Raw genomic sequence first — 72,089 nt, forward strand, 5'->3', positions numbered from 1 at the left:
TGTAATTTTTATCCGTTTAATTTTCTTGAAGTATGAAACTTTTTATTCATTTAGTTGTCATTAAGGTGCTGATCCCCGTTGCCAATTAATATAAGAAGTTTTTTAAAGAGAAAGTAATTTACTGTACAGTTTTATTCTGAACATTAGCCAAACTGTGAATCCTTATTCTGATGTTATTAATTAGTGTCACATCACATATTCTTGAGACTAGTAAACGAGATTTAGGATTAATTGACGGTTTAAAGTAACCTTCTATTATCTGATCGATTGTTTAATTAAACTATTGTTTCATGATTGGCTGCTATAAACATGTATTTGTGTTTGAAATTAAAAGGTGAGTGCTGTTGAGTAACCTGGGATCGAATCCTTCCATATACGTGTTTTCCTGGATATTCCTTGGGTCGTAATTTGCTCATTTCGGAAATGCACAAATTAAGTAGCTTTAAAAGATGACGAAAGAAGAGGCTCTCCGCAAAACATTGACAAGCAGACGGGATTAGCTGATAACACATAAGTAATTAGGGACTACCTTTCTTAACAGTAGTGGGTGCCGGAGAGGATAAAACCCGCAATGGAAGACTGGGATTGACACATATACAAAACATAACACAGGGTGTAGTGTGCAACTGCTACCCTAAGATGAAGAAGCTGACACAACAGAAATTCTTGGAGTGCTGCTGCAAACCAGTCAGACGACTGATGTCTCAGAAAGAAAATGACGTGTTCGATTACATGAGACAATGGGCTACCATGAAAAAACATTAACATTCAATGTACCGATAAAGTGAAAGTAGGTTTACAGAAAGATTAATTATCGACGCCTGGATTATACAATACATTACACTGAGATAAGAAACATATGCACTTCAAACTGAAACACATCATGAAACACTCAGAGGAAAAAAGAGGAAAGAAACTTCGGCTAAAGAATTAAACGTTTATGTTTACTTATAATGTGCTTCGACGATGTTGATAAAGAGATAGTTCAATATTTAGTTCGATCGATGCAACACATTGCTCTATAAAACAATATGCATTGGCATTACTAGTGTAAGACAGCAAGCGGTTCATAGATAAGGATAAATTGAAGACTTTAGTTTAGAGGGAGTTGGAATGTCTGCTGCTAGAGACACTGTAGAAATATACGAGTCTATTATAAATTATGTGTTCAGTTTTCAGTAGTTGTATTATGATAATACAAAAGTAGTAGTAAATCGAATTATAATGGAAATGTAAAACGGTGGTTGACGATTACCAAAAAACCCATACTTCTTATGATAATGTCATACTGACAGTAAATGTTACAGTAACGAAACTGGATCATGGAAAGGTAACGCACTGATTGTAGATGCAAAAGACGTACCATAGGTATAAGATGACTGTGTAAAGTAAAGATGAAGATGATGTTTGGTTTGTGGGGCGCTCAACTGCGCGGTCATCAGCGCCCGTACGAAGTCCCAATTTTTACGCAGTCCTATTTTTTCACAGTCCCATCTAGCCACTGACACGAATGATCTAATGAAATGATGAAGACAACACAGTCACCCAGTCACCAGGGCAGAGAAAATCTCCAACCCGACCGGGAAGTAAAAACAAGACTTCGACAACATAATTACTGTAAACGTAAAAACAATTAAAATTATACTATGAGAATTTGTGATTTCGGCAATAATATGAAGTATGTGTCACAGTGTTTGTATGTTACTGTTGATTCTGAAGTCCTATTCCTTTGATTCGGAAGACTTATCCACAACTGCGATGAGAGCGATGGTCCCTATGGAGATAGGTTTGCGCCTGGAGCTACACGAAGGTCAGTAAGTAATGTCAACAATATAGAATCAAGCAACTAACGACGGTGAAACTTCATCGAAGCATTTACTGGTGTTAAAGAAACTCATTAATTTCACTAAAGGCAGAACCCTATTTCCATAATTACATATATGAAATCAAACACGTATAAAAGGTTACCTTCAATTACAAGGTGAAGAGGGAGAGGTTATTTTACCACGTATAAAATGTTTCTCATCTTAGGAACAGGATACTAAACAATACCTTAGAAACAGAAGAGACGCCATCAATTAGTCAATAGGTTTTGGAACATGACCTCCCTGTACACAATTCAGGGCGTTAAGGTCAGAGTCCTTCACTGACAGGTGATTCAGTCACCACAGCATTCCTACTGATGTATCCTGGATTTTTTATGCACTATGAAATTCAGCTTTTGTTCAGTATTTCCATTATTGTAATCGTTGTAAGAATAGCCTAGTTAAGATTCGTTTGATTGTGATTACTAGCAGCAAATCTCAAATGTTGTTTAATGGAAGTAAGTTCTGTCATTTAAATGGAGATAATTTTTTTATGTAAGATGTCAAAATTTCTGGATAGCCATAAAACATTTTACGCTACTTAAAACACGTAATTAAACTGCAGTGCTCGTTTAGGTTTTATTTGATGTCCGGTGTCTAAATTTTTTGTGTTCTGGTATACAAATTGTACAGCTCTGTTGTATGTAATCATAGTACTGCTTTGATGGTTTGCTTGAGGATTAAACATTAATAGTTCGTTACACACTGAACAGATTTTTGACGAAAGACACGAAAAGATTCTCCTAGAAAATAGCGCGATTTTTTTGTAAGTGTTCTTACTGATCGATAAATATTTTTTCATTAAATGTTTTCACTGTTTCCAATATGGATAACCATTATCTGTGTAATGGTATGACAAAATGGAAATTAGTGCCGCACTGGCAACTGAACCCGAGTTTCCCGCTTATCGCGATCGGTCACCTTACCATCAGGGTATCCTAGCACGACTCACAGCCAGATCAAAACTACCAAGTATCGACAACCATATGGCCACAATCTGCACTCGTATTTTCATTATGCATATTACTGTCAAGGGGAAACATTTTAATTCAAAGTGGCTTGTCAGGTGTCGGCGGATAAATAAGATATTACGGTTCCTCTTTTGTTCAGAAGGGCGATGACATGTTCCTGCTGATATGCATGCGTAAAATTAAAATGTATCCCCTGAACGGGACTTATTAAATGGATATACGAGTGCTGATGGTAGACACATGCTTGACGGCATATGAAATTTTGGGTCCGGCTGTGAGTTGTGCACCGACAGCCTAAGTGTAAGGCGACCGCTCGCAATTAGTGGGGAATCCCGGTTCTAGTAAGATTAATTATGCACAAAGAATTAACGGCATTGACTCGTAAGATAACTTTTTAATGCTCCGAGGACATCATCCGTCTTTTTGGAACTTTGTAAATTTTTTTATTAAAAGAGAGCTTTTCGTTTCCAGTCAAGTGACGACAACCAAAAATTCCTACACCAGTTGTGTCATTTATTTACCTCATTTCCCCTCAAGAGTTATATTATCCGCCTCTATCATAAGGTTATGTACACCCTTCACTGAATATCTCTTGTGCACGGAGGGCCAATAATTAGACCGCATGTGGCCAATGGGAAATTTCAGTTACTCCCGAATATTCGTTAGTACGATTTTCTCACAAATTACTCATGTTTTTAAGAAACGAAGCAAATTTGTTCTCTAATTTATTTGTGGTTGCAAATAAATTAAGAAAAAGTCATCATTGTTCATAGCATTTCACTCAGAAATCGAAGGTTCAACGATCACGAAACTAGGCTTCTAGGAATATCATATATGTTTGACTCTGCGTCAGTCGCTGGGGGAGACTTGAAGGTTGCATTATTCTCGAAGAATCTCGTTTGGTAACATCGCAATTACCGTTTTCGACAGACTTATCCTGTCATCATAGGATCTGAAAGTTACAAATACAAACATCCCTGCTGGATGTGGCTCAAACACATACAATTGCATATAATCACTGTTTACACTAACTGCAACATTACAAATTATGTTGTAATATTATTAGATGTACATCCTCCTTACATCACCGAAAGTCACATTGTGCGATAGCGTCACATTGGAACAAAAATCGGCTTGTGCTGACGTCCCAGCATACACTAGTGGCACCATAATGGCGACTTAGCTGGTTTAGTATTTTCACAAGTAAGTAAGTATGCAGTTTTGCACGTAGTGGTGTCCAATACTCGACAAATTTCGATACATGCACCACACTGCGGTTATGTATTTTCTCCAAACTCATTACAATTATTCTTAAGACATTTTACGCGACATTTTAAATCGAAGATTTAAAATAGCATATTGTTTTGAAAATATACAGTGTCTTTTTTGGTGTAAAATATGAAATGCAATATTCTTTGTCATCCTTCACTTATAATAATAATAGTTCAATGTAATTTTTTAAAAATAAGTTTACAATAAATGTAGTTCAGATTATTTATCAACACAGAGCCTTTCCCAAAGTGCAGACGTAAGAAAGTCATCAAGGTAAGTACCCAAGACAATTATAATCCATATCTATGGATCATAGAAATTCACTCTATGAAATACTATTATCTTTAGGTAACTGTATTTTTCATGGGAATAAGTTTACATGAATGCATGACTGGATCTTCAGATGTACTTCGTATGCTCGTGGCTCAAGGGCTGATGTGGAAAGGAAGGCGTGCTGTGGTCTTAGTGGCGCTGGCGTCAGCAGAGCAGGCCGTTGGAGGCGGCTGGTGGTCGTGGTCGTGGTCGTGGTAGGGGTTGTGGTCGTGCACCAGGCTGTGGCGGTGGCTGGCAGATCGCACGGCAGCCTGGGCGGCGTGCCAACTTCGGGGTGACACTAATTCCATTTTCCGTGAAATTTCTCTCGGGCACCGCACCACAGCACACCACATCACCAGCGCGGCTCCTGGCAATCCGACAGGCGACACCCGTCTACTGCCGCTGCTCGTCTCCAATGCCTCCTCCTCGCCGCCCGTCGCCCCCCTCCCCCACCTCTCCTGCCGAGGCACGCAATCACCCACGCACCGTCTGAAATGACGCTCTGTTGCACTATAGCGCCGTTTGCTCTTTAACTTCAATGGAAGGAAAGAGGATGTACATTACCTGTTAGCTGTTTAAGTGAATGGACAGTCTTATTAGTACACAGTAAATAGGGTTACCATACGTTCATGATACGAGCAGGACATACCTCATAGAGAAACTCACGTGGTTTGCAATTTAGAAATGAACACATAAAACTACCCTAAATTGAAACAGTGACTTCCTGTGTTTATTTTAGGACTAGAGATGCAGCAGTACCTTAACAGTATAATCGTCATCACTACTCTCAATCATTTCATTATTACGTTTTAACTGTTATCTCAAGAATATTTAGAATACGAAGAAATCTCTCGTAACAATTATTTGTTTCCCAACAAGTATTCATAAAATCTAAGGTAGCTGAGGAGCATGAAACTATTTTAAATCTCTTCCTAACTTAGGTCCACTGTATGCTTACAAGAGAAAGGAAGCGTTCAGTGTTAGTATTACGATCAGAAATACAAAAATTGAATTCTACAGTATCAGATTTTTTTATCGAAAGTACTACAGTAGCACTTGTTTACGATTAATTACAGCTACGGCTGATTTCCTTTTTTCCAAGAGCCCAAAACATTTAGGATTCTTATGAAATCCGTCCGGACACACTTTCTCGCCTCAAAAAACAGGGCGTGTCTGAGAATAAGAGATGTGTGGTAACCCCAGAAATGAGGATAAGTGTAAACCGAAGAAAGGCGACAGTAATGAGGAGTAGCATAAATGAACTTCGCGATAAACTTAACGCCAAAACTGACGGCCATCAAGCAGAGGACGATAAGGAATTCAGCTACACACGAAGAAATGGATAAGTGAAATGCATTGTACAATTGCCCAATAGGACGTTTTCACCTGTTTTCTCCTTAACTACCACCGTAGTGTGGGAACATCGTCATTGGATAACTTCATCAGAGGTCAAAAGCGAAATTACAGAGAAAGAAATATCGTTTTAACTCCAAGTTTACAGTTTTTTTTCCAAATATTGAGGCCGCAACAGTAATAGGTCAGAGAATTCCCATGATGGTCCTAATCTCATTCTGTATAGGTGGTAATTCCAAAAATCTCTTCTGTGTATAACACACAGTTATTATACTACAGTTCATTCTTTAAGACCAACAGCAGAGCCGTAACATGCTTAATTAGGACACAGACGCAGATTCCATAAACCAGACCGGACACAATTATCGAAAACAAATCTACTTTGTAAGGTGTCAGGCAAATCCAACACCTTACATGAAAACCCTGACATGATAAGCAAATCCAGTAGTATGTCACATAGCTCCGAATAAATCATGACATTAAATTAACCAAAGTAATACAAGTAACGAGTGAGCAAATGGAATGCCACAGACTAACACAAGAATGCCTGAATGCATGTCGTACCTTCCCACCGTGAGGCAGACGCAGTTCCGAGGGGAGAAACGAGGACAGAAGCCGAGAGCAGAACCGTGTTAAGCTAGAAGGCCCTACGATAACGGACGGAGTGGACACACCCACGTCGGCAGCCTACCTGTAATTCTACCACCCTCACGTTTTAGGGCGAAGCTTTTTCGCGTCTCAGGTATGTGAAGGACCACCCCCAGCCCATGTTAAAAGCTAGAGCCCTCCAGAAAAACAGTATAGATCTTACGATAACATAAAAAGGGCCACTACCACCCGCAAGTTTTAGCGTGAGAATTTTTCTTGTCTCAGGTACGTCAAGGACCACCCCCCAGCCCATGTTAAAAGATAGAGCCCTCCAGAAGAACAGTACAGATCTTACGATAACGCTAAAAGGACCACACCAACTGCAGGTTTTAGCGCGAGACTTTTTAGCGTCTCTGTTACGTTGCAAACTTTAAAAACATTGCCCCACCACGAAAAGTATAACGTTTCTCATTGGATAGACAGAATTTTTGTAGGCGGAGCTTAAGGTTAACATTGATACCTTGATTGGTCAGATGAAAACATAGCCAGATAGTTTTTTTAAACTAACTTCTGTAAATTGTAGTAAGGAGAAGTTAGAGGAGAGTTGGTTCCGAGACGGCGAGCTGGATGGCTGCTGCGCCGGCCGCTGTCGCCCTGACGCTGCCTAAACACCGACAAGGTAATGAACGCACTCGATGCCGCATATTTGAGGGCATAAAGCTTCACTCAGAACTGCAGAAGTCTCATCTGTTACACCCCTTTTTTGCGTAATACTAGTGTCGATCGTTAATTACAACTCATGGTGTTCACATTTGCCACTTGAAGAACAGATCTGAAACGCGATGATTTTTCTTTTATATAGTTATTGAGAAGCCACATCAGCCACTGTAATTTACGACAAGTTAAATAAGTAATTAAAGATAATGAGGGTCACTGTAGACCATTTTGATAGTTTTCTGTTTTGTGAAACTTAATTTAAACATAGATTATAGATGTGATATGGCATAGGTCATCCTTCGATCCATTTTAGCACTTGGAAAACCACTCAGGGAATATTCGTCCACATTTTTGTTGAACTCAGTTGGTTTTTACCATCCTGTATTGAAACATTTCCTTTTATCTATATTGCAATTTGTAAACGATGTTTTGTGAGTAGAATAAAATTATCAATGGTAAACTTAACTGCTTTTTCTTCGTTATTTAACCAGCTAACTAAAAATTGGAAAGCCTTGAACCCTTTCCACTATATTTGGTTAGTATTAAGATTCTTTTACAGGGGGTGCAGTGGAGCTGACGCTGAGATCATTTAGTATTTGGTTATATCATCGCTAGTCTCACTGAACTCTTCTGAATTCTACATGTCATGTGTGGTCTGGCGTCTCCTTACCAGCAACAGGTCCCAGGTTCAAACTAGTTAATTCCCTAAAAAACACGCTCAGAGCGTCGTTGCGCGAAAGTGGTAGGGAGACACGATATAGAACCATCAGACACCACCATGAATGTTTAGAACTTTACAGTTAAATTACATATATGAACCATCGAAAATTGTTTAGTGATCATGCTACAAACTTGGACCACTTGCATAGATAATTACTTCCATTCAAATGAGACAACCTACTAACATAAAATGTTAGTATTGCTAAAAGTGCTCACAAACATTAAATTTGGTTATTCTCGCAAGTTTTATAATAACGTAAATATTGAACAACAGCTAAATTTCACAATACATCGAACAATCCAGGATAATCTAGTAAGGGATTTGTGGCGCAGGCTAGAGATCTCTAGGTGTAGATCGAGTCCACTGAATTCTAAAACTGATTGAATAACTGAAGACGTCTCTTCTGATCAATACAGTGCATGTCATAGGTTGACAATATAAGAAAATTTCAGTAAACTTTTGTGATCATTAATAATAGCAAGATCATGACAAAGCAGAGTAGCAAATGCGAAGAGAGTATTCGAAGTGAAATAAGTTTTATTTGAGATGGCACTTACTGAAAAAGTGCTTTTGATGAACTGTACCCTCTAGTTATCCTAGTGTGTCATCACTAATACACATAGAGGCTGGTATTAGAATAGCTCATAGTGAAATGGTAATGAAATCTCTATTATAGTTGTTCCTTCCTACTGTGTTTTGTTGTTATATCGTAATACACGGGGCTAAGGAAGTGATGGATGAAAAATCCAAAACGAATTGAAAGAGGGGATTTATAGTTAGGAACGAAAACACACCAGAACCAGCAGAAAAGAAAAATAAAACATCTATCTTCTTCCAAAAGCAGACTCAGAATTCTAAAGACAAATATAAGGAAATCAGAACTAAAGCCGAAAGAATGGTAAGATAGGCACATTGCTTTTCATGTGAAATATTTATAAGCGGAGATGTACATGACGTCCATGCAATACCAGAAATACTATACAAACTGATGAGACAGCTTAAAAGAACGGATGAAAGAGCCGATAAAAATGCTACAAATGTAAATGAGATTACTTCAGAAGACTCGGCAAATTATTACAAGAAATTACAGTGTAAGTACAATCCAAATGAAGAAGTGATAACGGAAGAAAAACGGAGAATTTGACAGACTTTATAGAATCGCCATATTTAAAATTGGTAATCAAGAAAACAAAAATGTAAAAAAGCACTTGGATTAGATGGAATTAAGTCAGAACTGATAACATATCGTGGAACACTTTTTCGAGAAATCAGAGTGCTCCTCTGTAACATACACTCCTGGAAATTGAAATAAGAACACCGTGAATTCATTGTCCCAGGAAGGGGAAACTTTATTAACACATTCCTGGGGTCAGATACATCACATGATCACACTGACAGAACCACAGGCACATAGGCACAGGCAACAGAGCATGCACAATGTCGGCACTAGTACAGTGTATATCCACCTTTCGCAGCAATGCAGGCTGCTCTTCTCCCATGGAGACGATCGTAGAGATGCTGGATGTAGTCCTGTGGAATGGCTTGCCATGCCATTTCCACCTGGCGCCTCAGTTGGACCAGCGTTCGTGCTGGACGTGCAGACCGCGTGAGACGACGCTTCATCCAGTCCCAAACATGCTCAATGGGGGACAGATCCGGAGATCTTGCTGGCCAGGGTAGTTGACTTACACCTTCTAGAGCACGTTGGGTGGCACGGGATACATGCGGACGTGCATTGTCCTGTTGGAATAGCAAGTTCCCTTGCCGGTCTAGGAATGGTAAAACGATGGGTTCGATGACGGTTTGGATGTACCGTGCACTATTCAGTGTCCCCTCGACGATCACCAGAAGTGTACGGCCAGTGTAGGAGATCGCTCCCCACACCATGATGCCGGGTGTTGGCCCTGTGTGCCTCGGTCGTATGCAGTCCTGATTGTGGCGCTCACCTGCACGGCGCCAAACACGCATACGACCATCATTGGCACCAAGGCAGAAGCGACTCTCATCGCTGAAGACGACACGTCTCCATTCGTCCCTCCATTCACGCCTGTCGCGACACCACTGGAGGCGGGCTGCACGATGTTGGGGCGTGAGCAGAAGACGGCACCAAGGCAGAAGCGACTCTCATCGCTGAAGACGACACGTCTCCATTCGTCCCTCCATTCACGCCTGTCGCGACACCACTGGAGGTGGGCTGCACGATGTTGGGGCGTGAGCGGAAGACGGCCTAACGGTGTGCGGGACCGTAGCCCAGCTTCATGGAGACGGTTGCGAATGGTCCTCGCCGATACCCCAGGAGCAACAGTGTCCCTAATTTGCTGGGAAGTGGCGGTGCAGTCCCCTACGGCACTGCGTAGGATCCTACGGTCTTGGCGTGCATCCGTGCGTCGCTGCGGTCCGGTCCCAGGTCGACGGGCACGTGCACCTTCCGCCGACCACTGGCGACAACATCGACGTACTGTGGAGACCTCACGCCCCACGTGTTGAGCAATTCGGCGGTACGTCCACCCAGCCTCCCGCATGCCCACTATACGCCCTCGCTCAAAGTCCGTCAACTGCACATACGGTTCACGTCCACTCTGTCGCGGCATGCTACCAGTGTTAAAGACTGCGATGGAGCTCCGTATGCCACGGCAAACTGGCTGACACTGACGGCGGCGGTGCACAAATGCTGCGCAGCTAGTGCCATTCGACGGCCAACACCGCGGTTCCTGGTGTGTCCGCTGTGCCGTGTGTGTGATCATTGCTTGTACAGCCCTCTCGCAGTGTCCAGAGCAAGTATGGTGGGTCTCACACACCAGTGTCAATGTGTTCTTTTTTCCATTTCCAAGAGTGTATATTGGCACATAATTCAAATACCAGAAGAATAGAGACGCGTTAAAGTATATGCCTGTTTAGATAAGGGGATGGAAGTAACAAAATAATTACTTGGGAATTACTCTTCTGACTGCATCTTATAAGACATACATCCAAATAATTAATGAAAGGCTTTGAAACGTCTGTGGCTCCGTTTTATTAGCACACCAAGTAGACATTGATAAAATACTGTGCTGGCGATTTTTCACACTACAACAAATTATACAAGATAAAGGACGAGAAATCAGTTTGGAAGCACATCGAGCATTTATATAGATGGATTTCTAAATACAACGCTCTTTTCCAATGACTAAGTGATCTTACAGCACTTTGCTGACACGCTACAAATAGTTGTACATAGATTAAACAATATAAGACTAAGTTACAATCCCAGCATATCAACAACTTAAACAAAAATAATTGCCTCTTTAGCGAAATATTCCATAAGGGCTGATATAGTCATCACGAAAGTAATAATAGAACAAGTTTGATATCCTCTAAGGTAACAACGGCACAAAATTTAGCAGCAAAACATTAATTGTTTGGTAAGTAAGTAAGTGATGTTTTACATAAAAAATTATACTAAAATATGTTGCTACGGGATAAAATTTACACTTTCTTTACTCCTATTTTTCGTAGCTTAAGATTTCTTTTATGTTGTCTATTAACCATTAATTATTAGATTCAAGCGTTGTATTGATTAATCTGCTTATATTTAAAACAAGTTTTATCTCTACATATGCATAATCTTATACTATACAACACATTGCAGATACAAAAATTACTTTCTTATAGCTGATAATCAGTTACTTAACGGATTATCAAAGTAACTTTTTCAGCTCTTCCTTACGTTCGAGCAGTTTTAAACGCTAACCTAAATAGACTGTCCTACAGCAATGTTCCTGCACCGTTTGATGACACTTTGAGTGCATTGAATTTTGTTTAGTCACGTCTTCTGTGTGGTTTGATGCGACCATGTAATAATCTACGATGCTACTGTTTTCATCTCCGAGAAGCACTTGCGATCAGGTTCCTCAGTTATTTGTTGGATGTACACGAACCCTGTATTCCCATTATGATTATCACCCTGCACAGCTCCTTCAATTTTCATCGAACCACCAAAGATTTGACACCATATGGTCCCTTCTTTTTTTTTTCAGTGTTTTTCATATGCCCCTGTCCTCGCTGATTCTGCAGAGTACCTCCCTATCCAGACCATGTAATTTTCAACATCCTCCTACAGCACTACATCTCAAACGCTTCAACTGTCTTCCATTCTGGTTCTTCCACAGTCCCTGATCCACTTCCATACAATGTTGTGGCCCAAAAACACATTCACAGAAATCTCTTCCTGAAATTAAGGTTGGTGTTTGATACTCGAATAACCCAACTGGCCAGGAATGTCCTTTTAACCTTTACTGGTCCGCTTTTTGTCCTTCTGCCTATGTCCAGCAAATGTTCTTATGCTTCCAAGGTAGCCAAATTCCTTCGTGTCATCTATCTGGTGGTCACGATTTTTTATGTTAAATTTATTGCTGAGAACATTTCTCTTACTCACCACTATTATCGTCTATATCGGCTTACCATCAACCCATAATCCGTACATTATATATTCTGTTCAAGGGGTCACATAGTTCCTATTTACTTTCAGTAGGGGGTTGGCATACCATCAGTGAATATCGTGGAAATCCTATCGTCCTGAATTTTCGTCTTGTTCCTAAACCTTACTTTTATTTGGGTCACTGCATCTTCAGTGTACACATGAGCAGTATGGGAGAATTACTACTTATCGGCTCCTATAGGAGCTGCTATAGGCATTCTGGCACACAATTCTAGAAACTGTCGCTACTCATTGCTGAAGTCACCGAAAAATTCAGCATGTCGGTGTAGGAAAATTCAGTTCAGCAGCAATATGTGTTTTGTAATGTTATGGATCAGATTGCTATGTATTTTGATAACTAACGAAGTCAATTTTTGGTCTCTGAAGTGGATAAAATAATCGATCTAAGCTTCACAGCAAGCGCTGTTTAACATGAGAGCTGGATCAGCACTACTATATTGTGAGTCATATACATTTCTCTGACGTTGCAGTTAGGTTCAAAGAAAAAAATTGTTCAAATGGCTATGAGCACTATGGGACTTAACAGCTATGGTCATCAGTTCCCTAGAACTTAGAACTACTTAAACCTAACTAACCTAAGGACAACACACAACACTCCGCCGGGAATCGAACCCAGGAACCCGGGCGCGGGAAGCGAGAACGCGCAGTTAGGTTATGACAGTATTAACGCATTTTTTTTGTAATCATAATTTTCATGTTTTTCGGTAAATAATACAGACAAAGTATATTGCTTGCCAAGATAGAACTGTGCTTCACATCAACTGTGATACAATATTTGAACTGACGTGGTTTACAAGTGCTGCTACGCCTGTAAGGTCAGTTGTGTGAGATTATACCAGTATTGTCAATATATTCACGTATTTTGAGAATAAACGTACACTTTTGAACATAGCGTGAATTAACGCAAAACGTTGGTGAAGCTTACGTGCTTTTTATGGAAATACTTTTGTACTGTCGATACCTTTACACATATCTGATAAATAGTTCATGTCATTCGGATTCTTTTGAACAGTGCATAAAATTCACATTATTCAGATCTTTAACATGGTGCCATTTCGGATTACAGCGTAATTTGGTTATAAATTATTTCTATTCTAGGACTGAAAGACTGGAAACTTTTTCCTTTCAGTTTCTACTGCCACTATCTTGCTTTTTGCATTTACCACTAGCGCCAGGTTTCATTTATGAAATTACTGCGACTGCCATATTGAATTTTTATTATTTCCAGCCACCGCCATCTTGCCTTCTTAAATTTCAAGCTGCTATCATATTGTGTTTTTTGGCGAATGCAGAGACGACGATCAGTTGTCATTTGAACTGTTTGCCAGAATGGCTCTAAGCGTCCTAACCTATGCGCTTTTTTCTTGGTTTTCCGTTCTTATTTTACGCTCTTGGTACTCGTTACACATTGCACATTGCCGGTCTTTTCTGTTGTTTACACCTATTTTCTTGAGATTTACTGGCTTCTTGTACCATTTAACTTCATCGAAGATTTTTCTTCAAGTAATAAAAGAAGGGACAGTTATTCGAAATTGCGTATTATTACTGGTTTACTTTAATAATTTCAGAAATATTACTCGACTGAAGACGGCTTATGTACAGCTGAAATCAGTTACCGATACCGTACTCTAAAAAATAAACGCCTTTAGCGATCTAGACCGACTGTTTTCTTTTGCATTACGATCGCTGACGTTCCAGATATGAGTTAACGAAAGACAGTGCGTGTGTGCTCTGTTGTGAGACCGACTTTCATTGGTAAGGACAGAGTTCACAATGGTCTAAATTTCTGGAAAGAGGTTTCCAAGTTAGGATTGATCCAAAAGTTATTTGTGAATTTTAATTGACCCTAAGACCCCACACTGAACGGTGGCCCATCGCATCAGAGGCAATAAGCAGTCGTCATCCGCCGAATGGATTAAATAGAAGGCGACCCAAGCAAGAAAACGACAAACGACTTGGAATTGTGGAAAAGCTCAACATTGCGGGATAGAATGTGAGAAGCCTGCGCTTAAAAAAAGTGCCCTATATAAAGAACTGAAGCAAGGGAACATTGGCATTGTAACAATTACAGAAACTAAGAAGACGCTGAGAGGAAATACAGATTTAGCTGAATACCTTATGGATACCTTTCGGAAAGCAAAAGTGCGTAAAACTAATAATTAAAACGCATAAATCAAACCAATGCAAACCCAAAAAACCAAAAAATAAAAAAATTGAAAATACCCCCATATACCGCTATACTCCAACCAATATACGTCCGACCCTACATACTTATCGCTCGGGGGACGATCATTGTGAATATAATTATACTGTGTTAATTATCAGTAGTGAAACAATACGTAGATCCTGCTTAGATGATAAGACTAATTTTGCTCTACATACAGCGAAGAATGAGTGGTCCGGTGATTTCCCTGGCCAGGGAAGCTGTAGAGTGCCTTGGAGGAGCCACTGGGTCCTGCAAAAATTTGCAGGCATTCGGAAATAATTGTAAATGCTTGTGTATACCTGACATTGTAGGAATTGTAACAGAATCGACTGTTTGGTGTTATGATACATCCTACACACCCCACCGATAACCCGACAAGGACCGTAGAAGAAGAGGCATTGTAAGCGACAGGACATATCAACCTGATTTGTATATTATATTTCAGTATTTTTTTGCTTTTCTCTTTGATGCCACATTTTCAGATACCGGCCCATGCAAAATTCGATGGTACAACTAAAAATAATTTTGCTCCTTTCACTTGTCATTTCCATCTCCTGCTACACCTGCTATGCTGCCAGCACATAAATGTCGTGTGAGAGGAAGGCAGTCAATGGCACCCAACATCACAGCCAGCTTTCATAGGCCATTTAATTAACTAAATCGACAGACGTAATATCCGGAGTACCACAAGAAAGTGTGATAGGACCGTTGGGCCGTTCCTCTTTACAATACATGTATAAATGATCTAGTAGAAAGCTTTGGATGCTCTTTAAGGCTATTCACAGATGATGTAGTTGTTTATACCAGAACGATCTGCAGAGACTTGATGAATGGTGCAGACTCTGGCAGTTGACCTTGCGCATACATAGGAAAAGAAATCAACTGCTGTACAGCTACACTATTGATGACAAACAGATGGAGACTTCGTCTGCCGTAAAATATCTAGGTGTAAATATCCAGAACGACCTAAAGCGGAATGACCATATAAAACAGACACGGGAAAAAGCAGACACCAGACTCAGATTCATCGGAAGAATCTAAAGGAAATGTAACTCATCCACGAAAGAAGGGGCTTATTATAGGCGTTTGTTCGCCAGATTCTTGAGTATTATTCATCTAAATGGGATCCATATCAGGTATGACTAATAGAGGAGATAGAGAAGATCCAACGAAGAGCGGCGCGTTTCGTCACGGTATCATTTAGCTGGTGAGAAAGCGCTACGGGAATGCTAAACAAATTCCACTGGCAGACGTTACAAGTGAGGCGTTGTGCATCACGGAGAGATTTACCATTGACATTTAGGGACAGCACTTTTTAGGAAGAGTCAGACCATATATTACTTCTCTCCCACATACATCTCGCACATTGACGACTAGGAGAAAATTCGAGAAGTTAGAGCCATTACAGAGGCTTACTGACAATCATTAGTCCCACTCACTATTCGCGAGTGGAACAGGGTTACAGGAATCAGGTAGTGGTACCGAAATTACCCTCAGCCACACACCATTCGGTGGCTAGCCGTGTATGATGTAGATGTACATACAACTCCAGTACGGAAAACAAGGGTGAGTCACAGCATAAAGAAGTTCCAAACGCAGAAAGATACTGACGATCAGTGCACACCGCCTTTGTTAGTTCATGCAATGTATTTCGAGGCTGAAGTTTATATTTATTTCAAGATAAGAACAATCAGAAAATGGATCGTATTTATGATACTAGACTTATCAGGAACGGCTTCCCCTCCAATAGCAAGGTATCCAGAAGTGCTACTTAAATGAGATCAACCAAGTGTTCGCATACATTCAGCTCAGAAAAAATTATAGCAAAGAAACCTGTGAGATAAGGAAACTTTTGGTATTCTTTCTAGGATGTATAGCAAAAAAAATAACCTCGTCAAAAAATTTCTAATGTTATCTACGTATAAAATCTGTATTTTCCTACCGTGCCAGATAAAGTGATCTGCCGGTACCGTACATATTTCCATTAACATAATTCTGGCGTTATTAAAGTCGGCGGCTGCTTTATACAGTGAGGAATAGCTGGAGATGTTGGGGTCGGCCAGTGCTCGCGGTAATGTCGCCCGCGGATCGCAGGTGCAGAAAATGTGCGAACCACTCTTCTCTCGCGACCCACCTGCGCGGTCACTGAGTCGGCGGATTTAGTGGGGAAAAAATTCACTCGACAGGAGCTTTTATTTCCGTAACTCTCCGATATTAATTAAAACAAGCCAGAGAGCGGCCTTTTTCCGAGGCACTGCGCTGAATCTGTAGCGGCACCTGCGGTGACAGTGGCAGTGACATTCAGCCCGTGACGTCACAAGACAAACAGCGGTCGCTCCGCACAGTGCCAGCGGGGAACCCCCGCGGCTGGCTAATTAGTTAAACGCGGCTACCCCCCAACGCGCGGCGCATGCGCGCTGCCTCTGCCGCTGCCTACTCTGCTCTCCTGAATATTCATCGGCCTTGCCCTGACGGCTCCACCCACTTCCTTGATTCACACTTAGACGCCTTCACAAGGCACCCCTAAGACGTGCTACAACTAGGATGAAGTCAACCTTGCGGACGCTATAATTTGTTGCCAGGAAAGTGTCGCAACGTTACCGTAAATGAGTCGCACTGCCACCAGCGGTTTCATTTTGTACTGGTCCTCCCAGGAGCTCTACAATCGAGAAACTCATTGCAAAACTGGCAGCTGCTATCACCGCTTATTGTTTTTGACAAGTTTCCACGCCGCACTGAAGTGGCGCCACTCGTTTTGGCCAGCGACTTCAGACTTGGTCTTTTTTTGCAATTTTTGGGAAAATTTTTATGCTGGGGAATCTTTAGTGAGCCAGAACACTTGGGGAAATATTTTGAAGAAGAAAATTAGTGTAACAGGGAAACTGGGGAACTATTTTATCGGCCGAGCCTTATTTCTAATGCCATCTCTAATATTTTGGTTCAAGCAACACATAATTAGTTTTCAGTATATTGACTAGATGTGTCTCTCTCTCTTCAAATCAGTCGGTACATCTTTCCTTATGTGGGAGACGTTAGGCTCACAGCGGTGATATCTCGTCACTATAAAGTATAGACTCAACTTTCGGCCAGTTGGGAATTCAGTCTACTTTCGTGGTTGTATCGAGTTCTGAGGAGACGCCGTATTGGGTTTCGTCGGTTTAGTTGACGCCTGTATTTTGTGAGTTTTATGTTATAACGTCGTATGAGTATATCTCTCAAAAACGCATCGGGTTTGGTATGATTTGTTATCTACATCTACATCTATACCCTGCAAACAACCGTGTGGTGCGTAACAGAGAGTACGTCCTATTGTACCAGGTACAAGGGTTTCTTCCTGTTGCGTTCACGTGTGGAGTGCGGGAAGAGTGATTGTTTGAAAGACTCTATGCTTGCTGTAATTATTCTAATCTTATCCTCATGTGCCCTGTGTGAGCGACACGTAGAGAGTTGTAGTATGTTCCTAGAGTAAACATTTAAATGGTTCAAATGGCTCTGAGCACTATGGGACTTAACAACTATAGTCATCAGTCCCCTAGAACTTAGAACTACTTAAACCTAACTAACCTAAGGACAACACACAACACCCAGCAATCACGAGGCAGAGAAAATCCCTGACCCCGCCGGGAGTAAACATTTAAAGCTGGTTCTCGAAACTTTGTTAATAGACTTTCTCGGGACAGTTTACGTCTATCTTTAGGAGTCTTCCAGTTCAGCTCCTTCAGTATCTCTGTGACACTCTTCCACGGATCAAACGAGCCTGTGACCATTCGTGCTGCCATTGTTTGTAAACGTTCAATATCCCCTGTTAGTCCTATTTCGTTAGGGTCCCATATACTGTTGCAATATTCTAGAACCGGTCGCCTGAGTGATTCGTAACCTATCTCCTTTGTAGACTGATTGCACTTTCCCAGAGCTCTACCAGCAAATCGAAGTCTACCACATTTTTTACACGCGACTGAAACTATGTCATCACTCCATTTCATATCCCTACATTCTGTACAAGATACTGTGACTCATTGACATTTTGGTGATAGGATATTACGATTTTTCTTTTTGCGACGTGCAAAATTTTATCAAAACGGCAACGGGGTGGTTAAGAGATTGCAAGAGATGTAAATGAAAAATTAAAGCACAGATTTTGTGTGTTCATGGTAGAGTAATGGACAGACGTGTCGAGCTGCGAAGTGAGTTACAGGTGAAGCACAATTGGTAAATCAATGGATCAATGAAACAAACATGAAGTAAGTAAGTGTGCCGCCCCCCAGAGAGATTTTTTATATTTATTTTTCTGATCAGGCTATTGTTTTTATTTATAAAGTAAAACTTTTGGTATATGTACTATAACTTTTTGATATGTATGATAATATTAAGGCCCTGAAGACGTAATTTCACCTGCTCAAGTTCCCAAGAGTGACAGATAATTATTAGAAGGAACACGTAGGTTTAAGATAGTTGGGGAAAGTTGCCAAAATGTTATCATTTTGGGGAACTGTTTTCTGTGCTATGGAGGAATTTCGAAAACTCGCCGCTTGAGTAGAATCCTGCTTGCGGAAACACGCAGATACCTGGAGATTCATTCGAGTAATGCAATGATACTAAAAGTAAAAGTTGCTGTATCATTATGACACCATTTTCCCTCCCTCATTAGCGATTAGCATCATTCGACTGTCACGTCGTGGCTGAACTTTTAAGTAGGATCAATGTATTGTGTTTCTCGTGTTAGCTCCACAACTGACCATGGAATTTGAAAATGAAAGTAATAAGTTTGATGGTGGCAGTCTTGTCTGTAGCTATTAAAACGGGAATATCACATTTACTACCTTGCTACAATGTCTGTTACTAGGAGACCACATGGCAGAGGGCCTTGGATTCATTTATATATTTGTGGTCATTAAGTCCATAAATGAAATATCGATCTTCAAACACAGTTCAGAGTAACATTCAAAAGTTCTCTAGAAAATCGACTTTGAGGCATTTCAAAAGTCTTTAATACCCTCAAATTCCGCTCACTGGCGTGGCTCTGCGGCAGAAGGTTTCCCAGTATTGGGTAGGTTCTGGTCTATGCAAATTTTTAAACTTCAATGAGTGTTCTACGTACTTTCCCTTGGAGTTTAAAGTACATGTGAAAAAACATTCAGTAGATCTCGAGACTAGTAATCGGTGGTTCTAGTCTCATTTCGGACATCAGATTTTCTTTACTTTAGGTTCCAATAAATACAAAATTTAAACATAAAATTAATCAAATATGTGCTAATTAGTGCTAATTAACACACAGTAACCGATATTTTAAGAAAAATGTAGTTCCTCTTATTTCTAATCACAAATTGCTCACAAACGTCCAGTTTTAGATGCGAACATAAGTCTTTCTATGAAATATTCTTGATAAATATTGTTTAAACTAAAAAAAACATTACAAATTACATTTTCTTCACACTTATGTGTTTTACATATCACAAAAGTTTTCATGGACACACTCATTTGTTTACAAATTTCAGATGACGTGAAACCGAACCGAAGCTGCCCAGATAGTCTCCTAGCATTATACAAAAGAACTACGGTGCGTGTCTAATCAACGTCATTGATTTAGAGCATTAAAGTGGCTCAGAAAACTTCCAGTACGGTTTTCTTGAGAACTTTTAATAGTCGCATCAACGGGTTTGGCTGCTTTGTATTTCGGTTCGGTGCATCACATGCCATATATAAAAATAAGTTATAGAATATAATTGCAATGCGGCATCCTTGTTAGTGGATTTGCACAACGTGCAGCTCCTACATACGATACACTGTAGAATAGGTACAATATGAACAGTACCTTTGGTGACTTATTTAACCACCTGACCTTGGGTGATAGATTGCAAACATTAGCTTTCGTGTCTGAGGACACGGTACATAGCAGCCACCACATCACACAAGAACGTTGAGGTTGTACTTTTGAGGACGCGATGGAAAGTAATCACCAAATGTCATGTATCTAAGTGTGACTTGTAGTTTCTCTCCAGCTAGTACTGCGTCTCTAATGTGAGTATCCGACTTCTTAACACGCCTCGGTAGGCAGCTCAATAAGTACGCGAGACAAACAGAAAATGAAATTCATCTGGTAACAGCCGTATTAATATGGGGAAATCTGTTGTGGCCTAGCCCTTAACGATATTCGTTCAAGTATGACGTTTGTTACGTAACGATCGTAGCTCTGTAGCGACTCCATTATTTGACTTCACAGAGCAGGGGCTTTCCAAAACGCTTTCTCGTCGATAAGGCATACACTTGCTTATGCACACGTCAAGTGTATCCACTGTGTTAAAATGTTTCAGCGTCCACATAATTTATTTATTAGTCACATTCACAACACATGATGAATGTTTTGCCTTAATGGGACTGGTCCGTGAATACCAGGGCGAAACCTTGAAAAAATGGTGAGTACTCTAAACAGTGTAATCCAAAGAATAATATTTGTGAGCCCATATAATGTATACCATCTTTTAAGACATCTTTAGGAAACAACTTTATGTACGAACCATCTTTACTTTCACACTTTTTTTAATTAAACCATAGGTACACAATACTCAAAGCACACATCACATGATTTACTTTTTCCTGTAGGCATCTTACACGATTATCTTAAGCAGACTATCGAAAAGATGGTGCTGTCATAAATTGTGGTAGAAAATATTTTAAGTATGATTGCTAAAAATTTTGGAAATGAATTAAGAATTTTTCTTAAAAAAAAGAGCATTTTATTTTGAAAGTTAACTCACAAGAGTAGTCTGCTTTTTAGTTAATCGTGTTTTAAGACAATTTACAAAATTTCAGCCCTCTGTCTTTAATAGTTTTTAGCCAAAGTGTACCAGAACATGAAAAAATTTAACTTTCTCGAAATTCAAGTTAGAGTAAAAACTTGCTTTTTCTGTTGACCCTGCGTGGCACTAATGCATCCCACGTTTATATTAATCTTGTCTCCTGTGTTGTTCTTCCTCTCTTCTCTTTTTCACACTTCTTATTCATGCTTCTTTGGTGGCTTTCAGCACTGATTTTTCTGCTTGAGTCTCCAGTCAGTGGTTATTAGAGCTCTATGCATAATTAGTCCACCAGGGACTCCCATCAGTTTTTGCACGTTAAGCCTTGACACTGCACAGTCATTGAAACATAAGAACAGCATCTAGCACACCTATTTTCAAAGTATTTAGTCCTGCTGGAACAGTTTTTGGTATTCATTCCCATATACAATTGCTGAAACTTTCGTTTGGATTTTGAGTCCTACCAGGTAAACATTTCTTTAACAATCTTGTGTCACTGTGTATGGGTTTAGTAACTTCCGTTATAGCAAATGGCAAAGAATGTTTATGGATGTAGTCTCACCTTGAGTAGCTGCCCTCTTGTCGCATTACCATGAACCGTCATCAGGTCGGCAGAATGCGTGACATGGGTTGTCATCTGTGGAGGATTTATGAAATAAGGTAACCCGTACTGCTTTTTCCATTCCTTAGAGGTCATTTATATTTTACTTGTGGCATGTCCATAATAATACTGAAACCTAATGCACAAACAATGACTAAAGTCTCTGTATAAACTAAAGATAAGGAACTGTACGGCATTCGCAGGTTAACCTACTTAAGGGACTAAAAAGTTATAAAAGCTAAATAAATGAGAAGAAAACATTATTTTTAACAGAACTGACTGTGTACCACGGGGACGTCAAGGTGCAGGCAGCCATTTTTAAATTCCTCTAATTATGGTACTTTCTGTGGTCTACTTTCCTGGAAGTAAACTTTTACTCGTTCAGAAAACTACAGAGAATTTTTTAAGACAAAAATTAAAATTTGATCTCTTGACAGTTACTCACATACAAGTCCGTGATTTCTTGTGATGTTACTTGAAAATAAATATGGAAATGCAGTAGCTAACATGTCGCTCAGTATCAGCAGGAAGCTATCCGATTGTGAATGGAGCCAATCCTATAACGTATTGTACCTTTCCGAGCTTTAACGTATTAATTCTTATATTTGCAACCGTAAGGAAATAACAACGAGTCAGTAGTGGGAGCTTACATACAGGAAAATTACAACCCGATCGTCGAACGATCTTTAAAACCACAGTTATCTCCTAAAAGTGTCAGAACAGGCAGCTTGGATGTTCGGTTCATAGGGGCCAAAATCAGTGGCGTATCAACGGTGAAGGTAGCGGGGCGGGGGTTTCATCTGCCCCCCACTTCAAAGTGGGGGGGGGGGGGAGGAGGCCAAACTACGGACTCTGCTCCAACGCTCATACTCGCTAATCGCTTGGCGATTTACATGACATCCTTGCGGAACCTGTTAGTAAGGGAAAAGTAGAGTTAATGTCTTACAATCAGTATGGTGTGCCTTTGAAAATTGAAAGAATGAAATCGTTTCAAGGAAGCAGGAACAACTTAATGACTTCTAACATTAATGCTGCACAAGTAACATCCGGTTTTAAATGCTCGTTATTAATATCGATCTTTTAGGCGATTGTAAACTTGTGTTAGTAGCATCCGTCAATTCGGCGGGTGTGATTCCAAAGCAAAACTGTCCCAGCGTACAACTGTTCACCAACTGGTAATTCCTGACAGTACTTATTGAAAGCATGTTGTATTAATCCAACAGTCTTACATACTGAGGTGTATACCCACAAGTTTGGAAAAATTATTCCAACAAACAGGAGTATTTCAACAAATAACAAGTTACGTCTTTCTTTTTCATAAAACAAATTAATACAATTCTTAAGCTTATTATTGTCTTTAATTAGCGTCACACTACTCCTATTGGCCGTGCGGTTCTAGGCGCTACGGTCTGGAGCCGAGCGACCGCTCCGGTTGCAGGTTCGAATCCTGCCTCGGGCATGAATGTGTGTGATGTCCTTAGGCAACAGATGACCTCAGAAGTTAAGTCGCATAGTGCTTAGAGCCACTCGAGCCACTACTCTTACAGCAAAGAGTGCGTTAGTAGGCTGCTTGCAGCACCAGTGACTCATAGTTACATGCTACCATCAGCTCTATTATTTGCATGTATAGTATCTTTAATTTTTTTTTCAAGTCAAAAGACAAACAAATCCCATAAAATAAAAAACATAAAAAAATTATCTTCCAATTGTGGAAATCTATAATTCGAAGAATACATAAGACAAGTAGAAATAACAAAGAAGCAATACGAAAGGGAGGAACATGAATCAAAAGAATTCTTTACAGAAGGCTGTGCAGACATTTGTATGTCCTCATCGCAAACCGCAGTTGAGCATTGCTCAGTCACTCGTATCATTTTTTATGCCAAAGGCATGATTCCCGAAACATCTGAGTAATGCTGTCAGATGGATGCTTAGATATATTTTGGTCTACTTGCTCGCGTTCATTTTCAACAAGACTATCCTCTGTAGCTAGCCTCAGTTCCTTGGGAATATTGGTATTAGTCAGCGTGTGTCGCAACCAGACTTGCACCAACAGAAAATGCAAGGCTGTGGCAAATACAAAACGAGACATTGTTTTTGGGAATACTTGATTTTGTTGACTTATTACCAAATTTGACTCATAGATTACATAGAAATTCGCCAGCGTGATACTGACCATTTTCTGAACGAAACATGTTGCCAATTTAATGCTTTTACTGCTGCAGTTCGTTGCTCTGTACATCTGAGCCAAGGTGTCTACTCCGTCATTGCTTGCATTGAATGCCATTATTATCTCTGTTATATCTTTAGATAGCTGGTTGATTGAGCCTTCTTGATGCATCGTAGAAACAAGTACAACAAGTTTATCTGGTTTTGGTTTGTAGGATACAATTGTGATTTCATCGTAATACCAGAAAAGCGAACTCACTGTTTTACGTTTTTCGTAATTGCTATTCGCAAAGTTGTGGGACAACTCCCTTTTTTTGTTGTTGTTCCCATCATAATTATCTTCGCATCGAGCAGTATGGTAGCGAGACGACCAGTTATTCATCGTTATGGTACGATTCGTCCCCTGAACCGTCGCAGTCAGTTTGTCAATATAATGATCTGCTGCAGGCATTCCACTTTGGACAGAATCTTTTCCAGCATAGGGCTCTGCGTCAATCATGTATGGTGTGCTGCTGCCACACATCGTAACGACTTTCAGTCCATATTTCCTTGGTTTATTTGGAATAAACATTTTGAACCCATACTTCCCTCTGAAACGTATAAGCTGCTCATCGGTAGATAGATATATGTCGGGTTTATAATTTTCTCTGCATCGATTCATACATTCTTCCCATATTGCGTTGACTGGTGCGAATTTTGTTTGTTCAACTCTCTGTCTTCGCTATTAGACTTTTCATCGAACTGTAGACATTCCAGGAGAAATGTGAAGCGAACAAATGAAGTGGCAACGCGGTAGGAAGTGATAAAATGTTTATAATCAAATAATACATCACCATTTAAATGGTTACTCTTTAAATCAGCTGACAGAATCTCTAATCCAAACAACCCCTGCAACTCTTCAAAGGCTGTATTTTTCGATCTGCAGGATTTTACATTTTTAAAATTTCACCTTAGTTCTCTATATTTATTCATTCATATGAAGGGCAATTTTTGCCATGATAGAATGTGAAAACACAACAAACATTTCTTGGGATCGTATTTATAGTTGGTAATGGGCGTAGGGCCGGGCTTTATGCAAACAACATTTCTGGCAGCAGTTCTGTTCGAACGAGTCGTCTTCATCGTCCATTTGTATCCATTCTTCCTAAATACTCTTCTTCCTTACAAGTGACGATTAGATCTGATGAGACGGAATGGGATTCCTCTATAAAAATTTATGCTTCAACCTGAGCTTCTTGGGCGATGTCAGATAGGACAATCCCCTCTTCTTGCCTATTCTGTTGTGGTGCGTCTGAAAGATATGAAGAGGTTGACGGTTGGGGTTCTTCCAATCTGCTCCTTTTCTTAGACCTGGTGTTTTCAGTCTTTTTATACTAAGAGCGTTTTCGCTTCTCTGCAGAGGGCGAAACGTAGAGTTCATGAACAGCATTTACTGTTGCCAGCCCTCAACTCATGGTTCCTTCATCAACAAGTCAATCGTCTTCTTCAGTTTCATATGAAACACTCTTATCAGCATTGTCCTCTTCCTGATCACTGGGTTCTGCCAGTACCCGAGCGATTCTATCAACATCGTCAGTATCATTTCGTCAGAAACGATTTTCAACCTCCGTTTACAATGTTTTTAGGCTGAAAACGAAAACAAAATGTCTGCGATTCTATCCGTATTGGGGTAGGAAATCAACATGCTGCTAGAGAAACTGTGAAGCTTCAGGTTTTTGAGAGAAACACAGACGGAGTCGAGAGGGGGGGTATTGTTTTACGTGGAGTACGTACTATATTGTTATTTTTCTTGAATAACTGCTCGAAAACAAATCTACTAATAGTGCCAGTAGATGCATAGTGACCTGAGGTTATTGGATCAGCGACTGCTCCCAAGATTTGGCAGAGACGGAACTAAGATAGACGAAGACCAAAGTACAATACTTTTACCGAGCAACAAACCCCAGTTACTGCGCTTAACACGTACAGAAATAGATCGAAAAACAAGTAAAATCCAAACAATATTGACGAGATCATGTATGACGGTGAAGAAACGTTTACGTGTTCTTGTTGCTAACAGCAGACAAAATGACGTGTACAAAATTATTTCATGTAGTAGCATCCGCCTATTTGACGGGTAGATTGTGACGTACCGTTCAGCTGGGGCTCTCAAGGAAGAGGCAGCAACCATCAGGCTCTCTGTCAGACACAATTGGAGCAGAGGAAAAGCGCCCGGTACGTTTGCAAAACGTCATAGCCCACTGACAATGTGAACGTAGCCGACATTTTGATGGATGTCGCTCAATGTGGGTTACTAAAATACTTTCTTTCGTAGAACAACTGCTAGTGCACAAAACTCGTATGTATCGCACTTCGTCCTTGAGGCGAACGAAGTATTTTATGTACTGACTATTGTACGGTTTCTCCTGGGTGGTCGTGGGTTTAACAAAATGTAAACTAAATATTAGGATAAATTTTATAAAGAACCGACAAGTTACGGCAAGGAAGAGGAGATAGAACTACAATGGACATGTTATTCCATGGACTCTTGCGCATCAACTATATTTCCTTTGCCATTCGCTTATCTGCTTGGATTCTTATCTGAGGACGTTCTTCTGTAAGGCTCATCTTGCTGTACCGGCTAATAATGTAAGTTGTACTTACAACCAGAAAAATATAATGGTTATTTTGTAAAAAAAAATTATGTATGCAGTCAATCAATATGTAATCTGATACCTGGATTGTCCTAAGTAGACATGGGCCTTAACAAAGAACATTCATTGTTAGGCGCTATCTTAGAAAATCTTTAACATTTATCTTTTAACTCATCTACGAGACGTGCCGTCGGCTAGGACAATTAAGTTTCTTTCAGATCCTACGAGCCCGGCGGCCGCTGATAATAGTTTAACAATTTTTACTTAGAGCTTTTCTTTATATAGCGAGATAACATCCCAGGCAGGGTTCCACTTCCATTATAGGATTTCATTTGTAGATGCTACTCTTGTTATCTTGTATTGGGGAATCGAGATGAAACCACGATATTAAGTTATGTATTGAAGTAGTTTACATCGAACAGACTTGTGAAATATTCTGTTGTTCAATAAACACACGACTTCTCGCGAGCCTGGAATAACATCTGCGGTGTTGGGTACAGATGGAAATGACAATTAACTATCGACGATTACGTAACTACCCTGAGAACTTAGCTAGTTTATTAATTACTGATCGGTGTCCGGATAACTTAAAAAATATTGCAATATTAAGAACATTCTTGTAAGTCATTTTGGGAAAAATGTTTTCAGCCGCTGTTATTGAGTCATTAAGAATACGATCACATTGGCAGACTTCCGTATATTATTTACATATCACTGTTTCCGCGGTATTCGCTTAGAGAAGTGTTTCCCGAAGTGGCTGTAATTATACGCTAAGTGTTAAAATCAAATTTTTCAGGGGTAAAAGCACGACTCGATCCTGTTCCAGTCACGACACTAGATTATTTTCAAAAGATCATTACTATTATCACAGTTCTGTAAGCCTCTAACGTTTATTATAAAAGTTATCGATCAATACTTTTTTTCAATTACTGCCATTAATGCGCTGAAGGTTACAGGTTCCTCACAGTCCACCCACTATACACGCATGTCTGCTTTGTCCCGTAACATCGCTAATGATAAGAGATGTGCTTCAGAAATGCTAAATATCCAAAAAAATACCTCCTCAGAGCTGTAGATAGTACCTGCAGTAGTACAGATAAATGAATTAATTGACAGCACGTTGCAGCAGTAACTACATAACGGCTACTATAGTGCACTACATAGTTTGGTTGTTATTATTATTACTCGTATTATTATTATTATTGTTATAGCATTAACAACATGAAGTCGTCTAATTTCTGCCAATTCAGAAGTAAGGACTGCAGCAGTGGGATGATTTATGAACAGTAAGTATAGTGCACACATCGAAAATTATTAGATTTTAATTGGGGTTACAGGTCAAGCAGGTGCCGCATTGGAGAGGAGTAACGAAGGTGAAGCTTTTTTTGTAACAAGTGTGCACCCTCACTGTGGATATCTGGCTTTCTTTTCTGAGAAAGAGGTGTGAGTAGTACTTGCGATGCATCACGAATTCCTTCATTCTAACACACACATACACACACACAAACTAAATACCATTCATCTTTCATCATTTTAAAAATAAAAGTATTCCAAGACAAGTATTTCATTCTACAGGTTAGATAGGTGCTAAAATTGGTCTTAATGAGGGGAAGGGTGACAGTTCAACATACTGCAGGTGGGGCGGGGGGTTGAGGGCGGAAGTACTAGCCAATGTCTGACTGCAATCAGGGTGATGGTCTAAGAAAGGTTGAGAAACACTGGGTTAGAGATTTACATGGCGTACATGAGGAGTCTGTACGTAAGAGCAAAGTAGAGTTTATATCTTTTAAGCAGAATGATGTGCCTTTCAGAATGAACGAAATCTTTTCAGTTAAGCAGGCCCAAAAATTGGTCCAACTTAATGACTTTTACGAAGATATTTATTTTTGTGGAACAGCTGCACTAACACTATTATTATCGGATCTCGTTCATGAGGTGAACGAATTATTTTATGCACTGAATATTTAATTTCGATAGCCAGGATATGGGTCGAAACCTTATCCACAGTACGTAAAGAGGATTAGCAGCTGTAAAACAATATGAAAGGAAGTCAATACCTGGATTTCACTGGCGAGACAAAATTGCAGTGGCGGTTTTATAGTGTATAGGCTGCAGTCTGTAGACAGCAGATAGAATTTGTATTCCAGTTCTTCTAAAATATATTGTTGCACTTCCTGTGATAACCGCTGAGAGGCCAGCTTCACCATGTAGATACAGAAGGGTGTGCAGATACGTATAGCAAAGTCAACCAGGTACTACACTCCCTCACTGACGTACGTTTACAGAGAAAACAGACGTCAACTGCCAAAATGTGAATTACCCTCGTGATATGGCTTTTCAGTTTACTCACTCGGTGAATAAATGGCGAGCTACGGTTGTTTCTGAAAACAAATCCATAACCAATCGCATGTACGTGCAATGTGGTTGGATTAGCAATAGATTACTTGTATCAACAGTAAACCTATTTTGCACAAATTTTCTTTCACTTAAAGCCTGTAATTGAATTTTAATAGGATAGAAGCCTTCGTCAATTTAATTAATAAAGGGAAGGCAACTTACCTACATTCTGTTCCTACTTCCAGTTAATTAATTTGTACTTGTTACTAGCAATCTCTCAAAAAGTTTGTTAGTGCTCAGTTCTGTTCTCTCTTTAAAAAGACCACGACAAAAAGTTTTTCTGTATTAGTGGTGCAAGAAATTATCGGCTCATCTTTAGACGAAAAATAAAATACGTTGCTTGCAAACAAAAATCTCGAGAAAGGTATACTCTACAAAGGGCTGCGTTACAAAACAGCACAGTTGCTATATATACCTTCCCAACTATCAGTAAACGTAGCGCTTTTGGTAAGAAATGAATTCACGTTAGGTGAAGTCTGTGCACTTATCACACCCCCAAAAAATCATTGTATATATTTTACTGCGCACAATTAATTCATCTAAAAACTGCACAACAAATACTTCGATAATGCTTTTTAAACATGGCTTTTTCCCAGCTACCTTATAAGGGTTTCACACATGGGAACATACACGTTTCGACACAAGGATGTCTGCAACAGAATGAAATTTTGAGAAACCGTAAAATTACATTGCGAGCAGGCAATGGTCAGAATCTGGAGCTGATATAGCTCAAGCCAAAATCAAAATAAAATATATTCAGTCTTTGGCTGGAAGAATTATGGAAGGAACCACTGATACGCGCATTTCGCAAAATGGAATATTAGCCAGGGGCCCGCCTATGCAGCCCATGCACAGAATGTTATAAGTTTCAAATGTGTATTTATTTTAGAAAAAAGGTTACAAATATTTCAAGGGAATAATGCATAGTGACACTATGTAACACGGAAAATGCAGATAAAATACCTTCTACACCTTCCAAAATTTTCGCCGTTTAATATCCGTTGATAACTTGCCCTGTCGTTCTGATTCTGAAGCTGTATTACAGAAACTATAATTAATACGTAATCGATGTACTAGTGTATCTATTTTTCGCTATATATAATTGATTGCAATTATAACGAAAATATTGTAAATTGCTAGCAAGTAGTGGAGGCAAATTTGTTGAAATGTATCGATAGCAACTACAAAACGGTAGTGGTTGTCCCGTTGTTTATCTTTGCGTACTGAGAGTCTGTTGCATTGCGAGCAGAGAGGAGGCAGAGCAGCTTGAGTCATGAAAGAGTGTGGAAGTGTTTCTTGGGCGCCCTCGCCGTCGTGGTGTGTAGCTAAGATCGCGCCAATGTAGACGGGCCTGATCTGTGAACCCACGGAGGAGTGGACTGGCGGAGGAAGGGCACTTCCGAATATTGCCTGTCCCATAATTATCGTTGGCTCTGGGGACGACTCGGGGTTCTCAGCGAACCGCAGCATTAGCAACAGCGACAGTTCGGGATTGTCGTCGGCTACATCCTTTGTCGTCCACACAGTTACGACGTCGTAAGGCTTCTAAGTGAAAAAGTATGAACTTAATTGCACAGCAACACTTTTTTCATAAAGTATGACTAATCTGAATAATAACCTGCAATAGTTAAAACTTGTAGAGCGCCTGTATTGTCATTGTCCTGAGACATTATTACTAAGCAGTGTCCCTTTCCTTTCCATGCAATCGCCGAGTGTCGTAAGAATATGAAAACTGATTGACTCTTTACTGCCAGTTTCGTGTGTTTGCTAATCACCAGTTTCAGTCTAAATTTTCTGCCTCAGTAACTGTTCATCCTTTTATTCCATATCAGAGGCTACATAAAGTAAAGTAAAATTACACGGGCAAAACTAATAACTAAAGACGAGCACTAATTAATAGTGTGCAAATGTCATTTATTCTGTATTTAACCTAGCGAGTGACTTCTTCTGGCTTGGTATGTATTTTATTGTTGTTATCTTAAAAGTAAAATCCGTTGATCATTTGCTTAAAGCAAATTCAATTCAGTCTTTCAGTAACCAAAAGTAAATTGCTAGCCTTTTTCCAAAATATTGCATTACGTTGCACTGAGGTTACTGCAAGTAATTTTTTTATGTAACGGAAATTAAATTAAACCAGTACCATCATTTAATTTTACATTCAAAATTAGCTATTTCATAATAAGTAACTGCAAACTCAGTGCTTTCTGACTTGTTTATTTTCCCGTGAACTGCTGTGCTGTGGAAAAGCGTGACAACAGTCTGTCGCCAAGTCATTGATTATTTGCTTACATTGCTTTGCCATTACTTTTCTCAAGGCTCTGCACTGCCCGTTTAATTATCCCTTCTTTTTAGTTAATCAGTGATTTCTTTGTGTTATCAGTTATTTTTGTAGTAATATTACGTGGTACACATGTACATTCCCCCCCTTATTATATATATTCTACTGATATAGAAATTAAGTTTAGCATCGATTCTTCCTTCAGAAGAGTCTGTTGTGCATTGTCTTACCACTAACAATCGTTATTTTCCTTTGGTAAAGATGGGCTAACTCCCTGTAAAAATTCATTAGGCGTATAGGTTCACGGTCAGTGATATTGCAGTCCAGTGGGTCTATTAGGAGGGAGAAGGATACAAGTACACAAAGTAGAGTAAATAAGAACGGCAGTAGCGTTTTTTGTAGGAGACTAGTGCAAGCAGTTTACAGGATATTGTTGTTTGAGCACTACGAACACGGACAGATGTTTGTTGTATGTTGTAGCACACACGAATGCGAATTTCACGTGAGTACGTATGTGCAGCCCTACACTGATGTTAGTAAGTCTCTGAAAGTGTGCTATTAAATGGGACATTTCCTAGAGCAAGCGATAGATACACACAGGTTCCCTGGGGTATCTGACATGTAGAGAACCAATGGACCTCAAAGTCTCTGTTCAGAACGATCGCAACCAGCACCAGAACGACACTACTGACCATTAAAATTGCTACATCAAGAAGAAATGCAGATGATAAACGATTATACATTGGACAAATACATTATACTAGAACTGACATGTGATTACATTTTCACGCAATTTGGGTGCATAGATCCTGAGAAATCAGTTCCCAGAACAACCACCTCTGGACGTAATAACGGCCTTGATACCCCCCGGGCATAGAGTCAAAAAGAGCTTGAATAGCGTGTACAGGTACAGCTGCCCATGAAGCTTCAACGCGATATTACAGTTCATCAAGAGTAGTGACTGGCGTTTTGTGACGAGACAGTTGCTCGGCCACCATTGACTAGACGTTTTCAATTGGTGAGAGATCTGGAGATTTGCTGGCCACGGAAGCAGTCGAACATTTTCTGTATTCACAAAGGCCCGTACAGGACCTGAAACATGTTGTCGTGCATTATCCTGCTGAAATGTAGGGTTTCACAGGGATCGAATGAAGGGTCGAGCCACGGGTCGTAACACATCTGAAATGTAACGTCCACCGTTCAAAGTGCCGTCAATGTGAAAAAGAGGTGACCGAGACGTGTAACCAATGGCACCCCATACCATCACGCCGGGTGATATTCCAGTAGGGCGATGACGAATACACGCTTCCAATGTGCGTTCACCGTGATGTCGCCATACACGGATGCGGCCATCATGATGCTGTAAACAGAACCCGGATTCATCAGAAAAAATGACGTTTTGCGATTCGTGCACCCAAGTTCGTCGTTGAGTACACCATCACTGGCGCTCCAGTCTGTGATGCAGTGTCAAGGGTAACCGCAGCCATGGTCTGCGAGCTGTTAGTCCATCCTGCTGCAAACGTCGGCGAACTGTTCGTGCAGATGGTTGTTGTCTTGCAAACGTCCTCACCTGTTGACTCAAAGATCTAGACGTAACTGCACGATCCGTTACAGCCATGCGGATAAGATGACTGTCATCTCGACTGCTAGTAATACGTGGCCGTTGGGATCCTACACGGCGTTCCGTATTACCCTCCAGAACCCACCGATTCCATATTCTGCTAACAGTCATTAGATCTCAATCAATGCGCGCAGCAATGTCACGATACGATAAACCGCAATCGCGATAGGGTACAATCCGAGCTTTATCAAGGTCGGAAACGTGATGGTACGCATTTCTCCTCCTTACACGAGGTATCACAATAACGTTCCACCAGGGAACGCCGGTCAACTGCTGCTTGTGTATGAGAAATGGGGTTGAAATTTTCCTCACGCCAGCACGTTGTAGGTGTCGCCACCGGCGCCAACCATGTGTGAATTCTCTGAAAAGCCAATCATTAGCATATCACAGCATCAACTTCCTGTCGGTTAAACTTCGCGTCCTTAGAACGTCATCTTCGTGGTGTAGCAATGTTAATGGCTATTAGTGTAGCTTGCAGTCTGCCATGCAACAATTGCTACACACGTTTTATCATTTCAGCGGAAACCGCTGCGGAGCAAGTAGTCTCATATCATTTATAAGTGCTTGTACTGGTCGAAGTCTGTCAGGATACCATTCGGTGTAGAGGGTACACTAACGAACTGCATAATTCCTACATTTACCATAAACCACAAGCATGTCCCTGTTTTCGCGCTGGGAAATGCCACCTTCGAAGCACGTCCTGCTACGTCCACTGCTACACAATAAGGGTCACGAGTGCAGTCACAGTGTACACACAACGCAATGTAAACAAGCATAGGCGGCCTCAGTGAGCGAGCGTTTCTGGGCGCTTCAGTCTGGTACCGCGCGACTGCTAAGGTCGCAGGTACGAATCCTGCGTCAGGCATGGGTGTGTGTGATGTCCTTAGGCTAGTTAGGTTTAATTAGCTCTAAGTTATAGGGGACTTATGACCTCAGATGTTAAGTCCCATAGTGCTCAGAGTCCTTTGAACCATTTTGTAAGCAAACATAACGTTGTCGCACTTTATCTAAGCAATAGGACGGAACAAACTGCTGTCGGTGTTGGCAGTGTTCACAGTACGATAACTTGTAAACTAACTGCACTAGCTCCCTGCAACAAACATCCCTGACATTCTCATGTACATTACTTTTAGGATTTCGCTGTGTACAGGCACTGTACCATTTATAAATTTTTAACCGTTGTCAGAAACTGCAATTTCGTCAGCGTCGCAAATTTATGTCTATTGGATGCCAGAACGTGCCCTCGCCGACAATTTTGTGGAAATCGAGTATCGATAGTGCTTTCCATGTTCAAAATCTTTGCTAGTGACCCTGTAGACAAGTGCAATGTGCTGCGAATACGTAGAAAGAAAGATCCTTTATCATTTAGCTACAACAAAGCAGGTCAGCAACTGGAAGCAGTTAATTGCAGCCGGCCGGGGTGGGAGAGCAGTTCTAGGCGCTACAGTTTGGAACCGCTCGACCGCCACGGTCGCAGGTTCGAATCCTGCCTCGGGCATGGATGTCTGTGATGTCCTTAGGTTAGTTAGGTTTAAGTAGTTCTAAGTTCTATGGGACTGATGACCTTGCGTTCGGGAGGACGATGGTTCAATCCCGCGTCCGGCCATCCTGATTTAGGTGTTCAGTGATTTCCCTAAATCTCTCCAGGCAAATGCCGGGATGGTTCCTTGGAAAGGGCACGGCCGACTTTCTTCTTCATCCTTCCCTAATCCAATGAGACCGACGACCTCGCTGTCTGGTCTCCTCCTTCAAACAACCCAACCCAACCAACAATCTGACTGATGACCTTATAAGTTAAGTCCCATAGTGTTCAGAGGCATTTGAACCATTTTTGAAAGTTAATTCGATAAACTATCTGGCAGTAGGCATTCGGAGTGATTTAAAATGGAATGACCATAGAAAATTAATCGTCATAAAGCAGATGCTAGACTGAGATTCATTGGAAGAATCCTAACGAAATGCAATCCGAAAACAAAGGAAGTAGGATACAGTACACTTTTTCGCCCACTGCTTGAATATGTGGGATCCGTACCAGGTGGGGTTGATAGAAGAGACAGAGAAAATCCAACGGAGAGCAGAGTGCTTTGTTACAGAATTATTTAGTATTCGCGACAGCGTTACGGAGATGGTAGATAAACTCCAGTGCAAGACTCTGCAGGAGAGACGCCCAGTAGCTCGTTAAGGGCTTTTGTTTAAGTTTCGAGAACATACCTCCACCTCCACCGAGTCAAGCAGTATATTGCTCCCTCCTACGTATATCTCGCGAAGAGACAATGAGGATAGAATCAGAGTCATCACAGCCCACACAGAGGTATACCGACAATCTTTCCTTCCACGAACAATACGAGACTGGAATAAAGGAGAACCGATTGAGGTACTCAAAGTACCCTCCGCCACACACTTTGGGGTTGCTTGCAGAGTATGGATGTAGATGTAGATAAACACGTCTGCAGCGAGTCAGAAGAGAAAATGTCAACCACCTGATCGAGGAACTTGTGACAGTGGGATTTTGGTATAGCCATTGGCGAAGTTCTTTGGGAAGCTGGTGGGTACCAGCACCACCAACAGAGGTTCCCGTTAACACTGCCGGTAGCCGAAGGCCACTTGGCCGCACAGTGGGTGGCGGGACTCGGCGCCGGCGCAAATTACTGGGGAGCCTTAATCCTGACGACCGGCCGGAGCGACCTGCGCCCGCTGCGCTGGCGCGGGACCAACATAAACAAAACCTCTATCTCCGCAGCAGCAGCGGCGCGCGGGGGCGGTCGGAAGGGGCGTTAGCGGACGGCGTGCAAATTGGCAGAGCGACCGCAGTGGGCGGCACGGCCGTCCGCAAACCCTCGGTGTGCTCGCCGACTGCAGCAGAACAGTCGAGGCCGGGGCAGGCTGGCCGCCACCGCCGCCGCTGCGGTGCACCGCGCCCCACCCTGCCGCAGTGCCCGCCGTGCATCCTGATGCGCACTCACCGGCGAAATGGTGCGCAATTTACGCACGACGACACCAGAAATAGAGCCACCACTTCTGTTCCACATCGGAAACAAGGCTACGCTGCTGTCAACGTAACTGATAAATTTAATGCCGTAAGTGTCTGGTATTTTCGAGACGAAAAATCCGTACGTGAAAAAATGGTTCAAATGGCTCTGAGCACTATGGGACTTAACTGCTGAGGTCATCAGTCCCCTAGAACTTAGAACTACGTAAACCTAACTAACCTAAGGACATCACACACATTCAAGACCGAGGCAGGATTCGAGCCTGCGACCGGAGCGGTGGAGCGGTCCCAGACTGTAGCGCCTAGAACCGCTCGGCCACTCCGGCCGGCTCCGTACGTCTCAGCTGGAAAGTAGCACAGATCACGCTACTACACAAGAAAGTAAATGAAAGCTACCGCTTAGCTGAGAACTATATCAATGATAGTGCAGGATTTTGAATCATAATCATCACCATCGTCTTAAAAGATAAGGTCCTTTCGCTGTTCTCCCTCAGAATTGTTCATTCCATCTCTTTAAGGAACGTCCAGCAATCCCCTTGATCGTTGGGTAACACTGTATTGCAGCTTTAGTTGCCACTAAACATACGTAGGACGTGGTCATCCCAGTTTAGTCGATATTTTAGAACTATATCTGTATTCTTTCTCAGAGGGTTAATGGACAGGAACATCCAGTGGCTGACGCTTCCAGGCAACTGAATAAGGTACAAAAGAATTATTCAACTACAGAGAAAGAAACATTAGCACTGATTTACGGTATCTCCTATTTTCGCTGTTATTTATATGGGCGTAAGTTCAAGGTGATTACAGATCAAGCAGCATTGAAGTGATTGTTGGAGCTGAAAGATCCTTCGTTTAACGAGATTTGCACTGAAACTATGTGAATTTGACTACGAGGTAATTCACAAACCAGGGGTAAAACATACGAATGCAGATGCGCTTAGGAGAAAAATAGCAGCCGTACAAGTTGTGGGCATAAGTGAGGAGTGCCGGCCGGAGTGGCCGAGTGGTTGTAGGTGCTACAGTCGGGAACAGCGAGACCGCTACGGTCGCACGTTCAAATCCTGCCGTGGGCATGGATGTGTGTGATGTCCTTAGGTTGGTTAGGATTAAGTAGTTCTAAGTTCTGGGGGACTGATGACTTCAGAAGTTAAGTCCCACAGGGTACAGAGCCATTTTTTTTAGAAGGACTGGATAAAGGCGCAAGCCACTGACAGAGAGTGTCAATTGTTCCGAACGCAACCGCAGTTTGAAATGCAGGGTGAGTTGCTTTGCAGGAAGCTACGAAGTTATGGGAGTTCTGCCGCCACCTTATGGGCTATACCCACATTCGTAAAGTTCCGTATAGCGACGAATACCTTCTTTGGGCGCCTACAGATTTGGTGTCAGAAGTCTTCGCGCCCACCGCCTACGGATTTGGTTCCAGTCTGAAGCCTGTATATCTTTTACGGTACCGGTGTTTCTTTTATGGTTGAACAATGAACATCAGCTAGATAACAGACGAACTTTATCTCTGAACAGTTGATTAGTCTTAACTGATGAGACGTTAGAGTCTAACATTGGCTGCCATACGACAGAAATGGTACCGCAGTTACTTTGTACAGTTTAATAACTGTTTCTTTCGATACGTTATTTTTTAATGTAAGCTGTACAGCAAGATAAAATTCGGCATTGGAAATCTCTTAATACAATGTCGGATCTCTTTTTGCCCTTCGTACTGCAGCAGCTTGACGTGGTGTGTATCGAGCTAGTTCTTTAAGGTCCCCTGCAGAAAAATTGAGTCATATTGCCTCTGTAGCAGTCCATGATTGTGAAGTGTTCACGGTGCAGTATTTAGTGCATGAAGGGACCTCTCGATTATACCTCATAAATGTTCGATGTGATTCACGTCGCGCGATCTTGGTGGCCAAATCATTCACTGGAATTGTCCAGAATGTTCTTCAAAGCAACAGCGAAAAATTGTGGCCCGCTTACGAGGCGAAATGTGTTCCATAAAAATTTCATCGTTGCTCGCGAACATGAAGTCAAATAGGTTCAAATGGCTCTGAGCACTATGGGACTTAACATCTATGGTCATCAGTCCCCTAGAACTTACAACTACTTAAACCTAACTAATCTAAGGACATCACACAACGCCCAGTCATCACGAGGCAGAGAAAATCACTGACCCCGCCGGGATTCGAACCAGGGAATCAACATGAAGACCATAAATGGCTGCAAACGGACTCCAAGTAGCCAAACCTAATCGTCAGCAGTCATGATCGGTTCATTTTCACCAGAGAACACAGTCCATTCCTTCATTCCTAGAAAACACAGCCCACACCGCTGTGGAAGCACCATCAGATGGCAAAATGCAATGTTGACAACTTCGGTCCATGATTTCTTCGGGGCTAAGCCACACTCAAACCTACAATCTGGTCTTATCAATATAAATTGGGATAGCTAATGTTTTCCCCTGGCCTAGGGGTCAACGGAAATGTCAAAGAGTCCAGAAGAGAGCTACAGGCACTGTCGCACTGTCAACATATGCACTCGCGTTGCTCATCTGCTGTTGTAGCTCACTAACTCAAAATTTCGCTGCGCTGTCCTAACGGATACGTTCGTCGATGTCGCAGATTGATTTCAGTTGCCATTTCACGCGGTGTTGCTTGTCTGTCAGCACTGATAACTTTATGCAACTGCTGCAGGTCTCGATCTCGAACTGAAGACGGTCGGTCACTGCGTTTTGCAATTTTATCTCCTACGGTATCCTATCTTTGAAATGCCATCACATTTTTTTTGTCTGTCGAGCTGCGCTGCAGTTTAAATCAATTTTTGTTCTGCAAACTAAACATTTTCTTCCCTTATTACTATCTGATCATAACCAAACAGCAACGTCGTAAAATTAAAGTATAGCTCCGTAATGAGTCACTTAGTGAAATTAACACTTCACCAATGATATAGTCAATAAAAACATTGAAAAGGGTAGGAAACTGTGATCAGCCTTGTCTAACTCCTTGATTAATATCGACAGATTGTCTGTCATTCCTTACAGTACGTATCCTTATTTAATTAATTCTGTATAATGACTGCATTTCAGTGATCTGATGTGCTGGAACACGCATTTCCTTAAATGATTCCCGTAGCCTTTTCGGCTTTACGTTGTCAAACGCCTTTTCTTAGGCCATAAAAACATCATAAGTTGGTAGGGTAAATTGTATTCTTTCTTCAGTTACTTGTAATAAAGTGAAAAGACAGAACGTGATCTACCGTTTCTAAAACCATGTTGTACCCCTTTACGTGATTTCACTATTTTGTATTAAACTCTTGTCTATAATTTTAGCATACAATTCATAACAGGAACTCAACGATGTCATGTGAACACTATAGTTTATTGCCATTCTTGTAAATTGGGCTTATCTAAGTTTAATCCCATTCGTCTGATCATATCCACCCAGCCAACAAACGTTCATAAATCTTAAAAGTCTATGTTTTAATTCACCAGCACCTCCATGTTTATGTCATCAGCACCCGGTGATGTTCGTTTTTTGTTTCTTTGATCACATTTTGTAGCTTTCGTTATCATATCTACAGAGTCACTGGTTTTCATTTGTTATCAGTCTACAGAGATTTAAATCATGTCAACCATTCCTTTTCGCATATTACGTTTAACTATAAAGTATCTCGTTCTTCTTTATAATGGAACATTTGTAGGTTTATCCATATAACCACGTCTTGAAGTGAAGACCGTCGCCCTTCTGTGTCTTCTCGAAGTTTCTCCAAGTTTCGATTCATAACATGTGCCGTAGCTGATACCACTAATGTGAACGAATGTCAGAACATTTAGAAAAACACGAAACTGCGATGCTTGTATTATGAAGAAGTACGACGTTCTACTTCACAACACCGTCATTGCAATTTTGTTTTTATCGCTAATACCAGACTGCGACTTACAAATAAAATGTCTCTCCTGCACGGGAACAACATTAATGGGATGTAAGAGTACATGTGTGACACATGGACGATGACATATGGAAATTTGGGTCTGGATGTTATTCGTGCTTGGATAGCGGAAGCAGTTAAGGTAATCACTCGCGTAACGCGAGAAATCCGGGTTAGTATCACGGTTCGGCGCAAATTTTCGTTCTCGCCGTTCCATCATACAGCTAGATGTGGTTCGTATTAGAAACTGCGGATAAATTTCAAGTCATTTAGACAAATCATCGGATCCGCATTGTCACACGGAATTAGTTCGCGCCTGCAGACTGGCAACCAAATGAACAGATTTCCAAGGCGGACTGCCTTCGTTACGTCTTAAGTAAGAGCAGCGACTTCCAAGGCAAATCGACGTTCGCCAAATCACTAACTGTGCCAATAATGAGCACCTGCAACTACAGTTAAAAAACATGTAGAGCGCTCTATCCACTGGTAACTGGGCTTTCTTCCTAGCTCTAGTTTTCACCCAGTCGTTTTCCTCTGTCCTGAAGGTACCTGTAAATAAAGGTGAGCTGCGTTCCAGCATTATGAAATACCGCCACAAAAATATCTGTTCACACATAACCAGCATGGGTTCATAAAATAAAGTTCTTGTGAAACTCAAGTGATTCTTCTTCACACAAGAAATGAGTGCTATCGACAAGGGATTTCAAGTTGCTTCCGTGTTTCTAGGTCCATAAGCCTTTAACGCCTTTCCTCACAAGCGGCTTCTGATCAAATGCCGTTTCTATGGAATGTTATCTCATTCGTGCGACTGGGTTAGTAATTACCTATCAGAAATATCACAGCTCGGAGAAATTGACTGTATGTCATCTAGTGAAACCAAAGAGGTAGCTTGTGTTACCCGTGGAAGTTTTGTAAGCACCCTGTTATTCCTAATCTATAAAATGGATTTAGAAGACAATCTGAGCAAGTTGTTTGCAGATGATTACATCATTTACGGTCTACTGAAATTAAAACCAAGTACCAAATCATTTACACAAGATATCTGCGTGTTACTAAACTGGACGCCTTCCATATTACTACAAAAGGTTGTCAGTTACACTATAAATCACACAAATTTAAAGGTTGAACATTCAATTAAATACCAAGTGGTTAATATTACAAACAACTTAAAGTAGTAACATTTCCGTGGAAGGCGAACCAAAGACTGCGTTTTATTGGCACAGGGTGCTACAATCATTGGAATGAGGCTGTCTACACTACGCTTGTCCGTCGTCCTCTGGAGTACTGTTGCGCAGTATGGGATTCTGCTTAGGAACGAGTGACGGATGACATCGAAAAAGTTAGAAACGAGCAGCTACTCTGTATTATCACACAGTAGGGGAAGAGTGTCACGGATATGACAAGCGAGTTGGAGTGGCAATCGGCAAGATATACCTGTTATTCGTTGTGGCGAGAACTTTTCACCAAATTTTAATCACCTACTTCCTCCTCCGTAGGCGAAATCGTGTTCTGACTCCCACCTACACATGGAAAAGTGACCACTGAAATAAAATAAGCGAAACCGTAGTTCGCACACATATATTTAGATGTTCATTCGAGGGTGGGGCTGTCGACAAAAATCTCTCAAATTGAATTTATAAATTCTTTGCCAAACCAGTGTTAGTTGCAGAAAAGTTATGTAGATGAAGAAGCATACAAGTTGTAAAGTATTACCTACTCGTTGCTGTAGAAACTCAGTATTTGTACGTGTTGATACTACTTCTTCTTTCATCTTTTCCAATTTTTTGCTGTCCCTCTCCCCTCAACCCCGACCTTCTCTGAGTGTAATTGTCGACACAAATCACACTTTTCTTTGTGTACTTAATCTTCTATGAAACAATATATTTGTAACTCTTCATTCACTATTTGTACTTCAACTATGGAATGAGACTGTTACTGTAGTATTGTTAATTTCAAATCATTTGAATAACATAGTGAATCATGTCTCCATCCGCCTCAGATCACAATATAATTTTACAGTCGAGATAAACATTTTCTAAGAAATGTCCGTCAAAGAAACTAGTTGTCGTCTGCGACATACAGTTACTGAACAAGTTGCCTGCAGCATTTATTGCTCGTGCGCGGCTTTTGAGTACATAGGATTAACGAAATATATCTAGAAGTAAGGAACTGGAGGCTTATGAATACTGCCGATTCTGTGTGAGAGGGAAAACTTGACAAATGACAAAATACAGTAGGTAAGAGGAATTCGAAAACTTTTGAGTCAGCACGAGCTCCGTTTGTGGAAGAGAACATGGGACTAACCATACTAAAATTTCACAGGTTTTAGCGAAACAGTACATTGAGCCTCAAGGCATACATCATTGCTTAGTAATACATATGATTCGCAACACCTTTAATGCTGACATCATCGAAAGAAGGCCTACATGTTGTTATGAAGTGTTAACTATCGTCTCGAAAATATGTACTTAAAAACTGAGTCTTTTTGGGTTTGCTAGTAAAAGAACATAGTATCATATCACGCCTTTAGAGGAGCTAAAAACAGAATGGGGCAGACCATTGATACAGTGCAGCGTCGAGCAACAATTATTTTAATTTTTTTAAGGGGATCAACGGTGCAATATTCCTTGCTGAGGATGACAACAATTCATCATAATGTGATACAATGTTAATGTGAAGGACAAAGGCATGAGAAAAACAGAGTGGCTAAAATCTGTGATATTACCTTTTGATTGTATCCTACTAGCGTCTCATAGCTAAAAATTGGCAATGGAATTGCAAGTTTCCGTTATACACCAATAGCGTTCATGTGGGATCTGGTGGAGCCACGCCACGCCTCCTGCATTGGTGGATTGAGATTGCCCTCTGTCGCCGCAGTATAAGACGGCAGTCGGTAAGTGAGTGCTTAGTGCAACAGAACGTCGATCATAAGGGCCCTAGTTCGATTCCCGGCTGGGTCAGAGATCTACTCCGCTCAGGAACAGGGTGTTGTGTTGCCCTGATCATCATCATTTTATACGTATAGACGCGAAAGTCACCGAAGTGGCGTCAAATCGAAAGACTTGCACCCGGCGAACGGTCTACCCGACGGGAGGACCTAGCCACACGACTTTTATTTGTAGTGCGGCCGGCGGCAGCCAAAGAGCCCACTCGCACTTGGAGCCACATTGTTTCGTGACGCTACGCAAATGCCACCTAGTCGCGGCTCCAGCCCCATCATTCGTGCTTTAGCACGGAGTGTCTCATCTTTGTTGCTACTGTATTAGCTGGACTTTACTTCCCGCTGTATTATTTGTAATGAGTCTTCGTACGCTGGGGAGAAATGCAAGGTAAGTAAATATCGGTTTACTGTGTTAATTTGTAAGCTGATTATTGCTGTTCCTGTTCAGTTTTCCTTTAAGGACAGTTCTCACACATCGTTGTAGCCCACATCTTCTTACCGTTGTGTACAAAATTATAAGTAACAAAACCGACACTGATACTTTAGTTCTGAATAACTGTTAGCTTTAGGTATCTGTTTGGTCTCAGTTATAACAGCTTTTTTTCATTTTTTTACTACTAACCAGGTAAAGGTTAAGCATATCGCTAGGCCAAATTTTTTATTTGTAACTAACAATTTTGTAATAAAGTGTTACACGTATTTCCAAAATCCCTATTGCATTAAAATAGTAGACTATTGTAGAATCTGGGAAAAGCATTCAGCACTAGATATAACGCTTACTGTTAGAAAATAGCAATAAACACATGACATTATAATCGGTACAGCATTGCTGAGACAATAATGAGCCTGTTACAGAGGCGGTGTGCATGTAAGTGCCTCCACATGGTGTACACGGCAGCTTCTCGCTGTCGTCCACGGACATCAGTTGTGCTGCAGAATAGTACCATCCCTTGGATGAAAATATTTTACACAATGGAGTAGCAATGAAGTACAATGCTATATTAAAAACTGGAGGACGTACAACAAACTTGCGACATCATATAAGATGAAAACGCTGTCAGTGTTCCCTCAAAGAAAAGCTAAATTTTGCAAACGTGCTATAAACTCGGAGTGGCAACTGAACGCATAACTTTGTGGTTGCTTCAGGATGCGGAAATGATTCCACCTGAAAAGGTAAATTTGGCAAACGTGCTATAATGCTATAAACTCGGAGTAGCAACTGAACGCACAACTTTGTGGTTGCTTCAGGATACGGAAATGACTCCATCCGAAAGCGGCGATACAGAGGTGTCAGTTTGCGAACTTGCGCTCTCGCTTCGCCGTGCATCTGCTTCGCTTTTGCAATCTTTGAGGTAGAAAATGAGAATGATTTCTGTCATAGCTTCAACCTAAAGAGTGTAAACACTACTCCATGCCTCAACACCTTATCGATTGAGGTCACCTTCAGGAGTATATCATCTCGATCGTATGGGATTGAGGCACTTTCATTAGAATTTATGTCTTTATTCGAACAGTACGTATATTACAGGAAGTAGTGGAAAAGAAAAATTCGAATCTTTTCTTTCAGAAATCAGTTATTTTGAGAGATCTTGCTAGTTCAAATTAACTGGAGACGGAAAGAACGGATTCTTTCAGTGATAACCGCCAACCCTAGCAGAATACGTTTCCAGTTCGAATGCGGCAGCAGGATTTTATAATTAGTAGAGGAGAAGGTCTAAATATGGGACGTGGCATGTGTAAATCTGTACCCCACTACTTCCGTGGACGACTGTATACAATTTGTTGTGCGTTCGCTATCTTTGCCTGCAGTGAGATTTTGAGCGTGCAACCTGTATTCTGTGGACTGCACTCTATCCACAGGTATGTACTTATCCTGTTTCTTTAGAGTTTGACTTAGTATGCCTGAAATGTGTTAAAGTATCTGTTTCACAGTCTTCATTGTTCTGTCTGTATTTCGAAATGACAAGTAGGGCAGTTTTCCAGGAACAGTGTGGTACAAAATTTGGATGAACACGAAGGGTCTAATTATGGGCTAAACAGCATTTGAATCAATTTATAATCCAAAAATTTTTGTTGGAAATCTACTCAAGACGTAAAAATGAACATGAACACTGACAAGGGCAAGAACCTCCTGCCACCGTGATAGTGGCGCTGAACGGAGCAGGCGCTACGACTCCACGAACGCAAACAGTGGTTTTGACTGCTCGTGTTCATTTTTAGGTACTAAAAGAAGACCGCTGTTACTCAAGATTTGTCTTTCAGGACAAGCCTAAACACCAAGCCAAGGGCAAAAAAAATACTTGGGACCCTTTAAAGTGGCTGAAGCCATCACTGCTTTGTGGGCGAGGAAAATGAGAACTCTAAAGGCTGCAAACGTATCTAACTCGTTCTGCGCTGCAAACTTTAAGCGAGAAAACAGATCTCACTTCAAGTGCTGCTCTCTTTGGTAAGCCCTCTGTTTTAGGACCACGTCTGGAAGCAGAGCTTGTTTCTTTCTTGTTGACTATGGAACAAAGGTTTTTTTGGCTACAGTTTATCAGATTTGAAATGAATGGCTTTTGTTTTAGCAGGGGCAGACGGCATTGACGTACCTTTCACCTCTAACGCAACTCGTAGAAGTTAGACAGATCGTTTCGTGAATCGCCATCCAGCTCACCTATCGATTCGTAAGCCTTGCGGCACTTCTTTCACAAGAGCGTTGGGTTTCAAGAGTTAGACGCTCTTACGAGTATATGTTATATGCTCAGAAACTTATTAAAACATATCAGGTAATGGATCTGGTGAGTTTATCGGCAAGTTCAAGCTGGCCAGATTACAGTAAGTGGTTTCAAAGAGACAGGGATTTATCCTCTGAACAAGCATCTTTTCACTGACGCCGATTACCTCGCTGGTAAATAGGAAGTTAAGAAAATTTGTAGCGTTTCTCCACCACACAGTTGCAATGAAAACATGTAATAGAGGTGGTAAATCTGTAAAAGCTTGCTTGATTACAGGAACACAGTATAAGGAGGAGCTCAAAATTTCCTTGGACAGGCCACTGAAGAAGACAAGCGAAACAAACCAAAACAAATCTACGGAAGAAAAAGAAAGTAGGCCTGTCTTTGTCTGACGGATTACCTACTGAGGATGAGCCTATCCTAGACAACGAGGAAAGTGATTTAGAGCTTTCTGAACACCGTACGCCTTCTGGGACAAATGTATCCTGCATATTTTGCAACAGCCCACTTTAAGCGGATGCCAACGAATTCAGTGTATCGAGTGCCGTAACAGTGGGCACATAGCTGAATGTGCAGAGATGGACAATGGAGATTATATTTGTGATTATTGGAAATAAACTTGCACTCGAAACTTGCTTTCAAACATCTGTCCCTTCGTGTTAAATGTAGCCCATATTTGGACTCAAGGAAAAAATCGGCGTTTTTGTACTGATTTTGGAAATAAATTATTTAAAATTCGTTGTTCATTCCATCATAACTTCGACGGACACATATTACTGTACTATCCCAGGGCTTCTGCAATAATTTAATCATTAACAGAACAATGTTGCTTTGTAATAACCTTAGGTATCCTATATTTGGACCTTCTCCTCTAGTAGCAATTGTCGATTTACACAAAAATGTTGTCGTGAGCATCGGGTTACCCAGTGTCGTGCTGTATTTAAATTTCAAGTACACAGAAAAATACTATTTCTTGTGCGTGTACTGACAATTTTGGAATCAGTAAGAGATAACCCTTCGACAGCAATAGAGTTTGGCTAAAGCCTACAAACGATATTGCTTATGTCGCTAAATTTATCACAAAAATATGCTTATTTCTTGGGAAACTGCACTTTACTAATAAAAGGACACGTAGCTGGCTTCTTCTCATTGTAGTCGTGTTCATGTCCTCCACCATTTACTTTATGAATAGCTTATGTCAGTGACTCCATAGTGGTCTTCCCCTCTTATACTCCAGTTTATTTCCACGTTCCAGGTAAATTATCATTGTTCACTCCTTTATCACCAAAGACATGTACTGCTGCTGCATTGTGAACTCACATCAGAACAACCTGCTGCCACAGATTGTAGCTGTCATCAAAGCTGTTACAAAAATAAGGTCTCTGCCTAGCGTGTGCAGCTCCTGTATATCTATGTTTATTTGTTATTCATGCTGGATTGGCTTTCACTGCATACTTGACGATACCCACATTACCAATCTTTTGAACGTACTAATCACAAAAATTATAACGTCACCATTTATGAGTTTCTTCATAAAGGAAAACCGCAGCACTTTGCAAATAGTTATTTACGCTTCTAGCACATGGCGTTATTTGCTACATTCCAAAACACAGGAGGCTACCTTAATGTACCTCAAACACCACCGTGAACATACATATACAGATACACGAATAAAATTTGCGCTGTGTCTTCAGGTTCCAAGAGTTGGTGCATTTAAATGTGTGTTATTGTTTTTAGTTAATTGTGTCATTATTCACTGTGGCCAAAAAATTCTAACTGACGAAAAACATAGCGGTAGACCATCTCTGAATTATGAGAGGAATTGGGGGCCCGGTGCTCGAAGACGGCCGTATCCCAATCGATGGCACAAGGAGATGTGTCATGGGTCTGTTTTCATTTTCCAGTGACATTTTTAACCGTACGAAGCTTGCCGAACGGCATGTTCCATGACGGCTCATACGCATTCAAACAGGTTTTTGTTTGTGGGACATCCAGAACTGTCCTGCAGCATGTCCATAATAAGCAAATCCGCCACAGTTGTAAAATGCTTTTATTGACCAAAGTCACGCACTACAGAAGTCGCTATACTGTATCACGTTTTACGTCATGCCCATGACCAATCAACTAATACGCAAATGTTTACCATAGGTTGACCGTCATAGTAGTATTTCATTTTGTGGCTGCCGTTATGATGGTCTACCTATGTCAAATGTTTACCTATTATACTCCGACAAAAATTACTTGGTAGTTGATACTCAAAGCATGTGAGCTTGTTTCTTCCAATCAAAGAGCTCATCGTCACGTACGAACCATTTCCCGTTGCCAGGCTGCCACAACAATTGCCCACTTCACTTCCAGCTCTTGTCCGGCTTTCTTTCTTGATATGTTTGGCTCAAAAAGCCTGGCTCTGACATTTTTATTTCTTATTTCATCACACATTATAAACACACCAAACACCAAAACCGCACATACCAGAAAAGCACACACACACACACACACACCAAACGATGCATACGAAGTACACACCTTTCATACACAGCACTATCCAAATACTGCTGGATCCTTCTCCATAAGCGCCATAGAGACAGTTATTATAATCACAGAAATTGGAACACGTTAGGCAAGCTTTGCACGATATTCCGAAAAGCTTAATTTTTGAACGCTGCAATTTATCGTTGCGACCGGGTCAACAGTGTTATAAAGCTAATAACTTAATGCTGTTTATTGGTGTTGCGCAGCGATCAGCTAATAAGCGTTACGTGTTGGAGGTCTTGTGTTCGAATCTCATTAATTGCAAGGAAATTCTTTTTATTTCTAAATCCCACCTAACGTATTTTTTAAATTCATAACATTTCATTGCGTCATGGTCTTCACCATATTAACTTTTTTGTTTCCCCTTAATTTTCTTTCTATTAATTTTTTTTCTTTTGGAATCTGCTTTCATCACTTTCAACCGACAAACATGCGCCAACCATGATTGCTCATCGGTTAGTAACGTGCCAGCACGTGTAGCCAGTGTGAGGATAGCTGATAATAAATGTTAACGAGAAATTAGTGCTTGCTTTTAGCTTTGAAACTTAAATTCTTCTGCCTTGAGTTTGCTCGTATAGGCTAGTTTTAATCACCATGAATAAAGCAGTCGTGTTTTTAGTTCTGTCGCAGACTGCTGACCATCGTTTTGTCGTATCTATTACACATCGCAAGGTTGTTGTAAGGTAGGACATAAGTTTCAATTCAGGTGTATAAAATGTGTCGTCGGCGCAGTTCAGCCACTGGTCACTTACAGTCAGCTGTTGACAGAGCGTGTCGCATTTCCCCGTACCTCGCGGCGGCCGCTTTCAACAGTGCTCCGCTTTGCACACTGGAGCACTAATTATGAAGCGACCCGCCGTGTTTGTGGGTCGCCTATAATCGAGCCACTGCCGGCAGGCGATGTGGCAAAAATATAGCGTCAAGTGGTAGAGGTCAACTGTCAAACAATTTTAACTGAACTGTAGTAGCTTTGAGCATGGACATGACGTCCGACAACAGCTGGATTTCAGATACACGTGGTAATTGCGTTAAGACCCTTATAAATTGATAATGTGCAGTGTTTCCTGCCGTTTAAATCTTCGGCCAATAAAAGCGTTTAACGTGGTTGTATTGCAGCAGAAATGTTTCAGTTGTACGATGCCAATCCACATTACTTCTTTAGCTGCCTAAACACAACGGAGGAGTGCTGGACGCAAAGTCACTAGTGCAATCACCAACGCGGAAAAAATCTCAGCTTGAGTGTTAGTTGGGCTAGGTTATGCTAAAGTGTCTTTCGGGATTTCTTTAATGCTGGTGCGACCAGAACACGCTCGTAATAGGGAAGACATCACAGTAGCATACTACCTAAATCTCTGAAGGGGGGGGGGGGGATAGGACGCAAATGGACCGACTTGGAGCAGGAGAGGCACCACAGGATATTTTTTATTTCCACTGTCTATACTTTTACAAATAAATTCATAAAACTGTTAGCATGGGCAGGAAGGATTCAAAATTCACAGTCATTGCAGTGGAAGTTCGAAAACATAATGAAGTAATTGTTTTTACATGTGAAATTTCATCATTTTTCCAGTTACTAATGGGAGCATTTGTTGCTATAGGTACACTTTCTTCATAAGTGAGAGAGATTCTTCGATGAATTTTGCACAGCATACAAACCATACTTAAAGGTTTATGAAACTCTAGAATCTTCCAAATCTATTAAAAACTTTGGTAAAAATTGAGGTAATTAACCATAAAATTTGTTTTCTTTCTAAACACGAAGTTTAAAATATAACAGTTTATTCGTTTTTTCACAAAATAAATAAATTCTATTGTTTCATACACCTGTCAATATTGTATGTATGTTGTGCAAAATTCATCGAAGAATCTCTCTAACTTATGAAGAAAAGTGTACCTATAGCAACAAATGCAGCCATTAGTAAGTGCAAAAATTATGAAACTTCGCATGTAAAAAAATATATTTTCTTATGTTTTCGAACTTCCACTGCAATGAGTGTGAATCCTGAATCCTTCTTGGTGATGCTGACAAATTATTATGAATTTATTTGTAAAAGTATAGACAGTGGAAATCAAAATGTCCTGTGATGCCTCTCCTGCTCCAAGTCGACCCGTATAGTTACGAGAGGATCACAAGACGAAGCGTGCAGCAAGCTATCAAGGAAGAAGTATTTGCTCCATGACAACGCTTCAGGTAATTCGCACAAGCTGCTCCTATGGTCTATCAGGTATCTGTTCATCCACCATATTGTTCTGATACGGTTCGCAGCAAATTATTCCTCTTTCTTCGAATGAAGAGACTACTGCATAGCAGGCAGGTGGAACATGTCATGAATACTCATAACGCAGACTTCTGTAAGGAAGGTCTTCGCCAACCATCGACGAGAGAAAAATGTGTCGTGTTGAGAGCTGTGTGTATAGGGGCGGGATAACACCAATTTCCACAAATATTCATTTTATCAAGGTGACAGTTAAAGCTGTCTATCACTTGCAATCACAGAAATCCTAGATCAAGCATGTAGCAATAACCACATGTGTGAAATACAGCACTCGTTATTTGCACAGGATTGCTTGCAAACAGTGAACATACGTGAACAAGTAGAATCCATGTACGAAGCTTTCCATAAGGCGTTCGCAATTCTAACACATAATCAGTCACCGATCAAAGAAGTATTTTCGCAGATATGATTGGTCTGATGTACATGTGACTAACAGAACCAAGTGCATTAGATTGGGATGCTAATGCTCTACAAAAGCGATATAACTAACATGTGGTGCGCCACAAAGATGCTATTTATCAGATTGAGAATGCAGATAGACTTGGAAACAATTTTCACTTGTCATAGTTTCAGCTCCTTTCATAGGTGTAAAAAGATGTAAGATTATACCCAATAACCGACAGTATCCGACTACAACATAGTTCGCGAGCATCGTGAGCGCGGCACCTCGTACAAGTGTTCAGGGGTAAGAAGCGAAGTGAAATGCGAGGATGACGTGAAATCAGTGTTACGTAATACAAACAAATGACTAAGGTTGTTTGAAAGGTTTTTACGAAGGTGTAGTGCATGTTAAATGAATACAAGGCGGTAGTGCGATCAAGTATGGAACACTGTTTCAGTTTCTTTTCTGTTCACAAAGCACAACATACAGAGAAGTGGTGCTAAACTTGTAATAAGTCGATTTAGCCTGTACGAAACTGTAACACAGGGAGCAAACGATAACTATTTGCAACTCCCACCGTGTCGAAAGTGAAACCAAGACGAACAGATTGATGTGGGGCTTTTGTGGTCTATCAGAATGGGAAACAGCCTCAAAGTGGCCTACTGGAACCACACAATCTGGAGATCATGCGCGCATCTCGTTATTTTCACTTAATAGTCCTTGAATATTAAAAATACTTTGATCTTGCACTCCTAAAATATAAAACTGAATTTTGTGTGAATTGTACCTCAAACTAGACCAACAATTAACTCATTTTATTTGTGGGGCCCAGTTACTAAGAAACTACTGTCATTGAAAGGGATAGCTTTACACCGAATTGTGAACGTAGTTACATTTTCTGTATAACATTGATCATAGTCATTTTCTTTTAGCATTCCAGTTTGAGATTATTTCTTGGCCTGATAGACGACAAGACTTCCAAATGGAAGTGTTCGTCTCAACTCCCACTACCGACTGTCATGTCGTAAACAATAATCGTTTACATCATGTAGAAATTTTCTAGGAACTTAAAGGCAAATGAGTGACACATATTTTCACGGTACCTGTAGAGTAAATTCTGCGAACTGTATTTGTAAAAGACCGCCACCATCCTAGATCTTGCGAAGGGGTCATGAGAATAAAAAAAAGTATATTAGGGAAGTTACAGAAGATTACATTTGTTTTACTTTTGCTCAGTCACGATTCAGTAGGATGGAAAATAATTGTTTTAAGAAGTACTTAAGTATGTAAAAGGAGACGAAAATCTAATAATCAAGGTAAATTTGATTGCGGTTATAGGGTAGAACAGGATACATGAGAGCATGGACTCGATATTAGAAATGGGAAATTAAAACAGTCAGTTGAGTTCTTCAATAGATATCAGTCAGTAATAGCGAAGAATCTGTTCAAGAATAACAAGAGTAGGAGATATACTAGAAGAAGGTCTGGAGATGCTGGAAGATGGTTCAAATGGCTCTGAGCACTATTAAACTTAACATCCTAGGTCATCAGCCCCCTAGACTTAGAACTACTTAAACCTAACTAAGCTAAAGACATCACACATATCCATGCCCGGGGCAGGATTCGAACTTACGACCGTAGCAGCAACACGGTTCCGGACTGAAACGGTCACAACGGCCGGCGATACGGGAAGTTTCCAGTTAGATTACATCACGGTCAGGCAAAGATTCCGAAATCATATATTGGATTGTTAAGGTGTACCCATTAGGATATTGGCTCAGATCGCAATTTAATAGTCACGAAGATGAGGCTGAAGTTTAAAAGAGGGAGAATCAATCCGCAAAGAAGTGGTATACGTAAGTAATAAGAAATGAAGAGATACCCTTGAAATTTTCTGATGCTATAGATACTACAGTAATTAATAGCACAGTATGCAGCTCAGTAGAAAAGGAATGGACGTTTTTAAAAAGAATCATCACAGAATCTGGAAAGAACTTAGCTACAAGTAATGTAATTGCGAAGAAACTATTGGCGCAGAAGAAATAACGTAGTTGATCAATAATAGAAGGAAAGACAAAAATGTTCAGTGAAATCTGGAAATACGGAAGTGCAAGTCATTTAAGTATGAAATAAATAGGAAGTGCAGGGAAGCTAAGGCATAATGGCTACATTAAATCTCTGAAGAAATCGAGAAACAAATGATCGTCGGAAGGAATGACTCAGCATATAGAGAAGCCGAAACAACCTTGTATGAAATTAAAAGCAAGTACAGTAACATCAAGTGTACAGTTATAATTCCACCCTTACGTGCAGTATATAGAGTTGATCGGTGCACAGAGTGTTCTGTACACCTCTATGAGTGGGACATCTCTGATTACGTGTTGAAAGGAGAAATAAAAGTCAGTGGAGAAGAGAGATGGGCTCCAGTAATAGAATCAGAACTTAAGAGAGGTATGCAAGACTTAAAATCAAGCTAGACATCCAGTACAGATAAGATCCCACCGGAATTTCTAAGATAATGGGGGGATTTGGTAACAAAACGACTATTAACCTTGATGTGTAGAATGTATGCGAATGGTGACGTACCATCTGACTTCCGGAAAAATATCATCCATACAGTTCCGTAGACTGCTAGAGCTGACAAGTGCGAGAAATATCGCACTATCAGATTAACAGTTCGTGCATCTAAGTTTCTGATAAGATTAACATGTAGAAGAAGGAAATCGAAGTTGAGGACGTCTTACATGACGATCAGTCAGGCTTTAGGAAACGTAAAGGCAAAAGAGAGGCATTTTTGACGTTGTGATTGATGACTGAAGCAAGAATGAAGAAAAATCAGGACACATACGTAGGATTTGTCGACCTGAGAAGCGCGTCGGACTGTGTAAAATGGTGCAAGATGTTCGAAAATCTGAGAAAATTAGCTGTACAGAAAAACGGGTAGAATACACTATGTACAAGAGCCTGGAGGAAACAATAAGAATGGCAGACAAAGCACGATGTACTCGGATCAGAAAGGGTGTAAGTCATGGATGTAGCCTTTCGCCCTTGTTATTCAATCCATAAAAAGAAGCAATGACGTAAATGAAATAAAAGTTCAAGACTGGGATTGAAATTCAAGATGAGAGGATATATGTGATAAGGTTCAATTATGACGATGATATCCTTAGTGAAAATGAAGAATAACGACGGGATCTGTTGAATGCAATGAATAGTGTAATGAGAGCAGAATATGGACTGAGAGTGAATCGTAGAGAGACGAAAGTAATGAGAAATAACAGAAATGAGAGCAGCGAGAAACTTAACCTTAGGACTGATGGTCACTATGTGGATGAAGTTAAGGAATTCTGCTCCGTTGACAACAAAATATCCCATGACGAACAAAGGAACGGGGTCATAATAACAGAACAGCACTAGCAAACAGGGCATTCCTGGCCAAGTGAAATGCGTGAGTATCAAAAAGATAAGAGATTATGGTGACTGTTACCCTCATTATCGTAAATGAATTTTGATCTTGGGCCACTAGTCAGATTTTAAGAGCGATTAATTTTATCAGTCGGGTTATGTTTTCTCCCACTTGGTAGAAGTAAAGTTATAGAGGTGTAGGCACGAAGCGAGACCTCCTAGAGAATATGTCTCGGCAGGAGCAGGAAATTGCCAATGGAAATGCCTGAAATACGATTCTAAAGATAATCGGATGCAAGAGCTGCATGTTCAGCTTTACTTGGTGGGGCTATTTACAGCTCATGACATCGAAAAGTGAAGCGGCAGCCTTCTTGTTGCAGAGTCTGTGTTGTCGAGCGTCATCTTTTCGTAACTACGTGATCGTTTGTTATGAATAAAATTGCTTTTCTGAATCGAAAATGCTACAAGATTTGATAGTGTCATTTTGTGCGCCGGCATGGAATTAGGTTTAGTTATTTTGCAGTTTTTTGTCACCGAATGAATCGGTTTTTCAAACTTCATCTTCGGACAGAGGTAGTACGCTTCGGATCCAGTGACTAACGGTGTTCAGTGATCGAAGCAGACTTGGTGAGGGTTAATTGAAACCAATAAATTCCATTTGTTTTCTGTACAATTTTGAGTTAGCAACTTTTGTGTAACTTCAGGTATTTGGCCGCGCCGTATTCAAACATCTTTAAAATTCAATATTCTCCAGGTTTTCACTTGGGTCCTTGGTTGGTTGAACACAGTCGAAAGACATTTTTTCTTTAACGTATAATGCCGTTGGCCGTATTTGTGAGGGGGCTGGGCTTCAGTTTACATCATACCTCGTGATGGCTGGGTGTTCTGTGATGTCCTTAGGTTAGTTAGGTTTAAGTAGTTCTAAGTTATAGGGGACTGATGACCATAGATGTTAAGTCCCATAGTGCTCAGAGCCATTTTTGAACTTTATACTTCCCTTCATCCAAGATCTTTATAAACATAAATAAATAGGAAACAACAAAGTGAAACGTTTATATATAGTTTTGGAACTGTTGTTGTTGTCGTCTTCAGTCCTGAGACTGGTTTGATGCAGCTCTCCATGCTACTCTATCCTGTGCAAGCTGCTTCATCTCCCAGTACCTACTGCAACCTAAATCTGCTTAGTGTACTTATCTCTCGGTCTCCCTCTATTATTTTTACCCTCCACGCTGCCCTCCAATGCTAAATTTGTGATCCCTTGATGCCTCAAAACATGTCCTACCAACCGATCCCTTCTTCTAGTCAAGTTGTGCCACAAACTTCTCTTCTCCCCAATCCTATTCAATACCTCTTCATTAGTTACGTGATCTATCCACCTTATCTTCAGTATTCTTCTGTAGCACCACATTTCGAAAGCTTCTACTCTCTGCTTGTCCAAACTAGTTATCGTCCATGTTTCACTTCCATACATGGCTACACTCCATACAAATACTTTCAGAAATGACTTCCTGACACTTAAATCTATACTCGATGTTAACAAATTTCTCTTCTTCAGAAACGCTTTCCTTGCCATTGCCAGTCTACATTTTATATCCTCTCTACATCGACCATCATCAGTTATTTTACTTCCTAAATAGCAAAACTCCTTTACTACTTTAAGTGTCTCATTTCCTAATCTAATTCCCTCAGCATCACCCGATTTAATTTGACTACATTCCATTATCCTCGTTTTGCTTTTGTTGATGTTCATCTTATATCCTCCTTTCAAGACACTGTCCATTCCGTTCAACTGCTCTTCCAAGTCCTTTGCCGTCTCTGACAGAATTACAATGTCATCGGCGAACCTCAAAGTTTTTACTTCGTCTCCATGAATTTTAATACCTACTCCAAATTTTTCTTTTGTTTCCTTTACTGCTTGCTCAATATACATATTCAATAACATCGGGGAGAGGCTACAACCCTGTCTCACTCCTTTCCCAACCACTGTTTCCCTTTCATGCCCCTCGACTCTTATGACTGCCATCTGGTTTCTGTACAAATTGCAAATAGCCTTTCGCTCCATGTATTTTACCCCTGCCACCTTCAGAATTTCAAAAAGAGTATTCCAGTCAACATTGTCAAAAGCTTTCTCTAAGTCTAGAAATGCTAGAAACGTAGGTTTGCCTTTTCTTAATCTTTCTTCTAATATAAGTCGTAAGGTCAGTATTGCCTCTCGTGTTCCAACATTTCGACGGAATCCAAACTGATCCTCCCCGAGGTCCGCATCTACCAGTTTTTCCATTCGTCTGTAAAGAATTCGCGTTAGTATTTTGCAGCTGTGACTTATTAAACTGATAGTTCGGTAATTTTCACATCTGTCAGCACCTGCTCTCTTTGGGATTGGAATTATTATATTCTTCTTGAAGTCTGAGGGTATTTCGCCTGTCTCATACATCTTGCTCACCAGCTGGTAGAGTTTTGTCATGAATGGCTCTCCCAAGGCCGTCAGTAGTTCTAATGGAATGTTGTCTACTCCGGGGGCCTTGTTTCGACTCAGGTCTTTCAGTGCTCTGTCAAACTCTTCACGCACTATCGTATCTCCCACTTCGTCTTCATCTACATCCTCTTCTATTTCCATAATATTGTTCTCAGGTACATCGCCCTTGTATAAACCTTCTATATACTCCTTCCACCATTCTGCCTTCCCTTCTTTGCTTAGAACTGGGTTTCCATCTGAGCTCTTGATATTCATACACGTGGTTCTCTTCTCTCCAAAGGTCTCTTTAATTTTCCTGTAGGCAGTATCTATCTTACCCCTAGTGAGATAAGCTTCTACATCCTTACATTTGTCCTCTAGCCATCCCTGTTTAGCCATTTTGCACTTCCTGTCGATCTTATTTTTGAGACGTTTGTATTCCTTTTTGCTTGCTTCATTTACTGCATTTTTATATTTTCTCCTTTCATCAATTAAATTCAATATTTCTTCTGTTACCCAAGGATTTCTAGCAGCCCTCGTCTTTTTACCTACTTAATCCTCTGCTGCCTTCACTACTTCATCCCTCAGAGCTACCCATTCTTCTTCGACTGTATTTCTTTCCCCTATTCCTGTCAATTGTTCCCTTATGCTCTCCCTGAAACTCCGTACAACCTCTGGTTCTTTCAGTTTATCCAGGTCTCATCTCCTTCATTTCCCACATTTTTGCAGTCTCTTCAGTTTTAATCTACAGGTCATAACCAATAGATTGTGGTCAGAGTCCACATCTGCCCCTGGAAATGTCTTACAACTTAAAACCTGGTTCCTAATACTCTGTCTTACCATTATATAATCTATCTGATACCTTTTAGTATCTCCAGGGTTCTTCCACGTATACAACTTCCTTTCATGATTCTTAAACCAAGGGTTGGCTATGATTGAGTTGTGCTCTGTGGAGAATTCTACTAGGCGGCTTCCTCTTTCATTTCTTAGCCCCAATCCATATTCACCTACTTTGTTTCCTTCTCTCCCTTTTCCTACACTCGAATTCCAGTCACCCATTACTATTAAATTTTCGTCTCCCTTCACTATCTGAATAATTTCTTTTATTTCATTTTACATTTCTTCAATTTCTTCGTCATCTGCAGAGCTAGTTGGCATATATACTTGTTCTACTGTAGTAGGTGTGGGCTTCGTATCTATCTGGGCCACAATAATGCGTTCACTATGCTGTTTGTAGTAGCTTACCCGCATTCCTATTTTTCTATTCATTATTAAACCTACTCCTGCATTACCCCTATTTGATTTTGTGTTTATAACCCTGTAGTCACCTGACCAGAAGTCTTGTTCCTCCTCCCACCGAACGTCACTAATTCCCACTATATCTAACTTTAACCTATCCATTTCCCTTTTTAAATTTTCTAACCTACCTGCCCGATTAAGGGATCTGACATTCCACGCTCCGATCCGTAGAACGCCAGTTTTCTTTCTCCTGATAACGACATCCTCCTGAGTAGTCCCCGCCCGGAGATCCGAATGGGGGACTATTTTACCTCCGGAATATTTTACCCAGGAGGATGCCATCATCATTTAACCATATAGTAAAGCTGCATGTCCTCGGGAAAAATTACGGCTGTAGTTTCCCCTTGCTTTCAGCCGTTCGCAGTACCAGCACAGCAAGGCCGTTTTGGTTAATGTTGCAAGGCCAGATCAGCCAATCATCCAGACTGTTGCCCCTGCAACTACTGAAAACGCTGCTGCCCCTCTTCAGGAACCACACGTTCGTCTGGCCTCTCAACAGATACCCTTCCGTAGTGGTTGCACCTACGGTACGGCCATCTGTATCGCTGAGGCACGCAAGCCTCCCCACCAACGGCAAGGTCCATGGTTTTTTTTTTGGGGGGGGGGGGGTTTGGAACTAGTAAGATATATTATAATTTTTGTTGGCGGGTAAATCTAGACCGTTTGTTCCCTGTTGTTGAAATTAAGAACTCAGGGGAGAAAGGAAGAAAGATAAAATATAAAACGTATACATTTAAAACATATCGAAAAATGACAATGCACTTCCAATAAAAAAAAGAAAAAAAGCACTACATGTTCATTCAAATGTTGCCGGACCTGCACCGAGAAAAATGGGTTTGGTTAGTAAAAATTTAGGGGTCCGTTGAAAAGGAATTACTGAGTTGAAGGTAGGTGTTGAGATCGATAGTGGGGACACAGGTGAGAAGGAGCCTGGTGAGTGGACTGGGGCATGGCTTCAAGGCGGGAGAGGATGGGGAGAGGTGGATGGGGAAGAGAGAGAGGGGAGTCCTAGTATTCAGTCGGATAGGCGCGGCAGTTGGTAGGACGGATAACTGTCGGAACGAGTTTCATTACCGCGGAGAGGGAGTCGATTAGAGGTGTGTTGGGATAGTATACGGAGAATGTGTAGGAGTAGAGGCGATAGGATGTATATGTAAAAGCGAAAAACGGTGTCTGGTCCACTTATAAAAATTTTCCCAGACATTTCTCGAGAAATGAAGTTGCTGCACGAAAACATTCAGGTTGCTGTCGGTGGGCCGTCGTCATTGAGTAAATACTGAAAGCAGAATCTGGAGGTAAGGGGAATTCTATAATATTGTTGCTGTGCCGTCCTGGCTGTTTAACAGTAGTTGCGTATATCCCTCGCTCGGGGTACCTGGGTATTTACTGCTGTGAAAGCGGCTAGCCATGAAGAGAGAATCCGGTATCCGTCGTCTCTATTACTCATTCTTCGACATTCTAGCTTGCTGACAGACTTTTCGTGTGCAAATATTACTTTCTGTGCCTAACACGTGTATGTACTTAAAATCTATAACCGGGTCACATTCTTCTTCGCTTACCACTACAGCTGATTTTACGTTTTGCACTAACCCATTTTAACTCGTTGTTTGATTGTCCTCCAAGTTTCCCCGAAGTATTCTTTGCCAGTAATATACGTCCGATCCTGTATTCCTGCGCCAACAACAATGGCCAAGAGAGCATGTTGACTGATGTACAAACTGTTAGCACTGAACAAATTCCAATGCAGGGGCTGGTTCTCAGAACCATTCTGAGAGGCTTCACGTAGTTACCGAGATCGAATTATTGACTTTAGAGTACTGAGAAGATTATCTCTGCGTGACGGGTCAAAGCAATGCTGGCGACTCTTATGCAGAGAGGATACATGTAGTACTGCAGAGTATTCATCAGGGTCTGCTAATAAGCGTTACCCATCAAATCAGCGTAGCAGAACGTACGTAATTTGTCTCGCGCGCTGCGTTTCGCTATACATGGGTTGATTCGGCCGCGGACAAGACTGCGACTTGCAGCAATGTCACAGAAGCTCCGAGGACGGAGAAGACAAACATTTGGACGCCACAGTGAATGTCTAATAGCATATTCTTTCCTTCATTATTCACCAGCGGTCAAAACTCTGAATAACCACCTTTTTCAGCGCGAACCGCTGAGAGACGTGTTTCAAGAGAGTGAATGAAGTTCAGGAAGGTAGCGATAGGAATGTGGAACGGTGTGGACTCCAGAGCCTTGGCCAGCTGCGCTAGGTTTCTCGGTTGAGGATCGGTGGCGCGATCAGAATAAACGAGAAGGTCCCACAGACTCCCGATTGTGTTTAAGTCCAGGTGGTATGGTGGTTAGGGGAGTACGGTAAACTCATATTGGCAGTCTGCTAGCTTCCAACACGCTACATTGTCCTGTTCGTAGACGACATCGTGCCGAGGCTTTTGTTGATCCAATGTGCCTTCCAGAACGAAGAGATCACTCAGCGAATACTGCGGAAGCATTCACCAGACCTGCGGCCTGGAACCTTCGCTTTCAGATGTTTGACGCCGAACATGTGAACGGCCATCTGTCCGACGGAGTACAAAAAATGTTTCAGCTGGAAAGGCCGTCTATCGTCACTCATTGTGAAACGACCCCCTTTAAAAAGTTGTGAATGACTGTGCTAGTAAACCTCTTACGTTATTTGATTTTCAAACAGCTGAGTAAAACTGAACTTACTCAGACATTTCTCTCTTTACTTACTCTGATCGACTAAACTGACACACAATATTTTTAGCGCTACGCAGTCTGACTTTCAATAATCTCCACAAAAAATGGCCTGACTAACTAGGTTATACCTATACCTTTCATGAATCACTTACCTCACAAAAATCTTCGTTACTCCAACTATTGCAATACAGAGAGCGCCAATACTGCTAGCTAAAAAAGATTCTAACTACTGAAGTCATTAACTATTGATGGACATATTTAAAAAATGAATGATTTTGATAGAGAACAGACAATGTATTTTACTTAATAGTGTTCAAAAGCCATCATATACATATCTATCAGCTGATGACATCCATCTAAACAATTTTTTTTTCTGTGAGATACACGTCCAGATCGTCCGCTTATATTAACTTCTCAAAACTCTGGCATCTCTCTCTCTCTCTCTCTCTCTCTCTCTCTCTCTCTCTCTCTCTCTCTCTCTCTCTCTCTGTCTCCACATCCACCACTACTGGCGGTTCACCTCCAACTGCCCAACGCTATGCTCTGTTCACATCCAACTTCCCAACATTACACAAGTAAATATTCCAGTAATGAGTCTAACCAGCCAAAGACTGCACACAGAACCGTCCGTGATTTTAATATAGAGCGCCCCGTGCCGTTGCCAACATAAAAACCTAAACAGCTTACTTACATACCCCCCAAGCTCCCAACAAAAAAATTTACAGATTGTTTGGCAGTGGCCAAGACAAATTTGCTAATTTTTTTTATTAACGATAACAAATATGTCAAATGCACACAATTATTGATACAATGTTGGACAAAAGCGAAAATTTTCTCATACTGTGATGAACTACGTACCAAAATTTTTCAAAACTTCTTCAAGGCTGCATGGAAATCCACTACTTCCGTGTACATTTTCTTTTACTGATCAGATTTTGTTCAATGTAATTACTACTGTGATGAATGATCAGGACTGATCAAAAGTCGTCTTATATATATCTAATTTTGTGACATCCAATCAAACAAATCTCCTTGTTCTGACTGACCCACGTCCCGATAGTCCGCTCAAAGCTCTGATATCTCTGTCTCCACATCCACCACTGCTGGCGGCTCACCTCCCACTGCACAACGCTACGCGCTGTTTACATCCAACTTTCAAGCTCTCCACAAGCGAATTTTTTAAGGGGACGTTTCAAGTAGACTCCCTGGTGCGGTAATGGCGTGCAAATACCAGCCTTCCTCGCCTATGAACTGCAATCACCAAGAGCGCATGAGCGAGACACCTACTGTGGAGGGCCGTACGCAGCAAAGTTCGCTGAACGGTCGTCGAGGAGACACTGTTGGTAGCCCCTTGGTTTATCTGGGAGGTCAGTTGCTCAATAGTTGTACATCTGTTCGCCTGTACAAATTTTTCCAGTCTTCGGTCATCCCTGTCATCTATGGCCTGCGATGCACCACATTTGCATTGACGCTAGTTTTGAAAAGCACCATTTTCACTTGCCAAGTATGATTTGTTCACGGCTATAACGAAGCAGTTTACAATCTTAGCTGTTTCTGACGTGCTTCCATCCTTGGCTCCAAAGCCAATGATCATGCCGTTTCGGACGTCGGATAAATCACTCCGTTTCCGCGTTACGACAATCTCTGCAATGCTTCCGCGTCGCCCCGAACACGTTTTACGTACCCTCCACAGTTAGTGCTGCCACATGAGGTCTGTGATTAGTTCCGGCACACTGACGTCGACCGTATGTGGTAGTTCCATTCATGAGAGTCGGTCGTGTAAGAGTACATGTGATATAAATGAAAGTACGTACTCTTATCATAAAATTAATGTCCATGTCATAAGACGGTATGATTTTCTAAATGAAAGATTTAACTACCAAGCAGATAATATATTTTAGATCGTACTTAGACAACATTTCATCACAGACACAACTTGGTCATATCAATCAGGAAATCAAACCTAACGTGGACATAGAAGAAGAGATAATCCACTGTTGGTAAATGAGTAATATGGACCTTCTAAGAGGCTGCTATAATCGCTGCATAGAAATCATAACTCAGTTTCAAATGAATGACCACAATAATACAACAGAATCGCGAATAGACATTCAGCAAACGTCAAACAACAATGACAAACAGTGTAAGTTCAAAGACAGAATGATGTGTAAAACCCTTGTTCTATTTTCTGATGGGGAATAGAAGCTTTATAACATAAATTCGAATTTAATACAAAATCAGTTTCAAATAATAAAAATTAATAAATACCAGCAAATGAAGAACACTGTTGATGTAAAAAATGCGCTAATAAACATCTAAAATTAAAAATTAGAACCTAAACCAAATGAAAAAATTTAAAAAGGTGAATAAAAAGCTTCAGGAGAATAATGTAATTACAACGAAGATAGATAAGAGAAACAGTGTAGTGATCATGATGGCATCAATGAACCGCTTATAGTTCTTGACGACAGTAGAATTACTGAACTAGTAAGTAGAATGCCAGTAAAAAATTCAGCAAGATTTTAGTAAGAGAATAGAAACAATAAATTCAAATACAGTGTTACTAACCCACAAATTCCAAAATATAAATCATATGTTAAATTGCATAAATCAGGAAGATCGACATGGTCAGATGTAAACAATACTGGACACACCAGCTAGAAGCTAAATAAGTTATTTAATGACCAACTCAGCACAGTGTACACCGTTCAACTATCTTACACTATTAAAACCAACACCAGGTTACTAAACATGATGACAGGCATTACAGTCAGTTAGATATCATCAGATATTGTAAGCCTCTCTTCAAGTATTTAAATCGAATAAATTAGTGACACAATAAGAAGAACCTAATAAGGAATGTAAACTTAACTACTGTGCAAATATTTAAATTTATATAATTCTTATAGTAGATGATGGATTCTTAAGTGTTCAAACATAATGACGAAATATATTAGCAACCTGACGCTGTTTGTGTGGGAAATGGTCCATCTGTAACAGTCTTAAATACAATTTAAAAATAATTTGGAAATCTTACTCTTCCACAAATTCCCACAAATAATAGATAAAAATTATATATTAATCACATTATATTGGTGACTCTATCATGTTATTGAAAGTTAATCAAGCAGATCTTAATTATATGCCTGACGTATCCAAGATTTCTTTCACAGATTTAACTGACCAAAACACCAACTGTAATTCTTAGATTTTACATTAAATAAAATTGGGGGTAAACCAGAAATATGAATTTTTGGAAAACCCACGACCAACGATGACTCTATTAATACAGAATCCTATCATCAGCGACGACATAAAACTACACACATACATATTATAATTTTTAAAATCGCAAATTGTGTCTAACCAAACATGAATTAAGTAAGATACTTAATGTCATAAAACAAACAGTAGTAAACCACAGATGTGGACTCAATCTTGTGACATCGCTGTACAAGAAGAGAGTCAAAAACTACACCATGTGGCAAACAGAGTAAACTCTATAAAATGCGTGAAAAACAGGTATGTTCTAAGATTTGAAAATATTTTTAGAACAGCAAGGTTAAAATATGTTTCTGAACAGAAAAACCACTTCAAATCCAATTAAAGCACAACATTAATACAGCAAGAATTTTCTTGCAAGTTGGGGAGCACCAAATGAAGTGCAGTGTTTGGAACAAAATATTTTCATAGAACTGAACCTTCAATGGTAGCTTAGAGACAGTTTGTGTGTATTATGATACAGACATATTCATATTTTTTATATTCCCTCTTCTTAAAACTTTTATATATATATATATATATATTAGACCGTCCATATTTTGGGGAAAGATTTCAACAAATAAGTTTATTGAATAGGTGATAGTTATTTAATTGAAACTCTCTGTCACCTATTAAGGATAATGCAACTTACTTTCACCACATCAAGTGGAGTTTTGTTCATGACTCGCAGCGAGCCTTGACTTTCTCATTATTCAGAAGGAAAGAACTTGTTTTATTTACCTGCGAGAACAAACTCGGCACCAACAAAGAAAACCGCGAGATCTGAACGACCTTTTGGAGGCCGATCTACTGATTAGTTTATTTGCTGATCATAAGGGTTAATGTGGGGTGCAAGCTGATTGTATGTGGGAGTGGAGTTTCATTGAATTGGTGGATACAGTTAGACATCAGTATGTCATCTTTGTTACAAAAAGAGCGTAAACGAGACCTTGCGTAAATACATAGAAAATGATGTCGTTATTTTTGCTCAAACGGATACCATTGAACTTAATTTGGACGAAAGAAGGAAAGATTGATAGAGCAGTTGCACTCTCCACAATGGCGAAGAACAAGAGGAGTAGTTGGAAAAGGAATAGCGGTTCTGATCGTTGTGACTAAAATAATAATATTCTATCATTTTTACAAGAGAGTGGAACTGACGTCGTGCTCTCGCCACTACCGCTTATTAAACAGAATAAGAGGTATATACCAGAATGAGGTAGTGACAAAATGGCCTCCCTACCGAAAACCAGGTAATTCACGTGAATACCCGTGTTAGCAACACTCGTTAGCGAAGAATATAAAATCATTGCAAGGTTAAGAAGTTGCTATAGAATTTTCAGTACGCAAAGCCAACCACTCGCCATGCTGTCGCGTTTTCTAGCACAGAGTACCATGAGCCCATTTCGAAGGTTACAATCTAGAAATAAAATCCACACATTTGTCACAAGAAAAAGACTAAAGAAGAGATGCTGAAGGCGATACTGCAGCTCTAAATACCAGATTATTTATCCTGAACTGACCCGTAGGTGACCTCTCGCTCGTAACGGACAAAGTTCAGATAGCGACATCACTCACGAATTATCGAATTTACGAATCAAAATCAATGAGAAACTAAAATAAGAAAAACAGAGCTCTCTCACTAACGAATCCCTAGTGCTCTAAGTGCATTATAACCGTCTAAGTTGCCATTCACTGAGTACACCCATGCTTACCAGGCACCTTCGCGACCTCAAGCCTCCACCAGCGAGAAGGAACAAGACAGGACTGACCGATAGGCTCCAAAGGCTAGCTGGGAGCGTTGGGTTGCGAGAATCAGCGGTATTCTAACGCGGCCATCAGAGGACAGGTGATTGCCGCGAAAAACGACGCCGTTGTGGTTAGCCACCGAAACACCGCAAAATGACTCTTCATTCGTCTTATGACGGTCAGAGTTTCGTCAGGGAGGTTACTTTGCAGCGCCAATTGGGAGTGAGAAGCTAGACTTCAGGGCTGGTACTACAACTTGTGGGACTAGAAAGGGGGACAGCTTTGGTCACTACATAGTGCAACCGGTAAAACATACTCCCTACAGGAACTATGAGAGAGGGAAAAGGGAAGCCATAATGACCACTCACAGGAGACTACTAAACTAGGTTCACGAAATAACGAGAAATATCCAGCGCCCCTCACTGGCAAGCATAATATTGTTATAGAACATTCTATAGCCATACAGACGTCCCACTGCAATGATAAAATGATGAATGTACTGGAAAACGAATAAAATATTAAAGGCGTGCATTGTGAATGAGAATGAAATGCCTTCAACTCCTTAGTCTACATTATACACTACTGGGTATTAAAATTGCTACACCAAGAAGAAATGCAGATGATAAACGGGTATTCATTGGATAAATATATTATACTAGAATTGACATTTTCACGCAATTTGGGTGCATAGATCATGAGAAGACGCTACCCAGAACAACAACCTCTGGCCGTAATAACGGCCTTGATACGCCTGGGCATTGAGTCAAACAAAGCTTGGATGGCGTGTACAGGTACACCGGCCCTTGTAGCTTCAACATGATGCCACAGTTCATCAAGAGTAGTGACTGGTGTATTGTGACGAGCCACTTCCTCGGCCACCATTGACCTGACGTTTTCATTTGGTGAGAGATCTGGAGAATTTGCTAGCCAGGGCAGCAGTCCAACATTTTCTGCACCCAGAAAGGCCCGTACAGGACATGCAACATGCGGTCGTGCATTATCCTGCTGAAATGTAGAGTTTCGCAGAGATCGAATGAAGGGTAGAACCACGGGTCGTAACACATCTGAAATGTAGCGTCCACTGTTGAAAGTGACGTCAATGCGAACAATAGGTGACCGAGACGTGTCATCAATGGCACCCCATACCATCACGCTGGGTGATACGCCAGTATGGTGAAGACGAATACACGCTTCCAATGTGCGTTCAACGCGATGACGCCAAACACAGATGCGACCACCACGATGATGTAAACAGAACCCGAATTCATCCGAAAAAATGACGTTTTGCCATTCGTGGACCCTGGTTCGTCGTTGAGTACACTATCGCAGGCGTTCCTGTCTGTGATGCAGCGTCGAAAGTAACCGCACCCATGGTCTCCGGGCTGATAGTCTATGCTGCGGCAAACGTCGTCGAACTGTTCGTGCAGATGGTTGTTGTCTTGCAAACGTCCCCATCTGTTGACTCAGGGATCGAGACGTGTCTGCACGATCCGTTACAGCCATGCGAATAAGATGCCTGTCATCTAGACTGCTAATGATAGGAGGCAGTTGGGATCGAGCACGGCGTTCCGTATTACCCTCCTGATCCCACCAATACCATATTTTGCTAACAATCAATGTATCTCGACTAACGCGTGCAGCAATGTCGCGATACGATAAAACGCAGACGCGATAGGCTACAATCCGATCTTTATCGAAATCGGAAACGTAATGTTACGCATGTCTCCTCCATACACGAGGCATGACAACAACGTTTCACCAGGCAACGCCGGTCAACTGCTGTTTGTGTATGAGAAATCGGTTGGAAACTTTCCTCATGTCAGCATGTCTTAGGTGTCGCCACCTGTGCCAACCTTGTGTGAATGCTCTGAAAAGCTAATTATTTGCGTATGACAGTATGTTCTTCCTGTCGGTTAAATTTGGCGTCTGCAGTAAGTCATCTTCGTGGTGTAGCAATTTTAATAGCCAGCAGTGTAATTCTATGGGAGCAATTTTGTCATTTATAGTAGGGTTGTGGGATCACAAAGCTATATATAAGCTTCTGGCCAGCATGATTACAGACACTGTTGATGCCAGAGATTGCCGTTTTCTGCTAAACGTATCATCCTGCATACCCTGATCACCAAAACATTTATTGGCGTATTCTGCTTACCGTACTGTATGCACAAGAATAGGAGTATTTTGTTGCTTGCTACCCTTTGCAGTACTGTAGTTTCAATGGCGGGCAGTGTACGTTGCTCTCTTGTCGATCAGTAAGCACAAGAACACATCGAGGACACATTGCGAACACCACGCAAAATATCGTAACATGCTTGTCGTGTAACGGATGAGGAGAGCAGAGATAGCGCGGATAATGACTGAAATCCGGTGCGTGCACGAGGCACGTGCGAGGAATGCGTTAGCTCGTTATGCGTGGCGGAAGAGTGCCGCCGTGATTGCGGCAACAAATGCCTCGCACGCGTTTACCGCGGCCTTTCCCGCCTACACAACTTCCGCTCTACGAGCCATCGTGGAGTCGCGTTCATTCCACACCGCGAAACACCGACGCAATGATGCTCCCAGCATCGTTCTATCATCGAGATGTGACAAACGGCGTCATGTGAGCTACGGGACCATTTAGGTACCTGTATACGATCACCGGGAGTCGGTGGAGAAATATCCGAACACGCGATAGCCGTATGAGCGTATACGGAAACTGCACAACTAACGAACACAAATCGGTTTGTCGCCAGTGCTCTGATAAAGATCCCCGTACGAATGTAGACGTGACTGAATGGCGAATCTACAATGCATTTTATACCATGTGTTTCTAGTGTGCTGAAGGATGCTGGTTTAGCTGTATGAGTGATCGGCACAAGTGGTAGGTAAGGATGATAATTTACGGGAATGTCAGAAAACAGTGACAGAAATTTATGGAAAATTTGGAAATTTGTGGTACGTTTTTATGGGACCAAACTGCTAAGGTCATCGGTCAGTATGCTTACGCACTACTTAAATTAACTCAAATTAAATTACGCTAAGGACAACGGACACTCATGCCCGAGGGACGGCTTCAATCTTTTACGGGGGGGAATCGCGCGGACCGTGACAGGGCACCCAAGACAGTGCGGCTACCCCGCGCGGCAGAAATTTATGTCACAAGCGGCTAACCTCGGTGCATAATACCAGTGGCACGTTGTCTGTCTAACAACTTCGTGGGGCAACAAAAATTAGATTTTCAATATGTCCCGTGGTTATTGACCGAATTTAAAAGTTTAATGTGAAGCCATAATCGACTCATTAAAAGGTATTACTTTACGTTAAAGCCTTAACACATTAATACGTCTACTACAATAGACGCTGTCTATATTTCTTCAGGCAGCGTAACTCACGGCCTAAAACAGCCAGACTATATTTAAATCGCATTAGAGAATGAGAGCACCTAGACTACTAACTAACCTCAGCCATAATTTCAAACCTTGAAGAAACTTTTTCTCCCTTACACACTCCATAAGATTATGAAAGCAAAAGAATTGTAGATTGCTACATTTTCTCCGTCGATGTAGTAAAATTTCGGCATAATGCATGACATGAACAAAGAATAGTTCACGAGATGTGACGTCACAAACACTGAAATGTATATAAAACGCTTTTTCTTAAAACGGTGTGCAGATGACATAAACTGTTATGGGTGTCCACAGACATTTTTCCAAGACGGGAAAAGATTCAAAGCAATCCATCCTTAATGACAATTGATTCTATGAGTTCAAAAAGGTGCCGTACTCCAAGAACTAAATTTGACAATAAATGGACAAAACTTACTCTATCACAAAATATTAACAGTTATCTACTAAGTATTTTAAGGTAGATTACTTCGGTATAAAATCATAAGAATATTTCAGTAGTACATGAAATATGCAGCTTTCTATACTGTCAATAATAATAATAGGAATGACTCCTTCTTGGGTTAACGATCTGAAATTACATTAACATACAACTAAATCCATGTGATTCGATGAATTGTGCAATAAAACTACAAAATATTGAGAAAAATATATTCACTGTATTGAAATTGAAATTAAAAATGTGGAGTAGAAAAGAAGTAGGGATTATTGAGAAAATCTATTCGATATCAATAAAAATTCCACATTAAAATAGGTTCTAGTGGAGAAACTGGGAATAAATTTTGAAAAAGGCTTATTAAACTTTGGTGATATCTGTAAGACTTGGTTTGGTTTTTAAACCTTCACATCTGTTTATGTTTTGATATGAATTGTATTACATTCGTGGTTAATATTTCTTAGGGTTGACTGGGATAACTGATGCCGTATAAAAGATATTCTGAAAACTACAACTTTTGGGTTGGTTGGGTAAAGTGCAGACCAGGTTCAGTATACCGTTAGTCGACTCCGGGTAACTTCCAAAAGCCGTAGTCGAATCGTCTAGTAGATCAACATACAGCGGCCTAGAACTGCACCAAGTTAGTCTGAGTTCATCCATTTTATTACATGCTCTGTAATAGTCTGTGACTGCGTGTGACGCCGTGTTGCACGCATGGGTTTTAAGAGGGTCCCAATCCTAGCGACTATAGCTTTTCGACATTAATTTCATGCTTTTCTCCCCACTCTTCTATCACAGAAAACGGTATTTTCATTTATTTATTTATCTTGATTTATGTATTTGGGATTAAGTATAGATCAAAACCTGCAATACAGCATGAGTGCGTTCTTCCGAGCGTACAACAAAAGCCAGGTCTTCTAGGCCTGAGTCTTCAAACCGTCATGAGTTTTCTTTCTCCACAGACAAATGGAAAACTGCTGTTGTGATTCCGTCATGCATTAAGACGAGCGTCATTATGGACTCGGGGACGGATGACTGGCCCAAATACTTCTGTCATGTTTGTGTTCTGGGAATGAGCGACGGAATCTGTGCGCTACTGTGTTTGGCGGGATCCTTTCTGCAGCTAGATGAGGTCTGAACGAGGAAGCGACAGACCAAAGGCACTTTTTCGGCGCGATTCTGCACAGATGTGTGTCGTTCTTGACTGCAGATCAGCGCCGAAATCGTAGCCGCAACAACGAACTGCTTACTTTTCCTTGAACCAACTGACAAAAACCAAAACGCAAGATACGTAGCAATTGCTAAACTAACAACATTAGTCGTCGTGGCCGGCATTTTTAAACCAGAAGTTCTGCGGAGCTGCAGGTTATTGTTAGAAATTCGAGAGAATTCTGTAATGACTGCATGTGCTCACAATCCAGGGGAAGGCAAGCGCTCCCTCTCCCCATCGCCTCCCCCCCCCCCCCCCCCCACCTCACTCCACCGCACGCACGCGAACGTTAATACAGACTGAACTGGTCCATTGCCCGATGTGACAGAGGACTTAGCAACTTCCAACAAACTTCAAACATAAATTCGTTCCTTTATTTAACTTTTTCTTACTCATATGCTAATTCATTTCTAAAGTAATATGCTGTTTGAAGCTGTTTTATCCACTGGAGATCCGGGGCTGGGAGAGTGGATTTTACGGGTTTATATACCATTTCGAATTTTTTGCATGTCTGACATCTCTGACTGCTGATTCCTGACGGAACCTTCGTACAGGAAAGCAACAGTAACCTTCGTTTCAAGAAAAGTGAGCTTAGACTACTGTAGAATGTAAACTTTCACGGCCGGAAATGACACAATAAATAAAATTTTCCAGGCTATTATGTCATCGATTTCGCGTTTGAACCCAACGCTTCGTCCCCATCTGTGGAGAATAGCGAGTCAAGATGTGAATCGGTCACTCGAAAAAGCTACGATCCCGCCTGAAAATGTCTTTCGCAGAAGTGGACGAGACGTTGTGTTTAAATGTGAAATTCATTCTATCACGGCATAACTGCCCGGAACGTTTTGTAAATTGCGAGCATAGACTACGTCACGATTACATAGAGAAATTTTTCTTTCAAATGCAGAATTTAATTCAGTTGTATGTCTAATCTCAAGCGAATTATTTTCCCTATTTTCAATGTACTGCTAGGGCCCACAGAATCGTGAAAGTAGAATTATGGATATAATACAACATATCGTCGTATTCGCAGGCTTCACAGATGGACTGTTACGTCAGTGGAGAGCTAAGATTACCGAGCACGTCCACGCTTAGCCGAGACGGTATTCTTTCTATTTTGCCGGTCATCCTCATTCAGCTAGGACGACTAGCATGAGCTGAGGTATGGTCGTTGAGGATCGACTGGATTGCCTAGGAATGCGGGACGCATTTTAGCGTTGAAACAGATCTTCATGGAGTACGATCAATGTATATGATAGATGTACAATGTTATTAATGATTTGCCCTTCGACGAAAATTTATATTACGGTGACTTCATATGGGCTATGTGCCACATATTCAAGGAGGTTACACTGAACCTGTTTAGGTATAAGGTAAACAACTTCGTCTATCTCCCTATAAAATGACACCTATGTCTCTAGGTTAAATGAATAAATGGCTATGAGTTTTCAA

This window comes from Schistocerca gregaria, chromosome 1 (assembly GCF_023897955.1).
Source record: "Schistocerca gregaria isolate iqSchGreg1 chromosome 1, iqSchGreg1.2, whole genome shotgun sequence".
NCBI lineage: Eukaryota > Metazoa > Arthropoda > Insecta > Orthoptera > Acrididae > Schistocerca > Schistocerca gregaria.